The sequence below is a fragment of the Mus pahari genome, chromosome 1, assembly GCF_900095145.1.
Source record: "Mus pahari chromosome 1, PAHARI_EIJ_v1.1, whole genome shotgun sequence".
NCBI lineage: Eukaryota > Metazoa > Chordata > Mammalia > Rodentia > Muridae > Mus > Mus pahari.
In genome coordinates this window covers 140,987,299-141,043,941 of record NC_034590.1, presented here as the reverse complement: position 1 = coordinate 141,043,941, position 56,643 = coordinate 140,987,299, and the positions used below count along the sequence as shown (strand labels likewise).

General features: G+C 43.5%; 1 protein-coding gene across 1 annotated transcript; it reads right to left on the bottom strand.

The window, feature by feature from the left end:
- Positions 1–6,816: 6,816 nt before the first annotated feature.
- Pdcd1lg2 (programmed cell death 1 ligand 2) lies at positions 6,817–41,030 on the bottom strand. Its single transcript, XM_029536387.1, has 5 exons — positions 40,925–41,030; positions 28,096–28,401; positions 19,880–20,146; positions 11,351–11,486; positions 6,817–6,874 (listed from the first exon to the last, which is right to left on the bottom strand). The coding sequence occupies exons 1-5, from the start codon at positions 40,977–40,979 to the stop codon at positions 6,817–6,819; spliced, it is 822 nt and encodes a 273-aa protein (XP_029392247.1). The 5' UTR covers positions 40,980–41,030.
- Between the last annotated feature and the right edge of the window lie 15,613 nt (positions 41,031–56,643).

Here is a 56,643-nt window from a genome sequence, read left to right as displayed (position 1 = left end):
GGGAGAGGGAGAGGGAGAGGGAGAGGGAGAGGGAGAGGGAGAGGGAGAGAGAGATGAGGAGAAGAAGCTGGCCATGAGCATGTGGAGGGAGACAGGGGGAGAAGGGACAAGAGGACAGAGCAAGATGAAGACAGTAAGAGCAAGAGAGGATCAACAGAGAGGGGAGAGGGCAAGCAGCCCCTTTTATAGTGAGTCAGTTATCTAGCTGTTGCCAGGTAACTGTGGGGTGGAGCGTAGACAGACCGCTAACAGTTCTCACAACTGGTGGGTTTGGAATTGTGGTGCTATATACAGCAACTTGAATATGCCAAGTTTCTGACACAGAGGTATTTCAAAATCTTCTGATTGTACTGTATCATTTTGGTCAACTCAAGTGCCATATCGCATGATTGTTAAACCATGAAAGAAGTGGCTCTTACCAAGAAAGCTAAACATCCCGCCTGTCCCACCCAACTCAAGTGTGGCCATTCCCCTGCAAGTTCTACATCAGGCAAGGAAAAATGATCAGGATGAGGTAAGAGGAAAACCTGGTCCAGGCTGATTTGATCTGTCCCAGATCATTTTACGTTAGCCATATTTAAGCACGGCACAGTTTTCTAAAAAAGTATTCGGATAACAACAAACTCAGTTCTGAGTGTACAATAATTTAAGACGTGCTTACACTGAGATTCTTTACGAAGCATATCTGGCTTCCTTCACAGGAATGGGTACTGTTGACTCAGAGACAGTGCCCAAGATTTAGGTTCTAGGAAGAATGGCCGAGGTAAACATAAGGCCTGTGGGTGTCAGCATGGGCCTGGCCCTAAGATAACACAGAAGTCACTCAGGCTGTTGTGAGGCATAAGTGACATCACTCATGAGGATGGGTTTTGTGGTCTAAAAGTCATGCTCAAGGTTTGAAGGGGAAAGGATATTGTTTGGAATAAATACAGTCTGGGAGATACAGGCAGAGCTTGTCTCATCAGACAGTAAAGGGTCACCAGGTTGTAAAACCCCATCACTCCTGGCATTCCAGGAAGAGCATCTATCTGCACACCTCATTGCATCGAAGAGGTAAGCTGTGTGTTTAACTTTTCTGGCTCCTGCTGCTTCATCAACACTGGGTCGTCACAGGGACTCCTTTTGGATAGCCTGTTGTTGCCCTGTGTCATGGAGACCCCGTATCTGGATTTGTAGGAACATCCCTACAGTTCCAGCAGTTCATAGTTGAGGTCAAGCCAACTCAAAACCCTAAATCTGGGCCTGGGTGGTAGCTGAGTTGGTCAGCCTCTCTGCTGTCCTGTGCCCTCACCACCAGGGCAAGCTCTCTAGCACTTCCTGGCTAGCCCGCCCAATGCTACAGCTGGCAAGGTGCAGGGCCAGCTCTTTTGTAGAGGCCTGTTCTACTCTGCCACCCAGGCAAGGTGCAGGACACCCTCTCTGGGCACTGTAGCCAGTGAGAAGTAGGGTCAGCTCTCCTGCTCTCATGATTTGGGGGCCAGCCCTGCCACCTAAAGTAGGTGGTAAGGGGCAAGGGGGCATTTCTCTTTCACCCATGCCACCCCATGTCAGACAAGTGATGGGGCCAGTATGTCTGCTCCCCCATCACCAGAGTAATCTCTATTCTGCTGCTCAGGTGAGGTACATGGTCTACTCTCCTGCTTGGGGGCTGCAGCTGATGAGGGGCAGGGCTGTCTCCTGCCCTCCTGCCACCATGGCCAGCTCTCCTGAACCCATGGCACCAGAGCCAGCTCTCCCATGCTGCCTAGGTAAGGGATGGGTATGGTTGCCAGCAAGGGGTGGGGCCAGCTCAGCATAGTGCTGGAACATCAACGTGGCCCAGGCAGCTCAGACCAGGGACATCTGCAGGGCCTTTTATTGGTAACATCAGCCTCAGACATCAACACAGACACCGGCTGGGACAGGACCACAGACCCAGACATGACTCCCGGCAGCAGCGTGGGCCTGGATACCACCATGGACACAGTGGTACAGCACTCGGACATTCACATGGTCTCTGGTGACACAGTGGGGTTGGTTTGTTTGTTTGTTTGGTTTTATTTACTTATTTATTTTATGTATGTGAGTACACTGTTGTTGTCTTCACACACACCAGAAGAGGGCACTGGATCCCACTACAGATGGTCCTGAGCCACCATGTGGTTGCTGAGAATTGAAGTCAAGACCTCTGGAAGAGCAGTCAGTGCTCTTAACCACTGAGCCATCTCTCCAGCCCCATTATGTATTTCTTAATCACTGTTGGTTGCAAAACTATCACTCAGTTGTACTGCAGCTGAGTATGTGAGTACACTGTCACTTTCTTCAGACACACCAGAAGAGGGCATCAGATCCCATTACAGATGGTTGTGAGCCACCATGTGCTTGCTGGGATTTGAACTCAGGACCTCTGGAAGAGCAGTCAGTGCTCTTAACTGCTGAGCCATCTCTCAAGACCAATAAGTCATTTTCTTAATTAGTGATTGATGGCGAAGGGCCCAACCTATTGTGGGTGTTGCTATCCCCAGGCTGGTGGCGTTCAGTTCTATAAGAAAGGAGGCTGAGCAAGCCATGGGAGCAGCAGTCAGTGAGCAGCCCCTCCATGGTCTCTCTATCAGCTTCTGCCTCCAGGTTCCTGCCCTGTTTCAGTTCCTGTCTTGGCTTCCTCTGATGATGAACAGTGATATGGAAGTGTATAGGTGTATAAACCCTTTCCCGCCCCCAGCTTGCTTTTCGGTCGTGGGGTTTTATTGCAGCAATAGTAATCCTAATTGTGACAAGATAAAAACTCAACAGTGCACTGTTAAAGTCACACTTCAAACCACCAACACCACATTGTTCCACTGTGCACCTGCCCACGGATGTGACAGAGAATGGTATATCCTTTCATCTGGCAACAAGTACCACAGAGTGTCCCCCCCCCCCGACCTCCCCCAACCCCCCACCCCCGGCAGCTAGTTCCACACGACAATCTATCCAGAGCCTCAAACAGAGCCAGAGACAGGGTCACTAAGCTGTGCAAAGAGAGAGCATGTGTGAGCCCACCCAGACACAGCCACGTTGTGTGCTTCTCAAAATGCCCTTCAGGGAAAACATCCACACAGAGTATGGAGCTGGAACCTTCGCTGGGTTAGCGGATCTTGGTGATAGGACATTGCTAAAATGATGTAGGACAAAATATACTTAAAAGGGGGTTTTAAAATATGAATATGTATGAATATATATATATATATATATATATATATATATATATATATATATATATGAAATAATAAGATCCGTCAGAGAAGTAAGACTGGGTTCCCCAGAGCCTTCCATGGTTGAAGGCTCAGAATTAGATGCTTTAAGCTCCCCTCAGAAGTATGGGTCAGGGATGGAAACAATTGTATCTACAGAGACCAGGTTAAGGGGTTCTGAGGAAGTTCCTGGAGTCCCTAGAACCTGATGTACTTCCTACCTATCATGCACATCAGATATTTACATTACAATTCACAGCCAGAACAAGATTACAGTCATGAAGTAGCAATGAAAATAATTAATGGTTGGGGTCACCACAATGTGAGGAACTGTATTCCAGGGTCTCAGTATTAGGAAGGTTGGGTACCGCTGCTCTAGACTCACCTTCCTTATGATTCCATTACTGTTACCTTCTCCCTGAGTAGAAAAATCTGTGTGAAGTAAGCTTAGCTGGCAATAAATAACCCAGAGCAGACATTTAAAAGACACCCGCACAAACTTTTTGTTGTTATTTGAAAGAGAAATGTCTCTTACAGGCTCCCATGTTTGAACATGTGGTCCCCCATTGCTGCTGTTTGGGAAGTTGTGAAACCTTTATGAGGTGGGAGTTAGCTGAAGGAAGTAGGTCACTGGGGTTTGGCCTTGAGGTTAATAGCATGTCTCTACTTCCTGTTTCTCCAGAGCTTCTGGCCTTAGGGTAGTATGAGCAAGCAGTTGTCACACATGCTCACACTGCCATGGCTTCCCTTTCCAGGATGAGCTATCGCCCCTCCAACCATGACCTAAGCTGCTTCTTGTCTGGTGTTTGGGGACTGCCTTGAGAAAAGTGACCAAGGCACTCTTCTTTTCTGCCATTGCTCAATAAACAATGCAACATCCCTACTATTTACAGAGAAAGCGCCTGCGCTGTAATAGGTATTTTCCAGTAATCAGAATGATTTCAAGCCCATGTGCAGATGTATATAGGTTATCTGCAAACACTGGGCCATTTTACCTCAGGGACGTGAAGACTCCCTAACCTAAGTGAGACTAGAACCAATTCCCGTGGAGACTGGGAGAGAATTGAATTTATCAACTCAAGCTGAGATAGCGAAGGAGGTGAGAAAGAAATGCAAGCTGCTCACCCTTGGTTCTGCTCACTTCTCTGTTGTGGTGGGGGAATTTGTTGTCTATAAAACAAACTCCCACAAGTGTCTAGCTTCAGAATTACTCCTCCCTTTTCTCTTTAAAAATATCGTTATTAATTGAGCATTTCATACATGCATACGATGGATTTGGATTGTATTCGTCTTCCCATATCCCCCTCCCCAAGGGCCACCCCTATATCTCCAAATCCTCCCACCTCTGATATAGAGCCATCCACTGGAGCATGACCAACATACCAGAGGCCATACCCTTAACTGATCCTCCCTCCCACAGAACAGATCAATAACTTCTCGGCTGAGTATGGCGCTCACGAGCCCCTCCATGATCTGTGCTGGAATGTTGTGAAGGCACTCTCCAGTTCAGGTCTTGTACAGGTCTCCATAGCTGCTGTAAACTTATGAATGCAGTGGTCCCATTAGTGTCCTGAAGACACTATTCTAGTCCTGTCCTACCCAACTTCCGCCTCTAACAATCTGTTTCTTCCTCCTTGATGGCACCTGTACTGGTTGTCTTTATGTCAACTTGACACAAGATAAAAATCATTGCAGAAGGAGGAGCCTCAAATCAGGAAATGCCTCCATAATGTTAAGGTTTGGTCTTTTGCTATGCTAAATACTGCTTACTCCCAGAGACCACAGGTAGACAAGGTGATGCTATGTGACCTTGACCCTCAAGTTATCCCTAGTTGGTGAATAAAGATGCCCAATAGCTGAGCAGAAGAGGCATAGGCAGGATGTAGGGCTCCCAGGCTTGGGTCAGAAGAGAACCATGAGGTGGGAAGAGAAGTTGGAGAAAGGAGAAGCTGGCCTGGAGTAAGAATCTTAAAATAATGGTCATGTGGGTTGGCTAATTGGAGTCAAGTGAAAGGAAAAATTATATAAATTCAAAGTTTGGAAATGTAAAATTAAAAGAGTAAGTTTCAAAAATTCAAAGACCCAGGGCTGGACACTAAAATACAAGCCCAGCCATAAAGATAAGGAAAAGAATGCAGGAACTGGGCTATCAGGCTAACTCCACAGCTATCTGGCAGGAAGGCACCCTCCTTGTTCACTGAGAATCATACATCAACCAGGTGACCAGCTGCCCCCAATAAACCTCAGGCCCTTTGGAATTTCCTGCCACCAACAGCCTTGGTGTGTTTAAATGAGCCATATGTTACCAAGGACAGCTCTGCTGGGGAAGAGCTGTAAACCCCAACTCTCTTTGTGAACTCCCTCCTCCTCCCCCTTCCTTATGGATTTTCTTTTAAAAATCCCTCAGTTAAAATGAAAAGAAATGAAATTTAGGGCCTAGGATTCATGTAACTTATGAGGTGTTATGTTGTTTTGCGGACTTAGAAGCCTGACGCTGAGAATTTAAGGTTCAAATAATGTGAGACATAAAGGGTTCCTGTAATGTAAACTTAAAGACAGCCTGGGCTGCCTTGAAACCAGAATCAATTAATCACAGAGACAAGAGAGAGAGAAGCAGGAAAAGGAAGCTTAAAAGTGCCTGAAGTCGTAAATTATTCGGATGCATGGTCACTCTGATAAGTCCCAGGTCTCTGGCTCCCCAGCCCTCTATTCTGCTGACTTGCTATGATTGAATAAACCAATCGCATGTAATCGCGCCAACTCTCCCCACCCTCAGACCCTTACCCTATAAAGACCCCAAGCTTTTGGGCCTGGGGGTCGACTTCCTCTGTCTCCTGCGTGAGATACGAGTCGATCCGGGGCCCCGCCAATAAAGTACCTCATGTGTTTTGCAGCAAGGCTTGTATTTCGCGTTTCTAGGGTACCCTGACTCCTGAGACCTGGGGACCCGAGGGAGTTCCTCTCTAGGAGGTCCTACACAAGAGCAGCCCAGACAAAACATGGCAAACTATTTAATGGGATTATTGACTAGGAAACAGAAATAATAGCATGGAGAATAAATATCTGCCCAGCTCTTGTGATGATTAAGGCTTATTGTAAATATAAAGGTTATGAGTGTCTTTTATCTGGGAACTAAATGGTCAAAGGTGGAGTAGAAAACCTGGACTGGTATTAAATATTTTCTACAACATCATGATCCAGATGTAGGACATTTTCTTAATTAGTGATCCATGGGGAAGAGCCAAGTCCACCATAGGTGGTGCCACCCCTGGGCTGATGGTCCTGGGATCCATAAGAAAGCAGGCTGAGCAAGCCATGTAGAGTAAGCTAATAAGCAGCACCCTCCATGGCTTCTCCATCAGCTCCTGCCTCCAAGTTCCTGCCCTGCTTGAGTTCCTATCTTCGTTTGGTGTAGAATAGCAATGTGGAAGTATAAACCAAATAAACCCTTTCCAACTTTGGTGTTTTGTTGCAGCAAGCGAAAACCTAACTAAGACAGTCTGTAAACCTAAAGAGGTAGGGGTATGATATTGATGTCTTATTTGTGGCTGAGCTTGCCATAGACAATTACTCTCTGAACTTTGAGCCATTATGAGTTTCTTTGCTAACCACAGTCCACTGCACAAAGAAACTTCATGATGGCATCTGGGAGCTGCACTAATCTATGAATATAGAGTTAGAAATTTAGAGAAAAGATTGATACTGTTGCCCCTTTAGCAATATCATTGTAGTAGTCTCACCACCGGGACCTCTGAGCTCACCAATTACGGATTCTTGGTCACAGATACAATACCAACCACCACCTTAGATTCAATCAGAATATGATTGTTCAGACCTGTGACATTATTGCTACTACTGTACCCATGGGTATATATTGCCATGTCGGGCATTGCTGTAGCTCACAGAACTCTCAGCTGGGTAAGGTATTGACGGCTCACCCCACACCTAGCAGCTTGTGTTGTTCCTGAGGTACTATGAAAGGTGGCCAGCTGGTAGGAAGCTTCCTGGGTGGTGCCAACTTAATATTTCTGTGTCCTGTATCTACCAGAATAAGGACTTACCATCATGTTCTGGGGGGCAACCAAGAGCAATGGCAATAGCTTGTACTGTTTTGGGAATCTCCAGAATATCCATGACAAACAATGGGAGGGGCGTCAACCCACACCTTTACTTGGCTTTCTGTTTTTGTTATGGGTTCTGGGAGAAACATTATCATTATCCCCTATGTAAAGTAACTCTAATTAAACTTTTAAATATGAATATATAGATTCTATGAATACATAGGTTAGGTGAAGAATATATATACTTGTAAAATAGGTTCCCACATGGCTTTTTTGAACAGCCTTTTTGACTGACACTTTATACCTGCCTGTCCTGGAATAGAACAAAAGGCTTAATTGCTCAACTTACACTAAGGTGGAAAAGACTGACGTCAGAGTTGCTACGAGAACAAAAGCATACATTTGCATGATGAGTTGCTGTTACAGTCAGGTTGTTCCCTTTTCATTTCTTCCTTAACCTCTAGTAGCACTTGCTACTTCCTGTCAGATTCTCTTCCAGGACCTGGCACTCAGCTGTCCTGCGCTGCTCCTGCCTATCTGGCTTTTACCAACTCCATCATGACCATCCTGACATTAGCTTGGGCTTCCAGAGTCAAGGATCAGTCCAGTGCCATAGCCAGTGTGGTCTCCTTCAAGAAGATTTGCATTTCAAAGGAGCCCCGTTCTCAACTCAGAGGGACTTTTCTGGAATGTCTGTTTTCAGTGGCAGCCCCCCCACTCCCAGAGGTCAGGGTTACTATTCTCCACCAGCCTTAGGCAGCCAGAACATAATGTCTTTGGCTTTTGGTTTAGAGTCTTATAAAGTCCAGACTCAGTCTTCTAAGGCAGCAATAACCTGATGCCGGTCCCTGGGCTGGATGATGTTGGCTGAAGAACTGCTAGTTACCAGCTCATGATCCAATGAGGATTAATATTCCAGTCTAAAACATTACAGACTTTTATAAAAATTTTTTGTTATTTTGGCCTTTTTTTTTTTTTTTTTTTTTGCTATTGAAATGTGCTATATTGTTGTGAAAGGGAAAATTATATAGATTCAAGGCTTGGAAATGTAAAATTAAAAGAGTAAGTTTCAAAAAAGTAAGACTCAGGGCTGAATACTGTAAAATACAAGCCCAGCCATAAAGATAAGGAAAAGAATGCAGGAACTGAGCTATCAGGGCTGACTTTAGCCATTTGGCAGGAAGGTGCCTCCCCAAGAGCTATCAGGGCTGACTGACTCCACAGCCATCTTGCAGGAAGACGTCTCCCCTAGTTTACTGCCCCCCCATAAGAGTCATACATCAACCAGGTGTCCTGCTGCCCCCGATAAACCTCAGGCCCTTAAAATTTCTAAATGTTTTGGTCTGCACGTACTCTTCTGCTAATTTGCTATGTTTAAATGAACCAATCGCATTTAACCCGGCCAATTCTTCCCCACCCCTCGACCCTCACCCTTTTAAAAAACCCCAGCTTTGGGATTTCAGGGTCGACTTCCTCTGTCTCCTGCGTGAGATACGAGTTGAACCGGAGCTTCGCCAATAAAAGTGCCTCGTGTGGTTACAGCAAGAAGGCCTGTCTGACGAGTTCCTGGGGCACCCTAACTCCCGTGACCTGAGGACCCGAGGGATTTCCTCAAGAGGGGGGTCCTACAGTTGTAACTAATAAAAAATGTGGGAGAAGATTGGGAAGAACTCAATAAAGCAGCTGCTGTACATGGATGAGAAGCCGAGTTGATCCCTGGCATCTGTGTAAAGAGCTGGGTGCAGTAGAACATGCATGGGAGATGGATGTATCCCTGGGGCTCAGTGGACAGCCTCAGATCATAATGGAAGACTTTGGAGAAAACACAGCACAGTGACTGTGCTGTGTGTCCAGAGCCATGCTTTAATGAGGTCATGTGATAACATGGGTGAGAACTGCCATAAACACCTTGGATTTGTTATACATGTATGTTTGAATTGATTATTGGTCATTGTATGTGCCAAGTTTTTTTTTTTAAATCCCCATTCATTTAAGCCACCTGTAGTTTAATAAGCTCTACAGATCTAGACTCTGTACAGGTGACTTCTGTGGGACTCTGATTTGGCTTCAGGATTGGCCCAGCATGTGAATGAGAACTCATTTAATTCTTTGGGTGACAACTTCCTCTTCCCTTGTATGGAAAATGCTATTCAGACTGCTAGTTTTAATTAAGCTGTTTTGTCATAAAAAGAGTTACATATTTTAGAGTTCAACTGTCTATGTTGTGTGACTTTGGGAGATCACATGGATTTTCTGAACCTCAGTTCTTTCATGGGCAAAATAAAGGCACTGTTCTCTGCCTTGGGCAAAGCTCATAATTTAGAGAGGAGTTGAGGGGGAGATTTATCACAGTGTTATGCAATAGGATTTCCTGCAGTAATGTTGACTGTCTGCAGTATCCAATATTGTAGCTTCTAGCTACAGTATGTGACTGCTTTAAATATGGCTACTAAGCCCTAAACTCAAATGGTCAAAGCAGGTCTGTCATGCTCACCTACAGATAGTAGACTCAATGCCTCCAAGGTTAATGAGCATTGCAGAAACCCATAACAGACCAAAATCCAAGAGTAAACACTGCCTTAGATGGGATATCCATTTCACTCCCTCCAACACTCAGGGAACATCATGGAAGAGGGGGCGGAAGGAATATGATAGCAGAGGAGGAGGATCAACAAAACATCGGACACAGCCAGTGCACTCTGGAACCCAGCATAGCTTGTATATTTGCTCAAATATGCACAAGATTGGTACTGCCAACATTTCATTACAGATGAGGGGAATTCACAATGCCCCCTTCTGAGGCACCATTGGGAGGTAATGGTTGCTGTGGAAAGGGGTGTCATTTTCTTCAGTGGTGTAACTACTGGTCAGTTGACCTTTAATTAGTAACCTATACTCAGGCTCCCATAAACAATTTCAACTAAGCTCAGGGAGCTCTGCCCACACAAAGAAGATGTGAAAGTAGAGAGGAGACTTGTTGGAAAGAAAATGTCAGTAGGAAAGGAAGGGGGGTAAGAGTGGAGAAAGGGGGATGGAATGTTTAAAGTTCATGATACGCTCATATGTATGCATGTATGAAATTGTCAGGGATGAAAAAAGTAGAAAAAAACTCACAATTTTATTGGGTATTATCTTATATATACCACATAGCATTTTAGATATTGAACACATATCTATTGATGAGAGAAACATAGTTCCCATATACTTAAGCCTAGCTGATAAAGCAGAACTAGAATTTGCCTCACATGCTACTTGCCATTGGTCTACAGTGTAAGACACATATGGCTGAAGAGGCAGGTGGGACTTCCTGTCAGCCACAGATGTGTACATTCAACCCCTTACCCACAAGGCCCTGAGCATTGGCTCAGATAGGGCCCTCTGGTGGACTAACTTAGCTCTCTGGGAGGCTAGAAGACTGCTTTAGATCCCCTGGAGCTGGAGTTACAGGTGATCGAGGACTTCCTGATATGGATGCTGGGAAATGAACTCAAGTCCTCTGTAAGATGACTCTCTTAACTCAGGAGCCATTTCTCCAACCTAATCATCATGGCTTTTCACACACATAGACGCTTCCATCATTGTCTCTCCTTTCCGCTGTGCGGGTACCTTGTCCTTGTATTTATTAATTTTTTTAAGTCTAGAATCTATATATCAAAAGAAATATAATCTCTGTCCGCACCATCTGAGTTGGACTTAAAATGATGACCTCTAGTTTCATTTCTTCCCCTAAAAATGACAGTACTTCATTTTTCTTTAAGGCTAAATGGTGCTCTGTTATGAACACATATCACATTTTTTAAACTGTTTATCATTGATGGGAGCCTGGCTGATTCCGTAACATGGCTACCGTAAAGGTTGGAGGGCAAACCAAACGCCTTGAGCCCTGGAACAAACTTCCCCTTAAAAAAAACAAAAACCCAAATAAAACAACCCAAAACTTCAGCAATGGGTTCAGCTCACTGAAGACTGGACCATGTTCTTCTTGGAGTAGAAAGTCCCGAGGGTGGTCTCAAAACCCTTCTCGGCTTCTCTGAAGACCGGCAGGCCACAGGCTCACAGGGCTTGTAAGTCACTCACCTTTTTCTGTCATACAGCTTCCCCCAGATCCTCTTTCTCTGCACTATCACTATTGTTAGGAAGATCAAAGTGACGGCGCAGGCTGGGATGAAAGCATGAAGTGGCCAAGATCTGGGGACTTTGGGTTCCATCCCACCTGGGTGAACGAGAGAACCAGAATTTCATTACAAGGTGGCTCTGAGAGACGGAGGTGGCTTTCTGAGTGGTTTCTACCACATGGAAATGAGGTTAAGCCTTCTTTCCACATCTCTCCCTTGCAGAGGCTCTTTTCCTTTCACCTCAGCCCAGTGAAACAGCCTCTCCTTTGATCTTCACATTCACCCATGAAAGAAGAAAGGCTGAGAAATGTCCCCGAAGTGAGACAGCAGGTGATTCAGCTATGATACGGTCCTTTTGTCACTTTGTTGTTCCACCCACCCACCTATTCGTCATCTTTCTTTTTTCCTCCCTCCCACCCGTCTCTGTCACAATCTCTACCTCCATCTCCCTTTTCTTCACCACCTAGATTTTCTCATTCAAGTAGAGAAGTCCCTCAGCTCAAAAATGTATTTTCTCCCTCACTGAAAAGAACGCAAGAGCCTAGACTCTGCACTGTTATTCAATTTTAAACACCAGCAAGGTCCTTTGGAAAGAGCAGAACATCCCCAACAGGGCAGACATGTGAAATCCAGCCATTCAGATACAAGGTATCCCTTATCTTGTCTGAACTAACCAAGGTGCTGCCACTGACACATCCATTTAGTGAAGAGATGATGCGAAGAGTAATTTAGAGGCTGGGGAACAGCTTTGCAGAGCACTGGTACCTTCAGGCTGGCCAGATGGAGAGAAGAGAGGGCTACAGAGATGATGAAAACATGGCAAAGAATAGGCACACGAGTTACCCTATGCCTATTTCTGAGACTGGAACTTTGCCTCATGAGTAATAGATATATATGGACTAAACCTAAGTGCTATATCAGAAAAACCATACAAACCTACTCAGGAAGCAGGGCTTGATCTGCTGGCTGACCTGCTCTTGACCTTCCCTCTACAGTGTATGGAACCATGGGGCAATCTGACTAAGAAAAGTTAGATACCATATAATCCTGAGTCACTTTGGAGCCAAGGAAGCCTCAGGGATGCTAATCTGTCTATGGTCATTGTTTCCAAGGAAGTAACACAGCCAGGGTTTTAGATCTAGATCTTCCTGATCCAAAACTCAAGCCCCATAGCTATCATCTTTAGCCAAGAGCATGTGAATGCTAGAACCAAAAAGATGAGGGCCTGTTTGGTAGATGTAGGGAGAGGTGTTGAATTGGTTCTTGATTGTATCAATAAAGAAGGTGGAAGCTAACTGCTGGGTGAAGGGTAAAGGTGGAACTTCCAGGTGGAGGAGGAGGAGGAGGAGGAACAAGGAAAGAGAAAGGAGTTTGTGGCCGTGCTTGGGAATGAGGAGATTCTGCTCCCAGCAATTATGCTGACAAGTTCTAAGTTATTAAAGCTGTCTAAGTGCTTTTCCGCCTCAGAGCAAAGGCAGGCAGAGACAGAGGGAGGCAGGGGCAGTAGCTGGTGGCTAGCTGGGAGGGGCTGGGAGGGTAATTGTAGCCCCTGGGAAAGGCACCAGTTGGCCATTGGCAGAGCTAAGCTGGGATGGATGGGCTTTTCCGGGAGTGGGGACGGCACAGCCGATCTGGCAAGGAGATAGCATATTGTTTTAAATTACATGCAACAGATAGAGGTATGTTGCAAAACCCTAACTGATCACACTGCTTCTTTTCTACTAAATGCATGTTGCAGGTAGTGCTGTGAGCCTAGACCCTGCCTCAGCATCTTTGGGAATCCTTGTTCTGTCCCGGTATGCTCATAGATCCATCCATGTACGGATTTTCTGCTTACCCTTGAAGACTTTCGGCTTCTTAGACTGTATTTGGAGGACAGAGCTGATTCCTAAGCCACCACTCAGTCTGGTATGAAGCCCAGCACCACTGCAGGAGAGGCTTAAGGCGAAGTTCCTAGGCTGAATTGACTATCTAGTCTAGGTTGCTGATCAGTAGTTACTTTGTAGCAATCTGCTGGCTATTAAGGTTACCTACTCCCTCCGGTAGTTACCATGTAGCAACCTGCTGGGTATAGTAATCTTACCTGCTCCTTCCTTCCCAGTGCCAGGTTAATAGCTAGATATAGGGCTTTCTGGGGCTGCTTTTCTAGACCTCTGAGCCAGCACGTAGACAGAGCCTGTAGTATAAACTAAATTTAGGCCAAGAGTGGATTGTCCAGATCGTGATTTAGAACATCCAAGTTCTCTTCTACCACTCTTTCCTCTCTGAAAGCAGGGATAGAGATTCGGCAATGACCCTGATTTGACAATTTAACAGGGACAATATCCTGGAGAATGACAGAGTAACAAGACGGAAATAACCTGGGTCACCGAATGACTTATGGAAGGTAGTCATTTAGCCGCTTGAAGTGCTTTCTTTAAGTATTATGTAAAGAGAAATACAGTTGCGTTGAGTCATTGCATGTTTGAGAATCTTCATTATGACAGCATGGATGGCCTACATATCCTTTTCTATTATTTTAAGATAACTGTGTTTTCTTTAACAATGACAAGATATGTGATGGGAAAAATATCTCTCCTATTCTTACCATAGCCCTATGCACTCAGAAAGAAGCCAGGAATCTTGCTGGAGGTGACAAAGTGGCCTTCCCTCCCTTTAGTATCATATTTCATTTATCTACACAGTAACTTTTTAAGCATGTGTACCATCATTTACTGTAACTGTATACCTGAGAGACTGAGTCCCCAGAAGGCTCTGTAGGATGATCAAGTTCTAAAGTCAAGAGGCGGCAGAGATAGCATTTGAAGTCTGAAGTATGGTTTCAGAGTCCACGTCCTTTTCTTGCGCCTCAACTTAGAGGTCCCAAGAGGGCTTCACTTTTCTGTAAGCTCTACTCTATTTTACAGTTAATCCCATGATCTAGCCCAGTTACATATGCCAGTGGAAATATAGCCACTGGCTGAGGACAGCCCTGTTTCTGAAGGAAAATGACCTGATGACTCCCTATCTGCTGACCAAAATTTAGTACACACAGCCTTCTGTTCTAGAGTGTCAGGAATCCTCCACCATCTGTTCTAGAGTTTCGGGCATCCTCTGCCTTCCTTCTGTTCTAGAGTGGCAGGCATCCTCGCACCTCTGGACTCTCAGTTCTGCATTTGTTTTATTCACTGATTTCTGAGGTGGTTCACAGCAGTCAGCAGCCAGCAGCCAGCAGCCAGCAGCAGGTGAGTAGCTCAGTTGATAAGAATGAGTAGAATCAACTAGAAAATGCTTTTAAGAAGTAGAAGCAAGGACCACCTGGGAGGATGTGACTGTGTTTATCCTGCTGCTATTGTTTTGAGGTCATACATCAGGGTGTCACATCTGGTCTGACTATACAGACTAGGAGCAGAGATGAGGGAGCTGAGGTTCTTTATGACTGATTATGTTTCTAACCCATCATGATAGCACTTGCCATGGCCCAAACGCTGGGCATTCACTATGATCTGGATGCAAAGAAGACTCAAGTGAACAATGAAAACACACCGGAGGCTATTTATCTTGGCCGCCAGCTGAAGGGAGTCAAGAGAGACCGTGTGAGTAGGAGTGCAGCCATCTGTCAGATCCCAATTCCAAAGACTAACAGACAGGTTTGAGAGTCTGAGGTCTGAGAGACAGGTCTAGCAGGACATTGCTGCTCCTGGATACCAGTGTTTGTGGAAACAGCAAGGCCTCTATACACCAGCACAGAGCAGGCGTTGATCCTCTGATCTGGACTCAGAGTAAATAAAAAGGCATTTGAGGCTTTAAAAACAGCTCTGACTTCCACTCAAGCCCTAGACTTTTCAGATGTCTCGAAACTTTCTCATGTGTTTGTTGATGAAACAGAAGACAGAAGGGAGTTTTAAAACCAGACTTTGGGGCCACGGAAATGACCTGTGACATGCCTGTCTAAACAACTGGACCCTGTAGCCACAGGATGGCCACCCATCTAAGAGATGTAGCAGCTACGGCTAGTCTAATTAATAATGATAATAATGATGTTAACTCTGGGTCAAGATGTTATGCTCACAGCACCCCATGGCACAGTTGAGGCCCTCCTTTAAGGAGCACCAGAACACTATCTGTCTAATGCCTGTGTGACCCAATTCCAGGCCCGACTCCTAGTCCACCCTCGAGTCCAGTTTTAAAATCCCACCACTGTCAATCCTGCTGCCCTCTTGCCTGCTGACAACCCCCAAGTGTTCATCCGGGCTGTCAGGAGATGAAAGATGACAACAGGTACGTGGGAGCTGACATGGTTACTTTAACTGAAAGGATTTGGGTCCAAATCAGGTGCCTCAGTCCAGAGAACAGAATAGATCTGACCTGGGCTCTCAGATGGGGAAAGTCCACTACCATATACACTAACAGTTGCTATACTTTTATTCGAAGACGTGTCCATGACATGATCTGTAGAGAAAGAGGGTTTCTTGATGTTGGGGAAAAGGACACTAGAAAATCTTGGTTCTCCTAGGGGCTATTTGGCTTCCTCCATGAACTGCTGTCCTCCTGTCCGCCTGCTGACCTGGCTACCAGACAAATGGCCATAAGACCAATGGGTCTATGGGTATTCTGATAATGTACCCTGACCTGGTACTGGCTGAGAATCCATGGGAGAAATGGACAGCTCAAACCCACAGGTTGATGGAGGACCCCAGAAGGAAAAACTGTTCTCTCAGAAACAACTGGCAGGATTCTGGCAACTGACCTTTACCAGGCTCATTTGGGGTCCACAAAGCTTCTGAGCTGCTCAGACCAAGGTGTGACATACCTAGACTCGACAGCCTAGTGTGGAGGCCTCAGTCAGATGCCAGGTTTGTGCTCGAGGAAATGCAAAACAGAGAGCCCTTTCCCAGGAAGGGGTCCAAATAAGAGGCCAACACATCACAAAACAGTAAAACTGACTTCACCAAGATTTAGCCTGCCGGAGGAGGATCAAAACAACAACAACAACAACAACAACAACAACAACCCAGGACTTACTAGTTTTTTTCAGGGTGGATACTGTTCAGATTGTAGCTTTAAAAGCTCCCCCAGGTCCTTTTGGCCTCCGTGTCCCCTGATTTGGGGTCTGACAATAACCGAGCTTATAGCCAAAAACCTATTAAGTAATAGCTAAAGCTTTAGGCATTGATTGAAAACTCCACTGTGCATACAGACCTCAGAGTTGTGGTCAGGTCAAAAGAATAACCAGGACATAAAAAGAAACCCTAACAAAACTCTCACTAGAGTCCAGTGAGAGGGGTGGATAGGCCTCCTTCCTGTGCTTTGCTTGGACCTGTTTCACTCCATATGGGGAGGGACTTATTCCCGGTGAGACTGTATTTGGAAGACCTCCCCCACTGTTTCTCAGGCTCAGAGACCAGCAGTTGACAGAACTCTCTGACTATTCCTCTCTCCAGTCACTATAGACCCCCAGTCTTGGACTATCTGAGAGATCCAGACAACCTCCAAGTCTACCACCAGTTTCCACTTGTTCGAGTCAAGTAGCTACCCTAAAGGGCACTGAGAACAACTTGGACAGGACCCTACACAGTGATTCTTTCTACTCTTCTGGCTGTGAAGGTTACTGGCATTTCACCACGGATTCAGTACATCCAGATCGAGAAAGCAGAAGCCTGTCTTCTGGACTTTGATCCATTAAAATCAAGGTTTCATCGGGCCCCAGGAAACAAAGAAGTTTCCATTGTAAAAATTAGGGGTTGTGAAACTGAGGCTTCCTAAAATTCTTCTTTAAAAAACGTTCTGGCCTTTGGGAAACAGGAAAAACCTGGGGAGTCGGACTTTATGCCACAGGAAGGGCCCCTGGGGACATAGTTAGTTATTCTCAGCCAGAAGTTGGCCAGGATTGCTGGTTATGTTTAGACAGCCCAACCCCATACTACATAGGGATAGGACTGACAAAATTCATTGTGACTAGGAATAACACAAATTAATATTAGAGGACTTAGGAATAACACAAATTAATATTAGAGGACTTACAAGGACCCGAAACTTGCCTAATATCCAAAACCTTTAACATAATAGTTTCCCTTATTCTGATGATTGATAGTCTGCCTTATGGACTAATTCATCTGTATAACAGCAATATCACTAAACCCCTGACTATTTGGTGGACCTGTACTCATGGTTTGGCTAAACATGTCTTTCTTGGTGGTTTCAAAACTAATTAGATAGGTTGATCAGGACCCAGAGGTATTAAAAGTTTCCATTTCTGAATTAAAACAGTAGTTAGATTCCCCTGCAGAAAGTATCCTATAAAATTGGAGAGGTTTAGACTTTTCATGAGATGAAGAAAACTATGTCTAGCCTTGGGAAGAGCCTGTTGTTTCTATGCTAATTGATCAGGAGTAATTAGAGAAAGTCTTGCTATGGTTGAAGAAAACATAAAAGAAAGAAAGAAAGAAAGAAAGAAAGAAAGAAAGAAAGAAAGAAAGAAAGAAAAAGAGACAAAGTCCTAAGTCAGATAATTGATGCCAGTCTCTGTACTCGTAGTCCCCGCCTTGGCTAACTATCTGCTCTTAGGGCTCACTGCACATGTCATTGTTCTGATTGGATCAACCATGGGCCCTTGTATATTGAACTAAAATAGGATGAGCCGATAGTTTAACTCATTCACTAGTGCCAGTGGGGAATGTAATAGAGCTCCAGATGTTACTATGTTCCCAGACCTTAGCACAACTGACTCCACGATGGACGTGCCATTCTGGTCATAAAACTCAGCACATAGACAGCCCCATCTGCCAAATAAAAACAAAGACCTGATCCATCCAAGTTCATAGATCTCGGAAAGTCTCTAAATGTACTAACCTTGCTTTTTTTTCTGGCTTCTGTAGTTCTGCTTCTGGTAACTGTCCTTGTTAACTGAAGAAGGTCAACCCAGAATAAAAATCTTTGTGCTTAAAAACTCATTGTGAGCTGGGTGTGGTGGCACATGCCTTTAGTCCCAGCACTTGGGAGGCAGAGGCAGGCAGATTTCTGAGTTCAAGGCCAGCATGGTCTACAAAGTGAGTTCCAGGATAGCCAGGGCTATACAGAGAAACCTGTCTCAAAAAACCAAAAAAAAAAAAAAAACCCAAACAAACAAACAAAAAAACCCACCTCATCGTGAGAAAGACTTGGGGCTATACTGTGATTTCAGATACCCAGTATAGTGGACAGCTGGCTAATAAAGACTTCCTATTGGCTTAAACCCATGCTGATCAATCTTCTTTTGTGGATTCTCTACATTTGGATCAAGTTCAGGGAACACATGGTGAGGAAGGCACACACACACACACACACACACACACACACACACCAGCCAAGGGGAGGCACCGGTAGGACACTGGGGGACCCGTGGTATGGTTGTGGTATGTCACATACTTCCCTCCTCGAAGCTGCTCAAGAGTGGCACTCTGAGAGGTGCTGCCTTACAACTGTCTTCTCCTGGTAGCCTCTCCAAAACTGGCAACTCTTCCTCAACAGAAGAGATCTTTGTCCCATTCTATCTTTGTAGTTCTTCTATATTCTATCTAAACTTCATGAAGAGTGTGTTAGAACACCTTTCTGAATGGGCCATATGAGCACACCATCTGTTTCTTGTAGAGGAATTTTAATCCAGCAACATGGCTGCTTTGGCAAGGGATCACATCCAAAAACCTTCTTGCTATGTAATCTGGCTGGAATTACACACCTTTAATCTCTATAGCTGGAATATAGACACACCCTTAGCACACACCTTTAATTCCAAACCATGAAGATTTGGTTAGTTTGTAGAAGGAAGCAGCCATGTATGAAAATAAGGGGCAAGTGACAAATCTGAGAAAGACTTAACAGAATGAGTCAGAGATAGGATATGCCCGACTCTCATGAGAACAGGCAGGGAAGAGAGAACAGTGGAGAGAGAGAGAGAGAAAGAGAGAGAGAGAGAGAGAGAGAGAGAGAGAGAGAGAGAGAGAGAGAGAGAGAGGAAAGAGAGAGGCAAAGAGACAGACATGACAGCAACAGAGAGACAGAGAGAGACACAGAGAACAGGCAGGGAAGAGAGGTGGCTTAAGAGAGAACAGTGGGGGGGGGAGAGAGAGGGGGGAAGAGAGAGGCAAAGAGACATGACAGCAACAGAGAGACACAGAGAGAGCAGAGAGAGGAGGCAGTTTTACAGAGATAGGTTTCAGGTGAAGACAGAACAAGCCAGAGAATGAGAAGGAACCAGAAGATTAAACATATTGCCAGTTAGTTTAAGGCCAAGTGAGCAATTCAGTTAGAAGCCAAGAGAACTCAGATTGAACCAGTCAGCTTGGAGAGGAATTTTGATCCAGAAGAGCTGAATTGAACCAGTCAGCCAGAGTTCAAAAAGAACTATAAAGGGTGAGCTTATTCAGTAGTAAGCTTGTGAATGACAACTATCTCTTGTGAATAAAAGTTACGTTTAGGGTTTTCCCCGCCCGAATTCTAATTGATAGAACTAGGAAATGGGGGCCACACTTACTTGGGTCAATGATGGCTGAAGTCAGCTCCTTCATGTGAGCATTCCAGAACATGCAGCTGAAGTTTCTGTTAGGCTGTGGCTTTAGGCGCAGAACACTGGTGACCTGGTAGAGGCCTTCAGGGGTCCTGATGTGGCTGGTGTTGGCAGGAACACTGACATTTTGCCAGGACACTTCTGCTAGGGGATAACCTCTAGCCTGGCAGGTGAGCTGCACCTCCTCTGTCCCTGGAACCTCCAGGATCCTAGTGTCTATCCTCATGTAAGAAGCTGGACAACAGAAGAAAAAGAACTGTTGTTTTGAATTGCTGTACAATTCTACTCAATGGAAGAAGAAACACAATGATCACTATTGATCTTAGGTGATACATTTTTCTAAACTCAAAAATATTTTCTATGTCTTAGGTTCATTAGTTTGTATAGATTGAATAGTTTTTATTCATACAGTACAACAAAGATGTTTTGTTGATATACATAATTTTTGTTGGGGTTGACTGAAGACAGGTTGAGAGTGGTATCCAAAGTCAGAAGAAAAATGATGGATAGACCCAATGTTTGAAAATAGGAAGGCTGCAAACTTACATCCTAGCACTGTGCTAGGATGCCGTATTCTGTGGCCTTTTGTATTCTAAACAGTCTCATAATTGGAGGGTGGTGAAAGCTTAGAGAATGGATAGGGCTAGATTACCCCAATAGACCACTTTTCAGACAGCATCAGTAGAAAGTTTACTCAAAGTTCTTCCTTTCTTTCCATTACCTTTGCGATTAGGAGGAGGAAAATAAGGACCCATGTATGAGCTATAAACAAGATCTGGGTGTGTTTCTTACTTCTCAGCACAGACATGTTCTGTGCAGTACACACTAAATGAACTATTCATGTGTGATTTCCTACTTTCTAGAACATGGAAATCTAAAACTAAAAGGAGATATTTGGAGAGTCAGGAAGGCACAAAGACTGTCCAACAGTCTTAGGACTCACCTAAAAATTAACAAATATCGCTACACATGTATATAGCTGGAAGTGTTGACAATAAACTATGGGGTTTTGATGATGGAAGGGGGAGAGAGTCCTGCCTTTCATTAACTGGGAAATATTTCCTTAAATAAGTAGCACAGTCATTGAAGTAAAGGCAATCTTGAAGTAAAAAACACAGTTGTTAAGATGGTTAATCTTGTCAATTTGATTGAATGAGAAGCTCAGTTATCTAGTGGGTGGGAAGTCTGCCTTGATCATAGGCAGCACCATCGCACAGGCTGGGAACCCAAACAAACTAAAGAGAAAACAAGCCATGATGGGAGTTCTCTTTTGCTGTACCGCTCCCCCCCCCGACCATGATGGACTGGAACCTCTGAAACTGTGAGCTAAAATAAATTCTCCCTCCCCTGAGTTATTTATGTCAAGTGCCGTGTCACAGTGGTGAAAGGCAATCGTAACAGGTGTGATAAGACGGGTTCTTAAACTGCTGGAATATATAGGAACATAACACTCTTTGGGAAGGCCATTCCATATTAAAGTAATAGCAACTATATTTTTTAGATTTTGTTTTTGAGACAGGCTCTCTCAATGTAGCCTAGGCTAGCCTTGACCTCATTAGGTACTCCAGGATGAATTTAAATTTGCTGCCCTCTGGTGTCTGTATCCTAAGTGCTAGGATTATAGGCCTGCATCACCATACCCAGGTATAACATACCAGGTATAACAGCTATACAGAAAACCTTAAATACATAGGATTTACTGAATCTTAACTGTAAGCGTTGTGGCATGTTCTTTTTACCCAGTGTAGAACAGGGAGGAGGAAGAAATTCTCAGACCCTTTCCCATGTGATTTGCCTCTCTGCCTTTCTCTGTTCTGCTTCCATGTAATAACTTATCAATTTGACTAGTTATATTCAGAGACACAGAGAATCAGGGTTTCCCCAGAGATTAATTCCATCAACCAGGGATTAATTCCACGGCACTGTACATGTTAGGCAAGTCCTCTTCTGCTGTGCTATATCCTCAGGCATAAGAAAGATGTTCTTATCTTTTATGAATGGATTAGGGTCTATAATGGTAAACTTTAATTGTCAATTTGATACAATCTAGAATCATCTGGGGGAATCACCTTAATGAGGGGTTGTCCACATTGAGTTGGTGGGTGAGCATCTCTATGGGGTATTGTCTTAATTAAGTTGATATGGGAAGACCCAGCCCACTATGGGTTGTGCAGTTTCCTAGGCAGGTGGTCCTGAACTACCTAAAAGTAGAGAAACCAAGCTGAACACAAGCAAGCAGATGTGCCTGCCTTCATTTCTCACTGCTCCTGACTCTGGATGTGATCTGAGTTCCTGCCTTGATTTTCCCTCAGAAAGAACACAAGGTGGAACTGTAAGTCAAACAATCCCCTCAACAATAAGTTGTATTTCCTCAAGGTATTTTTATCCCAGCCACAGAAATAAAAATAGAACAGGGTCTGAATTGAAAAATCTGTGCTTCTAGATTAAGAGGAGAGAGCAGGGGAGATGAGGGTCTTTGTTCTTATTCATGCTCTCCCATGTAAGCCATCCAGAGATGCTCCAAACACAGAGAGGAGGGGAAAATCATGTGGCCAGGCCACTCTTCACCTGCCATATGACGTTCACTTCCTGTATGGCTTTGCATTCTTGTATGTTGCTCATGTTTGCAAAAACTTTGAGAAGAGGAGGGGTTACGTGGCCATAAAATCTGGCCCTAGCCTGGTAACCTGACCATTATCTTATTTAAAGTATACAAGGACTGTATGAGGTTGGTAAATTTTGGATTCGTAGCTTGTAAACAAGGAAACAGTAGAATCCTTGAGATGGTGGAGAGATGTGAACTTCTTCATTCTATCATAGCACTTTGTATTAAAAAATACCACAATGGGCCAAGAAACAACACAAATGGAAAGATTGTCTTCTCTTTATCAATCTAGCAATCTCCAGAATTCAAAGAGACTTGGACTCTGACACAGTGTACTGAATGATTTGGTCTAGTCTTCCCAGTCCCCCGGAACCAAGTTTTGGGCTGTCTCTGCCAATCAAACACTATCTGAAGTAAAAATTTCAAGTACTCACTTTACCTCTAGATTAGCCGCACATTTTCTCTTGGTTCAGCATCTTCTTAGAAATATTTCACTGTATCATATACTGTATCTTATGTATACTTTTGTGACTGTGGGGGGTAAATGTGGAAAACAAATTTTTGGAGTAGTTTGCTGTAGGGGAGATCCAGGCAAATTCTATGGGAGGGCTTCAAACAAGAAACTTATCTTGGTTGAGCAAAGAGAGGTGATTCAGAAGGAGGAGGACCAGGAGTCGGGTGCTTGACTGAGACTTTGCTTTCTGGGGTAGAAATGAAGGGACACATCAGAAAGGATAGACAGTTAGCTAAAGGAACCATCATGGTTTCAGGAAAAGATGGAAACCCCCACCCTACACAGTTACATTATCAGAAATGCCTTCATAGGCTATTTTTCATTGGAAAGTAGTTGGAGAAATATTATTCCCAACAATATATAATGAGGAAGTTGGACTGGGGTAATATTCTTGAGAAAAGATGAGAAAATTTTAGAGTTTCAGAGGTGGAAGTAGTTTTAAAAGTTCAAGATTTCTTTGAAAGAAGGTCTGATAGAATTCTACACTAAAGCCATCTGGCCCTGGGCTTTTTTTTTTTTTTTTTTGGTTGGGAGGTTTTTAATGACTTCTTCTATTTCCTTAGGAGATATGGGCCTGTTTAGCTAGTTCACCTGCTCTTGATTTAACTTTGGTATGTGGTATCTGTCTAGAAAATAATGCATTTCACCTAGATTTCCCAGTTTTGTTGAGTATAGGTTTTTGTAGTGGGATCTGATTTTTTTTAATTTCCTCAGTTTCTGTTTTTATGTCTCACTTTTCACTTCTGATTTTGTTAATTTGCATACTGTCTCTGGGACCTTTAGTTAGTTTGGCTAAGGGTTTATCCACCTTGTTGATTTCCTCAAAGAATCAGCTTTTGGTTTTGTTGATTCTTTGTATAATTCTTTTTGGTTGATTTCTGCCCTGAGTTTAACTATTTCCTGCCTTCTACTCCTCTTGGGTGTGTTTGCTTATTTTTGTTCTAGAGTTTTCAGGTGTGCTGTTAAGTTGCTAGTGTAGGATCTCTCCAATTTTTTTTTTTACCAGGCCACTTAGTGCTATGAATTTTCCTCTTAGCACTGCTTTCGTTGTTCCATAAGTTTGGGTGTGCTGTGTCCTCATTTTCATTGAATTCCAGGAGTCTTTAATTTCCTTCTTTATTTCTTCCCTGACCAAGTTATCATTGAACAGAGAGCTGTTCAGTTTCCATGGATGCCTCAATCCCACTTGGGAAAGAGAAGAAAGCAATCAGAGGTGGGGGTGGGATCTGGGTGGGAAAGGTGACAGGGAAGGGAAGAGAGGAACATGATCGGGTATTGGAGCATAGGACTAAAGCCCTGAAGGCCAGCAGAAAGAATGGAAACAGGCAACCTCTGGAGGTAGGAAGTGGAGGGACCCTCCAAAATGTACCAGAGACCTGGGAGGTAAGAGACTTTTAGGTCTCAAAGAGAGGGACCTTAGATGAAATGCCCTACAGTGGGGAGAGGAACATGTAGAGTCCAACTCCAGTAAAAAGACAGGGCATCAAGTGGAGGGATGGGGTTGCCATCCCACAGTCAAAAACTCTGACCCAGAATTGTTCCTGGGTCAATCTGAAAGAACTGCAGGAACAAAACTGGAGAAGAGACTGAGGAAAGGGAGGTCCAGTGACTGGCTCAAATTGAGATCCAGCTCAAGGGGATGCCCCAGGGCCTGACACTATTACTGATACTATGGTGAGCTTACAAATTGGGGCCTATCATGACTGCCCTCTGAAAGGCCCAACAAGCAGCTGAAAGAGTCAGATGCAGATATTTACACCCAAGAAGCTGTTGACCCATGTGGTTGAATTAGGGAAAAGCTGGAAGAAGCTGAGGAGGAGGGCAATGCCATAGGAATACCAGCAGTCTCAACTAACCTAGACCCCAGGGATCTCTCAGATACGGAGTCACCAACTAGGCAGGATACACCAGCTGATATGAGGCCCCCTACACATACACAGCAGAGGACTGTCTGGTCTGGCCTCAGTGAGAGAAGATGCACCTAACCCTTGAGAGACTTCCGGCCCCAGGGAGTGGGGAGGTCTGGTGGGATGGGGCATGAGGACATCCTTGTGAAGACAGAGGAGTGGGGTGGGGGAGGTGTGGGATGTGGAACAGTCAGAGGGTGGTCAGGGAGGGGGATAAAGTCTGGACTGTAAAAAAAGATTAAAGAATAAAAATGAATGAAAGAAAAACGTTCAAGATTTCCAACTCAGTGAGAAGTTCTTCTCTTGCAACTTGGCTAGATAACTACATTGGTGAGGGCTAGACACGAACCTAGAAGCACCAGGTATTCTGCAGCTGGTGCTCCAGACATATTAACTAAGTGAGGATGGCTAAGTGTGTCATTCAGGTTTTCTTCTGTATGTCTCGTCCTTTCTGCTATAGCAGAGATGAACCCAAAGCTCACATATGCACAAATTCATTTTCTTCTTCATCTCCTTCCTCCTCCTCCTCCTCTTCTTACTCTTCTTTCTCTTCTCCCTTTTCTTCCCCTTCTTCTTCCTCTTCGTCTTCGCCTTCTTCCTCTTCCTCTATTTCTCCCTCTCCCTCTTCCTCTTCTTCCTCTTCCTTCTCCTCCTCTTCTCCTTCCAATTGTTTTTGATCAAATAGAACTGAGATTTATTAGGAAAAAGTGAAAAATTCCAGGAAACCTCAACTCTAAAAAAACAAAATTAAAGGCAATTCTAGACAACTAAGGAATATTGAGAGTGGGACAAACAGTTTTCCCCAGGGAAGAGTACACCAAGTGGTTATTCAGTTCTGAGTGGTCAACCCTGGAAAAAATGTATATGACATTGTACAGACTGAGCAGGATGTATTCATGTATGTAATATATGTATGCATTTATGTGTGTTTATGTATGTACATATGTCTATAGCAACAATTAAAGAAAAAAGAACAATGACTTTGCAAAAATACAGATATGGGAGGGTTTGGGGTGCTCAAAAGAAAGATTAAAGCCGGGCGTGGTGGTGCATGCCTTTAATCCCAGCACTTGGTAGGCAGAGGCAGGCAGATTTCTGAGTTCGAGGCCAGCCTACAAAGTGAGTTCCAGGACAGCCAGGGCTATTCAGAGAAACCCTGTCTCAAAAAAACAAAAAAACAAAGAAAAGAAAAGAAAAGAAAGTATAATTTCAAAATGTAAAAATAATTTAAAAGAAAAAGTTAGAAAAAAAAAGAACTTCTGAGAGAGGCTGGGGCTTTGAGAAGGAATACCCATCTTTCCAATGTATGTTTAATATATTGAAGCTATACATTCAGATGTGTATACATTTAGAATTGTTATGTCTCCCTAGAGTGTGGGTTCTTATTAGTATGAAATGTGGCTTTTTAAAGATACTGCCATTTTTCTATGGCATATAATGGTTGTACAAAACATAGATCATATTACCATTTTCATACATACACTGACCCCTCCATTACCCTCAGTCCCCCTCCTCCTTCCTCCCTTATCCCCTCCTGTCCCCCAATAGTCCCCTTTCACTTTGATGGCATCCCTTTCCCTTTATAGTCCACAGATGAGACCAAACATATTATACATTTCTTCCCAAGTCTTCATTATGTCTCTTTACACAGTGATTTCCAGTTCTATCCATTTTCCTATAAAGGACATGGTTATTTTCTTCATTACGGCTGAACTCTCCATTAATCACACACACTACATTTTCTTTATGCATTCATCTGTTGTGGGCAACTAGACTGTGACTTGCCTAAGAGGAATAGTTCTACCATAAATGTGGTGTGTGCTTTTATGGTAGGCTAACTTAGGGTCCTTTGAATTTATACTTAGGAGCACTATAGCTTGATTAAATGATAGTACTATTTTTAGTTTTTTAAGGAACCTCTATTCTGATTTCCACTGTGGCTAGACCACAGTGAAATCTAAAGTAGACCAAATGAAAACACAGCCTTTTATCTTTAGCAACATCTGTTTTTCTCATACTAGCAATCTGCTAGCTACCTAACTTGTAGTTAAATGTAGCTATAAATGGAAGCTTCCACTTCCCCCAGAAGCCATCTTTCCCATGAGCACCAAGTAATTATACTGCCATTGGGAAGTTCATTCTTATGCCATCAGCTTCTTCCTTCAGGCACTTGCGTGACTTAGTAAAATAACATAATAAGCAAAGTGGTTAAGAATCTGAAAGGTGTTGTCTTACTCGTCATAGTGGCTCACAATAAAGTGAAAATGTTCTTCTTATATGCTTTTGTCTTAACAGGACCCAGGTGAATTTCAAATAGTCACTGTACTGGCTGGGTTTGTGTGTCAACTTGACACCAGCTAGAGTCGTCACAAAGCAAGGAGCCTCGGTTGAGGAAATGCTTCCATGAGATCCAGCGGTAAGGCATTTTTTCAATTAATGATCAGTGGGGGAGGGCCAAGCCCATGGTGGGTGGTGCCTTCCCTGGGCTGGTAGTCCTGGGTTTTGTAAGAAGGCAGGCTAAGCAAGCCACAAGAAACCGAGCAGTAAGTTGTACCCTCTGTGGCCTCTTGTTTCCAGGTTCCTGCCTTGCTTGAGTTCCTGTCCTGACGGCCTCCAGTGATGGACTGTGATCCGGAAGTGTAAGCTGAATAAGCCCTTTCCTCCCTAGCTTGCCTTTTGGTCATGGTGTTTCATCGCAGCAATAGGAGGCCTAAGACAACCACTGAAATAAATCTTTGAGGGTTGCTTTCAATCTGTCATTAAACAGCTCATGAAATAATATAGGGCCTGACTGTAATTCCAAAAGCTTTCCCCTCTTGGAAAGTCAGGGCAGTATGTTCTTGACTGCAGGTAGCCATATTCCCGTTTCCAAGGGGAACCGAGCTGGAGGCACAGATGTGGCTCCATTAGTAAGTTATTTCAGCCAATGCTTTCCCGGAGTCCAGCAGAGGAAGAGGCCTGGTGTCTGCTCATTTTCCTGCCTTCCTCTGGCTCCGTTGTAAGCTTTAACACCCTTTACCTTTACTTATACCTTATACCACATGTCAAAAACCCATTTCCGTTCAGGTACTGTTTGCCCCTTTGAAGGGGCTGCCTCTTTAGACCCGGTCTCTGATTTTTGCCCTCTGTCAGAGATGACTTGCGGGGGGACACTCACCTTTGACTTTCACTGTCAGGTACTTGTAGTCCCAGGCGGCCCCGCAGATGACCAGGCAACGGTACTGCCCGGAATCTCTCACTTGGACACTGGGGATGTGGAACAAAGCCTTTCCCAGGGGCAGCTGCTCCTCCAGCAGGGTGGCTCTTTCACTTTGCGGAGAAGTATCGTTTTCTACCTTCTGCAAACTGGCTCTTAGCCCTTCCAGTTCAGTGCATTCTCTGCGGTCAAAATTGCACTCCAGGCTCACACTGCTGCCGAAGTCTACCGTGTACACTTCTTTAGGGGCTGTCACCGTGAATAAAGCTGCAAGGGAGACACAGCTTGCAGTTGTCTGCTTTTATGTCACGTTTCAGTTCTTCCGGAATGAGAGTTGTGTTCCCTCCCTCCTGCATCTTTTAGATCCTTGCCACTCTCTGGGCTCCTCTCTACCCTTCCCATATAGAAACAGTGGAGTTTTTGCCTCGGGACCTGGAGGTGGTTTTCTCATCTGAACATTCCCACCCGCACAGCTGATCCCACTTCTGTTTCTCCTTAACACCCCAGAAGGAGCTTTTGATGAATATTTTTATTTATTTATTTATTTATTTATTTATTTATTTATTTATTTATTATATGTAAGTACACTGTAGCTGTCTTCAGACACTCCAGAAGAGGGCATCATATCTCCTTCCAGATGGTTGTGAGCCACCATGTGGTTGCTGGGATTTGAACTCAGGACCTTCGGAAGAACAGTAGGGTGTTCTTACCCGCTGAGCCATCTCACCAACCCGTATTTCTTCTTTTGAGACCAAACCTTTCCTTAAGGTACCCTACCACTGAGATCTGCCTTATTTATTACCATTATATTTCTATCACCTGGGCTGACTCTCTTTAGTTTGTATGAAGTCAATTTTTACCTCTCTTTGCCAAATATCACCACCTCCAACCAGCAATAGTAACAACACCTCTTATCTCTCACAGAGCTCGTAGATCCATTAGTACCTCCTTTAGTCCTCCTGGAAGCCAGGGATACAGGCAGCATTGTTGCCCCCTTTAAAATGAAGTAAGGCACAGTATGGTTAAATTACTTGCCTAAGGGTGCACAGCTAAGACTTGTCCAGGATTTCTCAAGGTTTCACATGCTGTTAATCACCAAGTCATAAGAGCTCAGAGAAGATGTTCACTCTTTTGGATCAAGAAAGTCAAAGGGGAGGGGGAAAGAACTATTTTTAACCACTACAGGCCAAGTTCCAAGCAAGGTACGTTGTTACTATATTACCTAACACTATGACCTGAAATATGTATGGTCATTAAAATGTTATAATTTTGTTCAAAGACATTGGCTCTAAGAATACAGTTAATATGGTAACAATTTAGGGCCACTGGTGTTTGACCTGAAAAGCTGTAGTTTCTATTCACGGTATTTTCCAAAATTCGAGATGAATCTCATCAGAGACATGTGAGATAACTTCAGGTGGGACAAAACCAAAGCCTAAAGTGAACTGAATTATTTGGAGAGAAATTTATTACCTTCTCAATTTGATTCCAATCCTTCAACTACAGGCTTTCTAACTGGACTCTATTCTTTTGGAATGACTGTTTCTTCTTTTGCTAAGGTAGGGAGCCCCTTGGAAGATGACTCCCACTGGCAAGAATTTAGTAGGACTGTTTGATTTCCAGTGTTTGATTTTGTTCCTAGCCTCCCTTGTACTAGCCTGTTATTGAGTTTCTGCCTATACAAAGTTACCTGTTTGCTTGTATTTTTAAACAATGAGTTGTCTTAAATAACTCTGTAACAGAGCAGAAACAGCATAGGCAGTGTTTGTATGTAGAGATTGTGGGAACCTGTATCCTGCATCCTTCAGTAATGAATGGATATCCCAATGATGGAAGTCTGGTAAGACATGGAAATTATTTCTAAATCATCACAAAAGATTGGATTGAATTATACTCAATAGATCTCTTTTATCATTCATACAAGAAAATAATCTGATTATCAAATATTTGTAGGCTTTTAAAGAATATTTTCATTTAGTGAGCTTGAGTTCAAATTCCAACTATACCAGGATTAGTTAGGGACCTTTGGAACAGGGGAGGGGCTGGCTTTTAGCTTCTATGAATCTGTCTGTATGAGGTAAATATCCATCTCTTGGTTCTCTGGGGAAATCTGACCAAGATGGAGAGCGTGTATCACCCGTGTCTGGCAGCCAGCAGGGACTCAGAAAATGTTCTTCCAGGTGATGGTTAATTCTTGGGAAAGTAGTGCTCCATGTACGGAATGCACAGTCATCCTTTGTTGGCCAGAATAGTCTGTCCCTCCCTCCCTCTCCTTCCTCTTTTCTCTCTCCCTTCTCTCTCTTCCTTCCTCCTTCCTCTCTTTTCCTTTTTTTACTGACAGGGTCTCACTATGCATCCAGGCTGTTAGCTCATCCTTCTCCTGCCCCAGCCTTCTGAGTCCTCAGATTCTAGGTGCCCACCACAACTGTGGCAAACTAGGATATTTTAATTAACCAGGATGATTGTCTGTTCCCTGGCCCAACTCCCAGGTAGGAGTAACTTTTGGTTTTCCTGCTGGCTGATGGTTCACATTGCAATTCACTTTTAGATCATCTTTGGTTATAAGACAGGGCCTTGTTACATAGTTCTGTATAGTCTTGGACTCAAACCTTTCTTGCTTCAGCCTCCTGAGTGCTGGGGTGGCCAGGGTAGCCAGAGTGTGGCCATACTCAGCTTGCCAGTCACTTTTAATTCATGTTCCCCCCCCCAACTTCCATTATCCTTCAAACCTTAGAAATGAATAAGATTATTTGCTTTGGCATTTTTCTAGTATCCAGAATATTAATCTCACCTCTGGAGGATCAGGGAGGGAAAGGGGAGTGTGGTGAGGAGAAGGCTCCAAGCTTGCCTGCATTCACTTCTCCCTGAACATAGTTCACAAGAGATCACACAACTCAGCGACTGAGGGTCACCACCCAGCATACCAGACAATGATTTGCATAAATGAGCTTTACCAAAAATGACTGGACAGTTTATTACCTCCGTTCTCTGCCTTGACTACAATTAGAACATTAATGCACATTTTACACAGATCTGTAGTGTGGAGGAGATGCGCACACGCCCAGCGTTTGTTTGTGTAACATGAGGCCGAGAGAAAGGCTCTAAGGTGTATGCTTTCTATGCAAAACAGTGTAAATCATGCGTGTCCTTGCTGGATCAGGCTGAGAAGACCCTGGGATCATACTAGTAAAAAAAAAAAAAAAAAAAGGATGTAACTCAGGAATTCCTGTATGATTCTATTTTGTAGACTCCTTTGCATGCTGAAATGACAAGTTCTTATGTACTTAGTGTTTAGATCCATTATTAGGAGAACTGTGATGATTGGTCTTAATTCGATGGGATTTTGAAACACCTAGGAGACTTAACTGAGCAGGGAAGATCCCCGCCTGGAACAGGAGTGACAGCATCCCATGGACTGGGGTCCTGGGCTGAGTAAAACCGAGAAAGGTAGCTGAGTATCAGCCTTCTTCTCTTGCTTCCTGAAGGCAGATGCCACGTGACAGCCACCTGACATCTGCTACGCTGCCTTCCCCACCACTGTGGACTACTGCGTCCTCTTCAGTGGTGAAACAAAATAAACTCTTCTCCCTTAGGTCGCTTCTGCCAGGCTGTTACTAGATACAGCCAGGGAGAAACGTGACTGAATTAGAAATCGTCTCTACACCCTTCACTCACTTGTAACTAGAAGATACTTTGTTCCAAATCCACTCTGCCCTGGGAGGAATATACTAGCTATTTTCTGAGCATTTAGTTTAGGAATTTACTACTATTAAAGTATGTTCCCCCCTTCTAAATTTCAGATGCCCCAATGGAACACAAGGAGAGAGGTGGTGAAAGGGAGAGAGGCATGTGCAAGGAAGGTGTAGTTGTGTGTCTGAGTAACTGGCTGGATAGATTTGGAGATGTGTTGAACAGCTAAGCTGTTTACCACTCTGTAGCTTCTTCTCATGAGAGAGGAGAGAGAGCCCCTAACTTCCTCTGGAACTCCCCTGCCATTACCACAGAACTTCCCTCATCCCCTGCCCCAACCTTTTATAAACACGTGGCTTCTCTTTTCTTTTCAACACCACCCCCGCCCCCACCCCTAGCAGAATAAATGCCTTGAGCTTTAGAAATACATTTTACCTTTCGGACAGGCGACTTCTGGGGGCTTGTAGGTAGTATTTACAAGAGGAAAGAACAATTAACTGACAAACCATGCATCAGGATGCTTCACAATGACTGAGAATTGTTACTTAGACTAACCTCACCTCAGTTAAAGCTTCCAAGACATGCAAAGCTTTGGGCTTGATTCCTCACAAAATGGGTAGTTTAGGAGATGCAACATGCGTTTGAAATTCTATAACTTTCAGCGTTTTGTGAATCACATTGGAAATGAAACCACTTGTAATGGATTCTGTACACAATTCTTTCTCAAGGCTGGCTGTCAGTGTGTTAGACTAACCAAGCCTGACACTGGAGCCTTCTGGGACTCTGCCTCCACCCACTCATGGTTGTTTTTAAATAAAAAATACCTGTGTGCTGTGTATTGAGGTTCAAGATTCTGGTGGTGGACAGTCCAAGAAGCTTGGTGTGACCACACAGCCCTGCCTGTGCCCTAACCTGGTGAAGAAGCAGAAAGGGATGGCCATACTCCTGAGGTAGTTTCCCATTATAACTACCCACTCTTCAGGGACAGATGGTATTCTTTTTTATCAGTGTGGACATTTGGGATTTAATTACCTTCTGTTAGACCCTACCTCTTAAAGCTTACACCATTGCCCTGGAGGTGTAAGGGAACAGGAACCTTTGAGGACCATATATCCAGACCATAGCAAAGACTTTTTTTTTTTTATAGAAAAAAAAACATTAATGCCCAAACCCTATCTTTAGATGAAGTTATTATTGGGGTAGAGCAGACGCTCATGTTGCAGTTTTCCTGGGAGTTTCTAACTTGCAGGCAGTACTGGATGAGTCTAATTAGGCAGATCAAACATCTGCATTTGCAAACACCGATTACCACCTTGCCACCTGAAATGTTGCTTTCAGCTTCACCTGAGCACTAATTAGAAAACACAGACTCTCAGGCTTGCCCCAGAATCTGTGAAGCAGTCTTAGGACTGTGTAACTGGGGAAAGAGTGGTAGTTAACCTTTATTAAACACACGGATCCCAACACTAAGGGACTCTTCTATCCTTCTCTGTTTGGTCCTCTGTCAACCCTCCATAGTAGGCGATACTGTTCGTATGTTACAGGTTTTAAGAACAGTTTGCTTAAGGCCAGTGAGTGGTGGCTATGGAAATGGAACACAAATTCATCTCTAGCTATAATTCGCTCTCCTCCCTGCTCTGATGACTCGGTTGTGACTCTGCCAGCTACTGCCAGCAAGAGGAGACAGCACCTAAGACTGAGTGAGGTAAACTTTTGGCTTTGTGGTAAGGTAACTGTGTTTTCTCTTGCATTGCATTTGCTGTGCAGTAACTAAATTAAGCTTCAGTCTAGAACTGAACTTCCGAAGTGATCAGACAAAGGACACCAAACTTAGATAATTTGGGAGTCTTTTTTTTTTTGGATCCTGAGGTCAATTTAGCATTTTGAAAACAGGCCTTGATGACAGCCCTGCCACCTGTCACATCTCCAGGAAACACAAAACAAATCATTTGCATTCTCTCCCAAGATAGTTTCCTTGTTAGGCTAATTTTGAACTTTTTTCTATTGAACAACAGAAGTTTACTTTTCTTTCTTTCTTTTTTTTTTTTTTTTTTTTTTTTTTTTTTTTTTTTTTTTTTTTTGCCTTCCTATACAGTGTACTTGAAATAAAAGACGGGACTGGGAGGCTTTTCACAAAGTCCCTAACAGTTTCAGAAAACTGTTCTGTGCATTAGGCTCATGCTCTGCTGCTCTGCGTTCTGAGCATTGCACAGAACATCCTTCACTGTAGAAATCCTACCCTGGCCAGGGTCCATTCCTTTGCTGTCTTACTTCCTGTTTGCATCGCTGCTATGGCAGAATAGCTGACAAGAAGCACCATTAGGAAGGAAGGGCTTGGCTTGCCTTGGCTCACTGTCTGAGGAGGTACAGTCCATCACAGCAGGCAAGGCCTGGCAACAGGAGCGATCACACTGCGCCTGCAGTCAGGACACTCATTTCAACTTACTTTCTCCCTTTTATTCTGTCCAAGACGACAGCCCACAGCACAATGCCACCCACACTCAGGGTGAGTCTTTCTTGCCCAGTTAAATATTTCTGGAAACACCCTCTTGGTGGTTCTGAATCACAAGCTGATTATCAATATTAGCCATCATACTCATACATATCAAGAGTCATTGACAATCAGGATGACTGGGGTGTGTTCTGCACCAGAGTCCCTCAAGCAGCATCATGGCCAAATTCTCCTTCTCCACCCCTACCTGCTTCCACCCACATCTGGAAGATGGAGGGTAGTAAAGAGGGGAAACCTCCATGATACAAAGTATTGGTCTGCTTCTGCCTAAGACATAAATATAAAAATAAATACTACCTGTTAAGTACATCTGGGCTACAAGATTGTTTTAGATTTTTCAATAAAAGACAAAAAAGGAAATCAACTGTAAAGTTACAAGAATCAAATGAAGAGGATACTCTCAAAAAGCTGGGCACACACCATGGGCAAAAAAAAAAAAAAGTAAACTTCTGCTGTTCAATGGGGAAAGGTTCAAAATTAGCTTAAGGAGGGTCAGTGGACCCGCACAACTATGAAGTATTGCTTTGTGACAAAGAGTCCAAGGTGCTTCCCTCTGAAGAAAAGACGGAGAACAGTGGGGCCTCAGTGGGTGAATGAGCATTGTTATGCCTTTGGCTTACACCCCCATATGCTGTATAAACACTAACTCAAACTTGATTGCAAACCTAAATGTAGCGTGAACAGTTACGAGATGTTAGGAAAGAATCCTTTAGGTTTGAACTGCTGAGAGATCAGAAGTGTGGGACATGAAACATGACACCCTTAAGTCAGACCACGATGAGTATGTTAATGAAGCCTTGTTAAAAGAATGGAAAACAAGCTGAGAGATAATATTCATAAACCATATACCTGATAATGAACTTACATCTCAGATAAATAAGGAACCCGCACCACTTTGCCATGAAAGGAAGAACCCAATTAAAAAATTATTCGATGATTTGCATACACAGTTTACCAAAGAAGAGAATTGATTAGACAATAAGCACATTAAAATCATTAATGGTCACTGGAAAACCGAAAGCTACAACCACAGCAAGGTATTTCTATGCATCTCTGGGGGTAACAGAGGGAAACGAGACAATGTTGCTACCAGGGCTAACCGAAACTTTCAGACACTGCTGATGACGGTGTAAAGTTGGTACAACTGCTATGGAAATCTAAGAATTTCCTATACATTTATTTATAATGGCCATAGGGTCTGGAAATTCAATATAGCTAGCAAGTATAAAATGTATGTCCACACAGAAACCTATTTGCAAACATCTATAGCAACTTTATTTAAAATCACCAGAAATGGGAAATAGCCCATATAAATGCCCTCCAACTGGGAATTGGATCACAGTGCACATACCACTCAATAACGAAAAGAAATAAGCCATTGATAAAGACAGCAACATGCATGAACCTCAAATGCATTACACTAAGAGAAAGAAGGCAGATAGCCAAGTGTCTGTAGACTATGCTGTACACATGTGTGGACATATCACAGTGAATTCCACTAAACAATATAATTAATGTATATTAATAATAAAAAATAAGTAATTACACAAAGACTATCTAATCCTGCTTTGATTGCAGAGGCCATTACATGACCATGTATTTGTCAAAATACACAGATTTTTTTTATTGAAAAGGTGAATTTTACTGGAAGTAAACTTAAATACTTTTAATATAAAAAAATGTAGAGCTAATTCTGTTAAATCTTTATAGGTAGTATATATTGGCATTTCTTCTAGCTTCTGCCCCACTTTTACCTGGCAACAGCCAGGCTTGCCTGACTCACTATAAAAGGGGCTGCTTGCCCCCCCCCCCCGCTCTTGCTCTCCTCTTCCCTCTCTGCGCCTTCTCTCCCCACTACCCTCCCCCTCTTTTCCCCACATGTTCATGACTGGTCTCTACTTCTCCTCCTCCTCCTCCTCCTCCTCCTCCTCCTTCCTCCCCCCTCTCTGTCTCTACTACCCCCTCAACTCACCTCCCTATGCCCTAAATAAACTCTATTCTATACTGTACCATTGTGTCCCTCAGAGGGAAGGGATGTCTCAGCATGGTCCCACAGAGGCACCCCCTTCTCCCACATGATACCACACTTCCATCAGACATATCCCTGGCTTCTTTATCTTTTTTTTTTTTTTTTTATAAAACACAACAGTATCTCTACAGAATATATATAAGGAAAGAGTTGATAATTAATGGATCATGAAATCAGAACAATTCAGGCTACTCTACAGTCTTGTAGGGGTTCACTTACCCCAGATACTGAAATTACTGCAATGCCCATCAACTAGGTAAATCAACTATAGTGTGTTCAGTGAAATATATAGTTGCTTAAAACCTGGGGTTGCTTCCATTTGCTGTCTTGGAATCTACAAAGAACGCAAACTGTCTGAATGCTTTAAGAGATTTCTTTTAATCATCGGTAACCAATTGTTTTTAATGAAGATCAGGGCCGTAACAATGAGGCCATGAGCAGGACTTTGAGGAGCAGCCAGCTTGGGCTGTAGAGGGTGAGTTCCTGGAGGTGGGGGGCTATGAACACTCTGTGGGTATTTCCAGCAGTGTTCGGTCAGGTCAAGCTTGCATCTGTTTCGTGTGGTTTTTAGTGTCCGTGGCATCTTACAGCAGGGTGATTTATAGGAGAGTTATTAAAGCAATTCCTGTAAGTAAAATGAGCATCCAGGGGCCCACCCCTCATCCAAGAACTAGAGCATAACCAGTGATGCCTGTACTGCTTCCAGAGGTAACTGATACTGAGTCATGTGCTTCTCAATGTCTTGCCTGTTTCAGCTTCACCTAATTATTGAGAGATGCTCCAGCAGCAGACTTAGGAAAAAGGCATTGTACTGTGTGTCATCCTTCCTTCTGGGTGTTTCACAGACGCAACAGCTTGTTTGTGTATTTACTTCCATGTTTATAATAACGTATCCTTGCCGTAGACGGTGATTTCTCTATTTTAGAGCATTAGGAAAGTCACTATCTATCTGTAATGACTAAATGATCCACTAAGCATTAGTTTTTTAATTTAAAACTAGAAATGTATGCACAGAGGGTAATGAGGAATCATATTTGGATAACTCCTGGGTAAGAACTGTTTTGTTCAGGGAAGATACAGGTCAAGGGCTACACACTAAGCAATTACAGAAGTGGGGTCCTCTTACGGAGATAACCAAGGTACCCTCTCAGACCCTGGGTATCATAGCCCAACTACTCCCAGGATCTTTTTAAAACTCTCCTATATTCTTAAAATTTTTGTATTTTGTAAATAATACCTGAATGCACAATTCCTATTTAAAAGCCTAAACAAACACACAATGATACTGTACTTTTCCTTTTCCTCATTATCCCAGACCTTTTCCCCTTCAGTCACCATTGAATAACCACCAACATTCCTCAGGTTTGTTTTCTAGATGCCCCCACCAACAGCTTTCTAAGAAATCTGTTAATTAAAATACCTTAATTAGAAAGACACATAATGAATCGGTTAAAACACCACACAAGAAGGCGTTCTAATTTAACACTCTTTTTTTGTTTGTTTGTTTGTTTGTTTTTGTTTTTCGAGACAGGGTTTCTCTGTATAGCCCTGGCTGTCCTGGAACTCACTTTGTAGACCAGGCTGGCCTTGAACTCAGAAATCCACCTGCCTCTGCCTCCAGAGTGCTGGGATTAAAGGTGTGCGCCACCACGCCTGGCTAAAATCTCATTATGGATGGTGTGAGCCATCATGTGGTTGCTGGGATTTGAACTCAGGACCTCTGGAAGAGCAATCAGTGTTCTTAACCACTGAACCATCTCTCCAGCCCGTAACACTCATTTTAATTAAAATGTTCTTCAAAGGAAGAGTAGAAAGGAATTTCAAGTTTACTGACCGAGCAAAACATGCTGTTTGGGTTTTCTTTTCATTAATTCATCAGCATAACTCATTACACATATGTTTTGGTTTGTAAAATGCTCAGAATACACATTAAAACACATCTCCAGAATACTGAAGGGCTGAGAAGCACCTAAAGAAATGTTCAACATCCTTAGTCATTTGGGAAATGCAAATCAAAATGACCCTGAGATTCCACCTCACACCAGTCAGAATGGCTAAGATCAAAAACTCAGGGGACAGCAGATGCTGGCGAGGATGTGGAGGAAGAGGAACACTCCTCCATTNNNGTNGGAATGCAAGCTGGTACAACCACTTTGGAAATCAGTTTGGTTGTTCCAGCTATACCATTCCTGGGCATATACTCAGAAGATGCTCCAACATGTAATAAGGACACATGCTCCACTATGTTCATTGCAGCCTTATTTATAATAGCTAGAAGCTGGTAAGAATCCATATGTCCTTCAACAGAGGCATAGATACAGAAAATGTGGCACATTTACACAATGGAGTATTACTCAGCTATTAAAAACCATGAATTCAGGAAGTTCTTAGGCAAGTGGATGGAACTAGAAAATATCATCCTGAGTGAGGTAACCCAATCACAAAAGAACACACATGGTATGCACTCACTGGTAAATGGATATTAGCCCAGAAGTTCAGAATAGCTAAGATACAATTCACAGCCCACATGAAGTTCAAGAAGAAGGAAGACCACAGTGTGGATACTTTAGTCCTTCTTAGAAGGGTGATCAAAATACCCCTGGGAGGAGATACAGAGACAAAGTTTGGAGCAGAGACTGAAGGAAAGGTCGTCCAGTGGCTGTCCCATCTGAGGATCCATCCCATGTACAGCTCTCAAACCCAGACACTATTGCGGATGCCAACAAGTGGATATCAACAAGCCTGATAGAGCTGTCTCCTGAGAGGCTTTGCCAGTGCCTGACAATTAAGGGAGTGGAGGCTTACAGCCATCCATTGGACTGAGCACAGGGTCCCCAGTGGAGGAGCTAGAGAAAGGACCCAAGGAGCTGAAGGGGTTTGCAGCCCCATAGGAGGAACAACAATATGAACCAACCAATACCCTCAGAGCTCCCAGGAACTAAACCACCAACCAAAGAGTACACGAGGAGGGGCTCAAGGCTTCAGTCGCATATGCAGCAGAGGGACAGCCTTGGAGGACATCAGTGAGAGGAGAGGCCCTTGGCCTTGTGAAGGCTCGATGCCCCAATGTAGGGGAATGGCAGGACAGGGAAGCAGGAGTGGGTGGGTTAGTGAGCAGCAGGAGGACGGGACAGAGAGGTTTTCGGAAAGGAAACCAGGAAAGGAGATAAAATTTGAAATGTAAATAAAGAAAATATCTAATTGAAAAAAAAAAAGAAAAAATGTATATCTCCATTTTAAAACCTTTGTAAAAATCTCACCTCCAGTTAGATGATTTACAATTTATTGTCTACCTTTATCTAGTACTGATAGCACTGTAATAGGGGTGGGGGAAGAGCAGAAAGGACATGAGTGTGTGCAAATCTTTCATATGCCACCTAGTAACTAACTATGTCATCTCGGACACATTAAAACACCTTCCCATGTCTCAGCCTCTCTTCTTGCCAAATGAGTGTTGTGAAGACTGAATGAGACACATACACTGCCTTGCACATGTTTGCCACATATCTGCCCTTGTGTGAATGTAAGCATGCCTTGCTTCCTCCATCCTTCCTGCTCCCTCAACATACCTCAGAGCTCATAAAGAGTGTGATTGCCTCGTGCTGCTTTTCTTAAAAGAAACAGTCCTTTCTCTACAGAGAGAGCCAGTGTATGTGTGTGGGAGGTGGGGGTGGGGGTGGGGGTGGAGGGAGGGGGGCCGGCGCAACAAAACCCCCAAACAAAACAAAAATACTAAAACAACAAACCCAAAACTTGCCATCCCTGTCTCCCTAGCTCGTTCTTTTCCTAAGCATCCCACGGGAAAAAGAAGAAGTGTGGAAGAGGAGCATGGACTGACCCCCTGGACAGAATGAAATGGGAGGAGACAGCTACCTATCAAAGACTATCCAACGCCAAAGGACCGCTTTCCCATGAGGCCTCGCAAGGAAAGCCTCGTGCTCCTGCTGTAGAGCATCCGGGTCCTTAGCCCCACAACTGTTGCTGTTTTTAACCTCCTAATGTTCTCTTGGTACTGCAGGCCCGATGGCACACACCAGTGGTCTGAAACGCCTTCCCCAGGGAAACAATTCTGAAACAACTTTCTCCCTTCTAAACCACATCCTCCACTAGATGTCCCATCGTCAAGTTCAAAGGCGTAGCCTTCAGACTGAGTTTTCATTGGGGCTTTATTGTCGCTGAGTTTCCAAATCAGTCCACGTTATGGCATTAAATAACCAGTGGCTGCGGCCATTGCTTGTTAAAAGAAACTCACATGAGTAACGAAGCCCTCTATGCTTGTCTCAGTCACTGTCCCTGATAGAGGGCAAACGGGTAGCTGCTTGGCACCTTACATTAAAGGGAACGGGCTCTTAGTCCATTCAGACACATGTGATTCACTGCAAGCATTGGGTAGTGGGGAGAGATGCATCAATACCCTGGAAAGCATTCTTTTCTGCTACTTGAAATATTCAGTAACCATACTCCCTCTCAAAGAATGCCCACAGACACTCATTTCCGGCTTTGGCTAGGGACTACCACCTGCTCATCATTCCCAGGACCCTCCCATCGTCCTTTCTTACCTGCCACATGATGAAGTTGCAAGCTCAGGTTCAGTATCGGCAGCAGGAGCATCATGGTCTGTGTCAATCTGAAACAGACAATTGAGAGTCTCAGGGCTCCGCGCGCTTTCCCCCCGTCTCTGGTAGTTTAACTCATCCCAAGAGCATGGTAATGACTAAGAATCCAATCTGATGGGAGATGCAAGTGACAATGGAGGAGCAAAGACAAGAAGAGAGGCTGCGGGTTCCTTTTCTGGAGAAGAGCTTATTATGCACAGCAAAGAGGAAGGCGGCACTCTTTCTGAATTCAAATGAGCTGCTCTTCTTGCTGCTCGAAGGGCCTTTTCTGGAGAGCAAGGTGGACAGCAGCAGTCACCCACACTGGCAATCATCCGTATCCTCGAGGGCCTCCATGTCACTTTCTAAAGTTCAGTCAGTACCCAAATCAGCCGCCTTGTTTACCTAATGACAAGCCATCGTCTGTAGCTGGACTGGAACTTGGGGAGGGTGAGCCTGGAGAACAGGGCTCAGGAGATCAGAGCCGGTGTATCAAATATGTATTAATTGATTGAGCAGAAAACATCAAGCTGCTGAGTGCTGCCACCCAATGTGCCGGTTGTGTGGTTTGTCTCTTAATGAGTTTTCTAATTATTATCTTTCAAATTACCTATTTTGGGGGGAGGGGGGTTGAAACAGGGTCTCAGATTGTATAGGCTGGACTCTATCTATGTAGCATAGGCTGACTTTGAACTCCTGATCCTGCTTCCACTTTTCAAGTACTAGGATTACAGGCAAGTGTCACCATGACTGACCCACTTTTTATTCTTTTGAACATATTAAATAGAGGTAATTTTTTTCTTACTTATTCTAAGATGTACCTCAAAGAAGCTTAGTAAAGTCTGTATGCTGAAAATGTTTACCTCCATGTTATAAAACTTTTATTAGCTAACTGTTAATTGTCTTACACAATGGATTTCATTGTAACTCTTTGCACATATTTATAATGTACTTTGGTTGTGTTTATTCCATTTACTGTATCTGCCACTTCCCCCCATCTCCTCATTGCCTCCTTCCTCATTAGCGGTTCTACAAATGGCATTGAATTCTTCCTTATGGCTGAATAATGTTCTATCATCATTCATATGTATATATATATATGTGTGTGTGTGTGTGCATATATATATGTATATATACATATGTATGTATATATTCCATTTATTTATTAATGAGTACATGGGTCAGCATCATAACTTGCTTACTATAAATGGTGCAGCAATAAGCATGGATATATGAATATTTTGGAAGCTGACTTAGACTTCATTGGGTATACTTGGGGGAGGGGAACAGCTGGATCATATGGTGGTACCAGTTTTAGTTTTTTAAGGAATATCCATGCTGATTTCCATAGTGGCTGTACTAATTTACACTCCCATCAGCAGTGTGCAAGGGTTAATTTTGCCTGCATCTTTGATGTTTCCTTGATGATAGCCATTATGATTGGGTGGGTGTCTGTCTTCTGAGAGCTCTCAGGTCTGCCAGGGACAGGAGGTGTGGCAGGCCCTGTTCTAGGAGACAGGAGGTGTGGCAGGCCCTGCTCTAGCTCAGTGTGGCTCCATCTCCTGTTTCACTTCTGACCTCAGGTTTTCTGCATTCACAGAGCACTCAAGTTTGAAGCCAGATGGGAAGGCACACTGCTGTCAGCCCTTCTGTCTTGAAAGGACTTGAGGCTTTATTAGCCAGAGTAAGCTGCACACCTCAGGCCTGGGAAAGCAGAGCCAGTAAGCAGGTGGAGGCTTCTCTCTGGAGCCCCAGGACTTTATTTGCATTTTTTAGAGAGGACACTGCTTCGGTTAGAGAGTAGACTGCTTTTGGAAGGATGAGCTGCAATGCAGATGTAGGAGGACACTGTATACGTTTGCATTAGGGTGCTGGGCTAGTGGAGGGAGTGATCTGCTGAGGGTTTTTAAAATGTGTTCATTAAATTTATTTTTAAATGTTCAATAACTTTATTAAAATGCTGTTAACACACAAAATCAGGCCATATAAACTTAATGCAAACTCTAGCACAGTATTAATTCAGTGGACTGCTTATATGCATAGAGTTGGGTAACCAATACCACTATTTAATTTGGCAAATCTTACTTACTACTAAAAAAAGGAACCATACCCACTCAGAGATATTCCCATTTCCCCTTCCTTTTTCCAGAATCCTGGCAGTTGTCCATCTGTGTTGGTCAACTGCTTGTGTTGACATTTCATAGAAATGACATTGAGTAGCCCTTGACCTTTTGTGGCTTGCTTCTTGCACTGAACATGATGTCAAGATTTATCTGTTGTGCAGCACATATCAACACTTTATTCCTTTCATAATGGGAAGTTATTGCGTTGTATAATAAGCCAAATTTGTTTATCACTTGCTAACATTTTCTCATAAGAACTAAATCTGTTCTGTTCATATCTAGGCCTCTAATCTGTTTTGAGTTCGTTTTTGTGTAGGAGCAAGGTTCTTTTGCACATATTCCAATAAATTTATTTTATAAAACTAAACTATCCTTTTTCTGTAGAAACATCTCAGGATCCTGGATGATAAACACAGGATGTATTCCTGGACTCTGCATCCATGTTGCTCAGGTCTGTGTCTGTTCTCTGCCCCCATCATACAGTGCCATTTACTGTAGCTTTGTGAAAAGTTTAAAATCAGGAAGTGAGGCCGTCAGTTTTGAAGTCCCCTCTCCCTCTCCCTCTGGCCCTTCCTCCTCCTTTCCCTTGAATTTCTCTCTCTTGAGTTTCTATATGAATTTTAGCATCAACTTGTCTATTCTGCACAAAAGGAACTGGTGTGCTTTGGTAGGAATTACATAGACTCTGCAGTTTCATAATTATCTCAACAATGTTGTCTTTCAAACTCTGAAAGCAGTATTTTGATTTTCTTTTTTTCAGATTCTGAAATATTTAAAAAAAATTATTATTGGCGATAAAGCCATGTGTGGGAGCATGTGCTGTGGTATGCATCTGGAAGCTAGCTTTGGAAGTTGGCTCTCCTTTCATGTTTATGTGAGGTTTAGGAATGGATCTGAGGTCACCAGGCTGGCTCAATAAGCATCTATACTCACTAGGCTCTCACCATACCAAGGTTTTAAACTTTTTATTTGCATATTTAAAAGCTTTACATTCTAATAGTTACACATTCTAATAATTAAAATAATTTGAAAAAAAAAAAAAAAGAGGCACTCTGATTATAGGACATGTTGCAGCCTGCGGGACACAGCGGGTGACCTTGGATTTTACTCCTGGTCTCACCACTTCCCACATCCAGCTTCTTCGCTCACTAGCAGGAAGTTCTTTCTCTTTCCTGCCAGTCAAACCTGTGGATGTGAGAGGTAAGCCCAGCGAGGACTTTGTTGCCAGTTGTTACAGATTCAGTATTGTGAAAGAGAGAACCCCGGGTCTTTTAAACTTTGTCCAGCCCCTTCACATTTTACAAACCTAAACAGAGTAACCAAGTGAGATCCGAAGGCGATGCTGCTTGCGGAGAGCTCACTGCCTGTGGGCGGCACTTGCCTCACCATCTGCCCGCTCACCTCTGTCTGCTTGTTTCTTTTGAGGGAAGAGATTCTCTCTTAACATTTCTGGGATCTTCAGTCTCCACTTACTGAGCTTCAGGATGTCAGCCACGTCAGGCGTTTCAGATAAGGTTGAGGAGAGAAGCCAGTGAAGTGTGTGTGAGCAATAAAGCCTGATCTTTTACAGAGTATCCCATTTTCTTAGAGCTATGTTTTGGAAAGGGGAAAAAAAAACCACCTATAGGACATTGCTGACAGTATAGGTAATTTAAAGGAAATACAGAAAAGCTCCTGGGCTTAGGGATGGAGTCATTAGGACACTAGAGAACGAGGAACATCCATTAGATCTAAAATGCCTGCTAGAGTTCTGAGAGAAGTTCCTCAAGGTGTGGAAGGGCAGACGGTATAAAGCTGGAGGTAGAGGTAAGACCTGCGTAACGGTCATGTCTGCATGACATCAGGTATGAGAGATGGGGAGAACAAAGTGGGACGCAACAGACCTGAGGTACTGGCTGCAACATGTCTAGACCTTTGTAAGGAGAGGGCACCGGCAAAGAGGAGGTAGGAGAAGGGCAAAAGCCCCGATGGCAGCGCCGGACCGTTACCTTATACCGTGCGGTTACCTCACCTGTTCACTTTAGATTTTGATATGGGTGTTCTGACCTTTGGTATATCGAAAGCTTGCTGACCCTGAATGGACCACCTTTCCCAAATTAGTCAGTCCCAAGAGGTGGCATCCATGGGCCAGGAACACCTTGTTTAAATGCAAACCAGGCAACTCAGAGCCTTTGTGTTCTATGGCCTGCTTTGATGGAGACCTTGACATAATTGTTCACTATCCAGTGGTCTTACTCCTCATGAAAAGACACTATAAGACTAGCAACTAATCCTTGCTGAAAGCCAGCAGAAATTGTATTAATTCATCCCAAATCTGCTTTTCCTGTCTCACTTTTTAATTCTGGTGAAATGGTAATATAGATATCTGCCCGTGTGTCTCTCTTCTCCTGGATAACAAGTTCCTGCCTCCTGTTAATTAACCCTGATGTTCCCCCATGTGCGACCTGGTGGCACAAGGCTTTTCCCTTTGAGATTCATAATTATTTCAGACTATCTTCCCAATGGCAGAATGAACGAAGGCCGAACACACCATGGATTAACAGTAACAAAGCACTTAGGTTGTTTTCAGATATCTTCAGAATCCACTTGAGGTGGGGTTGAAATTGGTGCTTCTAGAACGGACAGTCGTGGAAGAAGCCAAATCATATGGTCAACGGAAGGTCAAACATGTCTATTGCAGAACCTAACTCTCCTGGATAAGAAAGGGAGTGCCTAAAGACTCATAGTGTGCATCTGTCTGTCTGCAAAGGAATCCTAAAACCCTCTCTCACCATCACTATACAATGTCTCCCATCTCCTTCAAATAAATTCCCTATGCATCCATTAAGAAGGCAAGTTTGAGTGTATTACTGCCCTGACCCTTACTAAGTAGTGCCTTTCTTTGTGGAGTGGGTAGCAAGTCCTTGCTTGCTATCAGTGGTGGCCATCTCTGACCTCACTGTTACTAAATAAAACCAATATTTTAAAGACAGAGCTGTAGGGAAGAGTGACTGTGGATGTTCCTGAGATTTAGATTTAGCAGTGTGAAGGCCATCAGCACTTTGCCAAGTGCACACAAGACATACGTGGATTCAAGAGGGACTTGGAGGTAAGCCTATGTCCATGGGATGTGGCACAAGGGGAGCAAGAGAGGCAGCGCCGCGGTGATTGAGAGTATGTGCTGATCTTGCAGAGGGTCTGAGTTCAATCCCCACATCAGGTGGCTCTGTCTCAAAACTGCCTATAACTCCAGCTTCTAAGGATCGGATACCTCTGGCCTCTTCTGTAGGTGCCTGTGCTCATGCATGCACCGCAAACACACACTTTAAAATAATAAAAGTAAATCTTAAAAACTGTGTCCCAGAGGAAAGAGAAAAGGGACAGCACCTCCAGAGAGGTGTGAGTCTGAAGTGCATCGCATCCTTGCGTTTATCTCAGGAAGGGCCCACTACGCAGGTAGGATTCAAGGTGTACTACTCACGGTGTACCTTAGCTGAACCCAACAGAAGTCTTCCTTACAAAATGCATAACTTGAAAAGTTATTGTCTTCATGCACAGTAGCCGGCTTGGTGCTTGCCAATGTTCTCATTTTTGGACAGTGACAAGGTGATAAGAGCCAGAGTCCTAGTGATGAACAGACGCCTGGGCCACTCACCACTGGCTCAACTTCCCTTCCTCCTTTAGCCACCCAAGGGGACTTTCCTGGAGCACTGCCTTCTTGGAACACTAAGGGGCAGACTCTGTTCCAAAGGTACTTTCCAGCCTGCAGATGCCTGTCCTTCTAGTCTGTGCGATGGGTAAGAATGCACACTCTAAACCCAGACACATAAGCAATCAAAATCGGAGGTTGCAAATGTATTAGCCTCTAACACATCAGACAGCTTAGAAAAGCTTTGTGCTTTATTTCCTATCCTCCTCCTCCTCCTCTTCCTCCTCCTCCCACCACCACCACTGCATGCCAGAATATTAGGAGTCATCCCATACTTCCCTCCCACCCTCTTGCTTCTATGCCCACTGTGCCTCTTAGATGGTCCCTGTTCCTTCAGCTGTCCTGTGACATCACCTTAATTCTGATTCTCATTGCTCCTCCTTCTATGCTAGTGCATCTTCCTCACCGCTGGCTGCCCCTTTGTGGTTCCCTCTACACCAGCCTTGTTGAGGCTGAGAGCATCAATCCCGGAATCCTTCTTCACTCTTTTCTTCTCTCACCCTGAGTCTGATTCATCAGCTAGTCCTATAGGCTGTCTCTTCACAGATATTCAGAACCTAATTACTTCTCACCACCCCAGAGATACTGTATCATCTGAGACATTATCATCTCCTGTGGTGATTTCTGCACATTTCTGATAATAGGATTCCAAGACCCTACCTAATCTCATTATCTGACATTTGATTCCCAATACAGCAGCCAGGGTAATTCTTTTAAAACACAAGTGCTATTGTTTTCAAGTCAAGTTCTTAGGACAGCCTTTAATGCTTTTCCTGTCCTGGTCTCTCCTGCCTCTCAGTCACATAATGACCCATGCCCTTTCCATGAACAGGACCTCATGGTGGTTGCGAAAATCTAATTTCATTTTACTTTGTAAATTTTTTTTAACTTTACCTCAGTTTCTTTATAAGTTTTTAAAGATTGGCATGCCATCATCACATATGTCTTGTTAAAAGGCCTTACATTCTTTTGCATTCAGTACAAACCTTTTCTAGTCGCCTTATGTGGTTTCCTGTATCTTGAGTGTATCCTAGTCACCTGTAATGATCACATACAGCTCATTACTGGTATGTAAAGTGATTATTTAGTCTTCTCCACTAGGACCAAAGCTTTTAAAATTTATTTAAGGTCTCAGAAGTTTGTTAGATAGGTAATAAATTGCACGCATGATTGTTTACCCAGGAGTCTGGCTCTCTGTTGGACCCTTTTTCTTTTAGATAAACAGAAACTTGAGAAAGAATTTCTTATAAGTAAAGGCCACCATTTCTTACTTAAGACAAAGGCCCACTTTGAAGCAAGAGTTTCCATTGGTGGAAAGTGATGCCTTTTCAATGCTTGCAAGCTTTCCAGCACAGATACCTTAAACCCCTCCATCATAAACTTGTCTCAAAATTCTTTTCAATGCAAATATGACCTTCGTCTTTGGAGTTCTTAGTGAGAACCATTTTTCCCCCTCTAAACGAATATGTACTTAGAGCCCTTATAGTTAGGGAAGCAAAAGTCCAGTACAGTGAATAGAAGGAAGAACAGACTGTTTTATAGCTAGGCAAGCAGGGTCTGGAGAGTCTGGAGGATGTATGGCATGATGGAGAGTCTGGGATGTATGGAATGATGGAGAGTCTGAGATATATGGAATGATGGAGAGTTTGGGAACATATAGAATGATGGAGAGTCTGGGATGTATGGAATGATGGAGAGTCTGGGGGATGTATGGCATGATGGAGAGTCTGGGATGTGTGGAATGATGGAGAGTTTGGGAACATATGGAATGATGGAGAGTTTGGGGGATGTATGGAAGGATGGAGAGTCTGGGGGATGTATGGAGTGAATGTACAGCCAAAATTAATGAACTCATAATTTCAGAGCACCCACTCCTTCAGCTGCATGAACCTGTGACACACAGACAAGAGAAGGGTTCAGATGGCTAGTTCTTCTTTTTAGTATTCTTTCTAAAGTCCACATGTTTTATAAGTCAGTGACCTGCCATCGATTCTTGTTTTGTGTCCATCTTTTCTTAAGTATATGGCGATTAGGTGGATACGTGAAATCATCAGGCTCACTAACACACTAACACCTGCATATCTTGGCCACACCTCAAGAAGTGTACAGAAGTGCTTGAGGGTACTTGAATGATACCTTGTAAATGATAAATTATTCTTCACATTTACTGCCATTATCACTTCTGAGTAACAGACAGTCTTAGGTTTAGAAATTGCATGACTTTATATCTGCCCATTAATTTCACCAACCCACTTAAGGGTTCATCTAGTGAAGTATCCCTGGTTTATATCACTGACAGGGCCACCTACTTTGAGACCCCCTCCCTTGGGCTTTTGAAGCACATATTTGCACACATAGTTTCACCTCTAGTGTAAGCTTTATCTGTCTTATTTTCAATACTTTGTATTTAACTTTCTCTTTAGTAGAGTTATTAATAATATTATTATTATCACTACTCAGTTTTCTTAAGATGGAATTTTATGTAGCCCAGGGTGGCCTTGAACTTCTGATCTTTCTTCTTTATTAGCAGAATTCTGGGATTATAGGCATAAGCTGACACACCTGGATCCCAAGTAAACTTTTAGCTCTTTTTCTCATTATTTGTATACAAGAAATACTTAAATCAGTTTATTCAATTGCATTAGGGAGTTGTATCTTTTCAGGGAAAATGTAAATTGAGAAGAAGTTTTCTAAGAAAAATTTGTAAGAGGCTCAAAAATCATAATGCAGTTTCACTTCTAGGTTGTTGCCGGTTTAGTTTCTTGCCAGGTCTATTATCTGACCAAATTATCAATGAATGAAATTAAGTCTGTGTTATTATAGCAATGCAGAAGAGCTTCCATTCTTTAGTTTACTCAAAACATTTTCCAAGTGCCAAGCTCTTACTACAAAATACATGATACAGCTAACAAGTTTGAGAAATTCTTCTCAATCCTCGAACAACCCAAGCACAAGCCCTCTGGAAATATTTCAAGAATCCTGGATTGTTCCTTTGTGTAAGAATGGCCAGCATAACAGATCCTGGATGCTTTGGTCATGTTTGTGTATCACCTCAGTTTTACTAAACATTGCTAATCTTATGTAGGTTGGTTCCTCCCGTCCTCTAAGTGTCTGGCATAGCCTTCAGCGCTCTTGAAACCTAGACGTAACAGACATTTAAAATAGAATTAAAGTGTCAGAATTAGCAACTTATTCTGAGATCAAGTATCTAAGGCTGAGATTGCAATTAGCAATGTCTGAAAGTAATTTGAAATCGGTGCCTTTCATTGAAGGAATCCAAACTTGGCCCTGAGATTCTGTCATTTCTCATTGTAGCATACATACATGGACTCCAGTACTTTTGTTAACAGGCAGTTATCATAGGGGATCTTAGAGTCAGAGCCCTGTCCTCGTAGGTATATGATGAATAATGCCATCTGTTGTGAAAGATATTATATTATTACAGCAGACAACCTATATTATTAAATTTGTATTAATCTCTATTAATGGGATGGGATACTTAAGTTCAAATTGCATCTCAACTGTCCATCCAATAAACACCGAGCTCCTCCAATATACATACTGGCTTTTTTGTCTTTCTATCAGACTGTGGATAACTTGTAGGAGGATTCACTTAGGAAAAGACCCTTGCAAGCTAAAGCCATTATAATAAGTTAGAAGGTCAAAAGTCCCATTCAAGTAGAAGCTGGTGTAACATGAGTGATAAGAGAACCAGCATCATGTGAGCTGACTACAGATATGGAGACTTTTTAGGGATGGGGGACTTGAAGTGGCTTTTATAGCTCTGAGACATTTGGTCTGAAAGTTCTTTGGGTAGGTACTTGGGAGGCTCAGATAAAGAGCCTCAGAGATGCAAAGGCATGAGAAAGCTGAGGGGGCAGTGCCAACAGACAAAGTGGTTTCTGACATTCAAGTTCAAACAACAGTGTGCTTAGTGCCATGCAGAGGGATAATGAGGTTGCAGTGCCCTTCACCCCAAAACAGTTAAAATACCAAAACAGTGAGAGAGAGAGAGAGAGAGAGAGAGAGAGAGAGAGAGAGAGAGAGAGAGAGAGACTGGAGAAGGGGTATAATGAAGGTTGACCACTCAGCAATTCAATGTCTTCTTCCAGATGTTTGATCATAAATCTTTGTTTAGAGTCAGAAAAGGGAAGCAAGAGAGAGAAAGAAGAATCAGTAAGACTATGCACAGGACAGTTGAAGAAACAATTGGCAACTGATCAGCCATAGAGGTGAGAAAAAGAAGAGCATCAAGGGTGACAGAGGTCTTAAGGTCAGAAGGTTTTAGGGCTAGACAAAGAAGTCAGTTCCACCAAGGAAGTGTTAGCTACTACTGGGGACCAAAGAAACGGTCTTAGTAAAAGGACACACTGAAACCATCTTGTAAGGCTAATCAACTCTGAAGTGTGGCACCTCAGTTTGTAGTATCTCAATAATATCTGGGGACATTTCCAGTATCTTCTTTTCAAATCAGCACCAAGCTTCTCATTTTATATTCCATTTTACTGAAAAAATTAAAACAGTAATATAACAGCATTCAGTGAGCCCCTGTGCTCACAACCAATGTATTAGTCAATGGTCTCTAGAGTAACAGAACTTAGAAAATGAATTTCTCTCTCTCCCTCCATATATATGTATGTGTATGTGTATCTTATGTGTATATGTATGACTTACAGGTTGTGATCCAGCTAATCCAACGATGTCTGGCTAAAAATGGAATGTGCAAGAATCCATGAGTTCACAAGGCTGGTTGACTTAGATGGTTTTCAGTACACCTTGGAATCCTGAAGAAGTAGGCTCTAATGCCAGTGAAGAAATAGAATTGCTAGCAAAACTTCCTTCTCCCACATCCTTATATAGGTTTCCAGCAGAGGTGAGAGCAAGCAGGCAAAGAGCTTTCTTCTTCATGTCTTTGTATAGGCTTCTAATAGAAGGCATGGCCCAGCTTTGATCTGAATTAAAGATCTGACTAAAGGTGTGTCTTCCTACCTCAAAGATCCAGATTAGAAGTAGATCTTCCTACTTCAAAGTAAGCAAACCCTCCATTTTAGGGTTTTAGTTGACTCCAGATGGAGTCAAGTTGACAAACAAGAATGGCTACTGCAGCCAGGCACTGTCCCGTGCACTCAGGACTCAGAGAGTCTCCAAGCGTTCCAAGCCAATGGAAAGGCTCACAGATGGACACAGAAGAGAAAAACACTCAGAAGCACCAGACAGGGAAGAAAGTCTGTTGATGACAAGAGCTCAGGTATTAAAGGTAAGCAGAGCAGCTTCTCCATTGCAACGCAATGTTCATCGTTAATGGACCCTCATGCTTGAAAGGGGAGCAGAAAGATCACAAGAGCCAGAGGATCGGGGCATTTGCTGTGAGACTGTATTTCCTAGTAATGTCAGAAGTCACACCCATAAAGTCTCAGTCACATAACTGCCAAAACGTGAGCTGAAGAGAGACCGTAACAAGAGACATGCCAAAGGAGGCAGGGGAAAACCCTCAAGGCTTCAACCCTACGCAACCAACTAAACACCTAAGGAGCGCTGGGGCTGGGAGCACTTGTGTTCTCCAGGGAAGAGCGTGCCGACTGGTTATCCAGCAGGTTGTAATATATATATATATATATATATATATAGATAGATAGATAGATAGATAGATAGATAGATAGATAGATAGATAGAAAGGCCTCAAATTTGAAAGAGAGCAAGGCAGAAAATATGTAAGATTTTGGATTTTGGGAAAAGAAGGGGGGAATGATGTGATTATATTATAATTTTAAAATTAAAAAAAAAATGAAGAAAAACAAAAAAAAATGTTTAGGTCCATGGAATGTTATCATTTAAACATTTTTCTTTCTTTCTCTAATAGTGTACTCTCAGAGCCTCGCTTTGTAAACACAGGCCAGATGGGAATATTGGCTGCTGTCCAAAAGGATAACCACACACAGATGTCAGATGTAGAAAAGTAGAGTTTCAAAGTTTGTAAACTGTTAACTTCAAAACTCAGAAGGAGGCAATGTTAAGAATGTCCTTTTTTTTTTTTTTCAGACTGTTGAGATGGCTTGGTGGTAAAGGTCAAGGCCTTCCAAATCTGAGTTCCATCCTTGCAATGTACAGGCAGAAGACAGAGCCAATCCCACAAAGTCGTCCTTTGATGTCAACACACACGCAGCGTATGGCACACACCGCCACCACTATACAATATTAATAAAAACCAATTTAAGCCCAAAACAAGAATAGTTTTCTCTATAGTGAAATATTTTTTTAATGCAGAAAGTTCTTTACCTCATGAAGATCCTCATCAAGAATAAAAAACACGGAAACCCCTGGTATTTGGAAGGTAGAAAGGATTTCATTGTAAGCACAATTTTTCAGAGAGAGTATGATTTTAAAAAGTGCGCCCACCGTTCCCCCAGCATGACAGACTCACCCATCTCAACAACACAAACCCAGAAAGTAAGAGAAGTTTCCAATGTACTTCATACTCACATCAGGACCCAGCACAGCTCCTCAAGCAAAGACGCAGAAAAGGCAACGCACAGTTGTTCCTTGTATCAGGTTCCCTGGAAGCCAATCGCGCCAACAACCAAACCTGTCCAAGACAGGAGCAGTAAGTACGTTGGGAGACAGGAGGGTACTACAAAGGTATGCCCTCATTTGACATTAGGACATATCCAACAAGGGGAACAAGAATGATGTGGTCGCAATCCTTGAAGCTGTTTTCCTATTACAAAGAAAAAGAGGGGGGTGTGGGGTGTAACTCAAGCCAGAATGGTTTCTGAGGAACTGGAGAATGCTGCCTGGAAGTATGTTTTGGTTTTGCTTTCAACAGTTCTGTATCATCTTTAGGCTCTCTTGAGCCACATGCCTGCCAGGCACCCTAGAGTCATTGGCCTTGTCAGCTGCCCTTTAGCTGTATCCCTGGTCCACATGGAACAGGGATTCCTCACAGCAAGCTGGCTAATGAGACTAGCCATTATCACAAGCTCCGGGTCTGACTGGGAGACCTTGCCTCATTGGATAAGGTGGAAGAGCCATTGAGGATGATTCTCAACATTACCCTCAGGTCTCCACATTCACAAGCACAAGTGTATCACACAAAGGGATGCATGGACACACACACACACACACACACACACACACACTCAGAAATATAGAAAATAAATACAAGAACACTTCCCAACCTCTCCGTGGCTTCCCACCAGGTAGCTACATGGAAGTCCTGGCATCCCTTGCTTTGTAGAGCACCACCCCATCTTCACATGGCCCCATCCCTTGTACATATATCTCCATCCCTTTCCTATCTCTATAAAGGCATCAGCCATTGGATTCATGTCCAGCCTGATCCATTATAATTGTATCTATAGGTTGTTAGTTTCCAAGTAAATTCAGAAGTTCTAGGTCTAGACTATGACCAGGGTTTGGGGTGAGAGGGTGGGGGTAGGCATTAATTCACTACAGCATCTAGGTGGGCATGACCTGGGGTGGAGGCACTAATTCCCTACAGTATCTTATCTCATTTTCACTTCTAATTTAGGAAGTCTTGAGCCCCTTCCACATAAGAGGGAATGGCTAATATATAGCACAAGATAGAGCAGTGGTTTCTTAGCTGCATGGCTAAATTGGAACTCAGGCCCATGTGGCCCCCACCATTTCATGAAGCTGAGCAGGGCAAGAGTCAAACAAGGTGATTAAAATAAAGGCTACAGTAAGTGCAGATGTGGAGGGTAAAGACTTCTTACACCCTGGGGCCGGGGGAGGTAGGGGATGTGAGAGATTTAGGTCTTGGCTTTTCTTGCTCTCTGCTTTTTGCCTCCCTGACTTTCTGACTCCCGGTTTGCAGGGCCCTTCTTTCATACTTGTCTGCATGCTTTTAAAATGTCTAAAAATATATATTATTTTACTCTCTCCCTTGAGCAAGAAGTCATGATTGCAAAAAAAGGAGTGTTTGCCTCAACGACAAAAAGGGAGAGCTCAGAGGGTGATCCTGTCCAGGAAGAGGTCTTCGGCCCTTCCTCTGGGGACCTCCTCCCACTCATGGCTCTGAGATGCAGTCTCTGAGTGGCTCTGGGGTTTTAGCATCTGTGGGACCCCCAGCCCATCCCCCAGGAGCAAAGCATGGAGAAGAACCACGCTTTAGGCCTGAACTTGCTCCAGTGGCTGCTCACCCACCGGTCTTTCCTGGACTAGTTTGAAACAAGGAAAGCCCAAGTGTGTTCACAACACAGCCAAAGCAACTCAAGCTGGCATCTCCGCATGCTGGCCTGCTTGGAAAGCTATGTATCTAAAGAGAAAAAAAAAATTCCAGAGGGGCAGCTACAGAAGCCTCCACAGAGTGTTCCTCAGGGTAGGGGACATGAAGGTGGCTTTGTGGTTGGTATGCAGTTGCTCTTTTTTCTTCCTTATATTGTATTTTCTGCCTGCTATGAACCCACATTACTCTTTTAAATCTATAGAAATAACTTTTAAAAGAAGAGTAATGGAGATTATGGTTAGATATCAAACAAAACTGAGAAAACATTTTAAGAACTTAGCAAAGGGCTCCTATGTCTTTATTTATTAAAGTACACATAACTCTTTCTGTGTTCCCAAAGGTCTCTGACAGGGAGGGAGGGAGAGAGACAGACAGACAGGCAGATAGACAGAAACAGAGAATCAGAGAAGACAGTAGACCCTTCTAACATTGTATATATATTGGTAATGGAAAACAACAAATTAGGTCAGAAAACATACCATTATAATATGCATAATAATGATCTCATTAGTGTACAAAACTACCAAGGGCTTCCATTACGTACAGAGACAGAGCAGAGAGAGGCTATGCCGCGCCCATTTCTGTCCCTCCCTAAGACATTAGGGACATTCTAAAGGCACTGTTGTGAAGATGCCATACGATGTATGGACCTTGATACCACCTAACAAACCAGACAGAACACGAAATGTTTACGTCAGCCATCCAGAAGGGTATTTGTCACCCAGCAGGTGCTAAGTCAGCTGGAGCTATCCCTCAGGTAGATCTGAAGCAATCTGCCTACTCTGACAGGACTGGCTTTGGAGAAATAACAAAGGGCAGGGGCTGGGGAAGGCTGGAGACTCGAGAGAAGCCTGCCGCTGCTCTAGAACAAGTCTTCTCGCCTTTCCCAATGTCCACAGCCAAGATTCAGGTATGGGCTTATCTGGAACCTGATAGAAGGGCGCAGTGGCTAGCCTCCTCTGGAGCAAAGAGACTTGTGGGTATTCTGAAGGACATACACAGCTGGGTGCAGGGAAATCTGCCCGAAAACTGGCCTCTTGTATTACAGCCCAGGAACTGGAGGCCGGTCTGTTTCTGGACAGAGTGGCTTGGAATTCCATCAGGATCTCCACTGAGGGAGGGGGGAAGGGTAGACTAGAGCTCTGTCCAAAGCAGCTGAGATGTTCGTTTCAGGACCCAAGTGGAGGTTTAGCTCATCCACAGACAAGAGCTTTAGAACCTAGAGAAGACAGACATGTGTCACCCTCTTTCCCCCTCTTCCTGGACAGAAGAAAGGATTGCTGGACGCAGGATGCTGGACAAGAGACGCGGGGGTAGGACTCGGGCTGCTGGATGCTGGATGCATTGATGGTGCATTACAAAGGTTTGCTGCATGGCGTTTCTAAAGGTGAGAAGTTTACCACCCTGCCCATGCCTGTAAAGGCAGATGGGGTTGTTCCTAAGGACGAAGGAAATGGGAATACCTTTGCTCCCAGGCCTAGATCACGGAACTACAAAACCCCAATACTTACTACAACAATGAAGAAAGGCTGGATGCCTGTGGCATAGGAAGACAGGACTCTAAGGCCACTAATCGCAGTTGGAACCAGGCTAAGGTGGCCACGCCTCTTTTCTGCTCTGAAGCGGG

What these genes read in the sequence shown, in the direction of transcription:
- Pdcd1lg2 (XM_029536387.1), bottom strand. Translation starts at nt 40,979, where the DNA reads ATGATGCTCCTGCTGCCGATACTGAACCTGAGCTTGCAACTTCATCAT. An exon ending in TTCAGCCATCATTGACCCAA is followed by an intron (nt 11,487 to 19,879) that starts GTAAGTGTGGCC and finishes TCGTTCACCCAG; the next exon opens with GTGGGATGGAACCCAAAGTC. An exon ending in AAGCTGTATGACAGAAAAAG is followed by an intron (nt 6,875 to 11,350) that starts GTGAGTGACTTA and finishes CTATATTCATAG; the next exon opens with ATTAGTGCAGCTCCCAGATG.